The 60948-nt window shown below is 36.6% G+C and overlaps 5 protein-coding genes across 7 annotated transcripts; 2 read left to right on the forward strand and 3 right to left on the reverse strand.

Annotated features, from left to right (window-relative positions):
- Window positions 1-7094: 7094 nt before the first annotated feature.
- Window positions 7095-13045, reverse strand: LOC132165826 (myosin-6-like). Its single transcript, XM_088511606.1, has 19 exons — window positions 12926-13045; window positions 12482-12625; window positions 12245-12390; window positions 11997-12153; window positions 11846-11892; window positions 11577-11736; window positions 10911-11060; window positions 10661-10797; window positions 10404-10550; window positions 10186-10287; window positions 9651-9708; window positions 9442-9543; window positions 9160-9197; window positions 8923-9052; window positions 8059-8229; window positions 7808-7939; window positions 7583-7692; window positions 7408-7471; window positions 7095-7190 (listed from the first exon to the last, which is right to left on the reverse strand). Exons 1-19 carry the CDS (start codon window positions 13043-13045, stop codon window positions 7095-7097), a joined length of 2211 nt encoding a protein of 736 aa, XP_088367732.1.
- A 12777-nt stretch (window positions 13046-25822) lies between these two features.
- LOC132165558 (C2 calcium/lipid-binding plant phosphoribosyltransferase family protein) lies at window positions 25823-29165 on the forward strand. The gene has a single exon (XM_059576180.2). It carries the CDS (start codon window positions 25919-25921, stop codon window positions 28952-28954), a length of 3036 nt encoding a protein of 1011 aa, XP_059432163.2. The 5' UTR covers window positions 25823-25918; the 3' UTR covers window positions 28955-29165.
- Window positions 29166-29665: 500 nt separating this feature from the next.
- Window positions 29666-38316, reverse strand: LOC132166639 (pfkB-like carbohydrate kinase family protein). Of its 2 annotated transcripts, none has more exons than XM_059577486.2 (13): window positions 38044-38316; window positions 37833-37887; window positions 37646-37735; window positions 36679-36756; window positions 36530-36604; window positions 34806-34858; window positions 33813-33963; window positions 32902-33012; window positions 32315-32444; window positions 32073-32170; window positions 30945-31083; window positions 30418-30470; window positions 29666-30300 (listed from the first exon to the last, which is right to left on the reverse strand). In XM_059577486.2, exons 1-13 carry the CDS (start codon window positions 38136-38138, stop codon window positions 30178-30180), a joined length of 1251 nt encoding a protein of 416 aa, XP_059433469.2. In that variant the 5' UTR covers window positions 38139-38316; the 3' UTR covers window positions 29666-30177. The 2 variants fall into 2 exon arrangements, with proteins under 2 accessions (XP_059433469.2, XP_059433471.2); XM_059577488.2 differs by having other exon boundaries at window positions 29667-30300; window positions 38015-38098.
- A 1857-nt stretch (window positions 38317-40173) lies between these two features.
- ALE2 (Protein kinase superfamily protein) lies at window positions 40174-49005 on the reverse strand. Its single transcript, XM_059577485.2, has 9 exons — window positions 48311-49005; window positions 46966-47049; window positions 46099-46194; window positions 45922-46017; window positions 44286-44654; window positions 43899-44159; window positions 41890-42279; window positions 41443-41683; window positions 40174-41099 (listed from the first exon to the last, which is right to left on the reverse strand). The coding sequence occupies exons 1-9, from the start codon at window positions 48369-48371 to the stop codon at window positions 40388-40390; spliced, it is 2310 nt and encodes a 769-aa protein (XP_059433468.1). The 5' UTR covers window positions 48372-49005; the 3' UTR covers window positions 40174-40387.
- A 3725-nt stretch (window positions 49006-52730) lies between these two features.
- Window positions 52731-60214, forward strand: LOC132165597 (transducin family protein / WD-40 repeat family protein). Of its 2 annotated transcripts, none has more exons than XM_059576227.2 (5): window positions 52731-52855; window positions 53339-54234; window positions 55514-55615; window positions 59003-59638; window positions 59778-60214. In XM_059576227.2, the coding sequence occupies exons 2-5, from the start codon at window positions 53581-53583 to the stop codon at window positions 59973-59975; spliced, it is 1590 nt and encodes a 529-aa protein (XP_059432210.2). In that variant the 5' UTR covers window positions 52731-52855; window positions 53339-53580; the 3' UTR covers window positions 59976-60214. The 2 variants fall into 2 exon arrangements, with proteins under 2 accessions (XP_059432210.2, XP_059432211.2); XM_059576228.2 differs by lacking the exon at window positions 52731-52855 and adding an exon at window positions 52872-53005.
- The last annotated feature ends 734 nt before the right edge of the window (window positions 60215-60948 follow it).

A 60948-nucleotide genomic window follows, 5' to 3' on the forward strand; every position in this document is an offset into this window, starting at 1 on the left:
TCACGGCTTTAAAACGCGTTGATGTCAAGAAAGGTGCGAGTATACATATAAGCACATTCTCATCCCCAAGCAATGTGGGACGCCACAACATGCATTTACAATGCAAAAGATGGAGAATTATCATTCAATGACAAAATTGTAATATGTGCAGGAAAAATGCCCATGTGTAATATTCAAAGCACTCACCGTCTTCCCCGAAGTGCAGAGGACATTAATGTCTTCACCATCAACCTTCACAACTTCACCATCTATCCATGCTTCATCAGGATCCTCCACCCAAATAAGAGATCCAACCACAGGACTGATAGCAGCAGCCTGAAAAGCAAAGAGTGTCAAAGCCTAAAATATCAAGTGAATTGCATAACTACATTTTTCCTTGGACAAGATTTATGGATCGTCATGCATGCAAACAGGCAAAGGCAATCATCTGTAACCGCAATGGCCAAGATGTGAGGCTCGAGTACTTCTCTCTACTCTCAATGGTACAACAGAGAAATAAACAAAAGAGCAAACAAGTGCCAATGTATAAAGAAAGAGAAGAAAAAGATACCAAATCCATCAGCACAGCACTGAACTGTGAGTTCTAGTTCTATCAAATTTGTACCATTTTGCTTTGACGATTTTCTTACTTTCATAGTGAAATTCGTACTTCGATCAAAATTAAATTCAACTTCAAATTTATTAACACCACTGTATAAGCAAAGCTGCTATTGGTATTTATCACTAAAAATTAAATAGAGACCCCAATTCCATGCAACATTGCTCAAAATACGGATTGTACCAAGAATGGCTCACTATAATGATTCGTTTGTGTCGGCTACGAGACTGTGAGGGAAACGGCACCCACACTGCCCCCTTCGCCGCCGGCCGCTACATCTTCCCGGCCTCAACCCTTGGCTTCACCTTCAAGCTCTGCTGGAACCCCTTGTCTTAGAATTGGTTCTCTTGGGTTCGATCAACCCCTGTGCTCTTCTCTGGTTTGCGCATTGGGTGAGAGTGAGAAATGCAAGATTTCAAAAGGAATTGATGGTGGTTGAGCGAATGTTCGCCGGGCGGTGGTGGCGTAGCATAGCAGAGAATCGGAAATGTTATAAGCACCTTTACCGGACAAGCATCCCCTCAATTTCAAATCCATTTGGTTAAAATAAGAGGGCATTTTTGTCCATAATTTGTCTAATTTTTTTTTTTTTTTTTTTTTTTTGACAAAAATGCCTTCTTATTTTTGCTTTCATTCCGAAGGGTAATACTAAAGGAAACGTTCACTCCTATAAATAAAATTAAAAAAAAAAAAAAAAAAAGCACGCCAGCGTTCCCTGTATCATAACTCCATTTCGAATAGGCGGTGATGGAGCCGAAAACCAGCCGTCATTGAATTTAATTATTTTTTGAACTTACATATTTTTTCAAATTGATTTATTTATTTTCATGAAGTCGAGTTAGATAATCCACTGAGATTTAGAAGAAACTCGAGCTACTCAATTAATTTAAAATAAATGTTGTCATTGTTTAATTTTTGTTTCAAAAATTCATACTAATAATTAATTATTATTTACTATTAGAATTTTATTATTTGAATAAACGAGAAAATTAATTCGAATTTTAAACAATTTAATATCGAATCTATATGTTTGTTTTATAATATTTATGTCACGCATATATATTAACACAAACTCATTCATATATACATAAATACACAAATCTATATAAAAAATGCTTTAATTTTATTATTTCTTTTTTATTTTCCTAATCAATGCGGAAAAGTGGAAAAATGGGAGGCTTTGATTTTATTTTTGTGTAGGCATGATACAAGTTGGAGTGCTATGATACAAGTTGGAGTGCTATGCGTCTCTAATTATGGATGAAGAATCCAGCTTGCGCCTTCTGGATCTAATTCATGATTTATTTTTTTGGGAGAATTGTTAAATTGATCCATAAGATTTAAAGTTATAACAAATAGCTCAATCAGGATTAAAAAGTGACTAAGCATTCTCTGGAGTAATTAAAAAAACAAATAGATCCTTGTTATTAGAAAAGTCAATGCAATCGGTAATTTGTCACGTCAGTAACAATTATATTATAACACGTACGTGTAACAATTTTATAGACTAAATTTTTTAAAAAATATATTTCATTTATCGTGTTATCGGTACATGCAAGTGATCTTAAATTGGAAGCTCGACTCCCGTCTACCTCTTATTCTGCGAGTTTGACCACTCATAAACCTCCAAATTCATATAAATAGTAAACGAAACTCAAATCAAAATCCTTGTTTTCAATTTGATGTCTTCCTTAAAAATCTCTACCGACACAGCGAACACTTATATACTTGGCTATTTGGCCTAGTGAGCTGCTGCGCTCTTAGTAAATTAAAATGGGGGAGGAAGATTCGAACTAGTAACCTTTGTTTTATTATGCATGGTTCTAGTCAATTGAACTATTTTGGACAAAATAGGCATTTAATTGAACATGAAGAAGGAAAAAAAAATCCAAAATGTAAACAAAAAAAAGGAAGAAAACAAATTTGAGAGTATATATATAAAAACAAATACCATGTTGTTCACAGAGCTAGATTGATCGGAAACTTGGGTTGTTTATGGATCTAATTCCACTTCCTTCAGCAACGTACGTCGTCGATCACTCGATTAAGCGAAAAGAATTAATTTGATCTCTCCAACTTCTCTCTCATTTATTTGAGTGCAACTTCTAAACAATCAAAGAGAATATAAAAACATGATCAGAAGATTAAATCCTTCAGCCAGCCCAAATGAAGAAGAAGGTGATGGAGCTTCAGATCTCTTTTAAAGTGATGGATGAAGCAGTCTAGGGTTGAATTAAGGAGAAGATTAAGCCTAGTTTCAAGGAGGTCAACTACTGACTTATAGCTGTTTTTGGTTATTCTTATACACAAATTGGTCTTCTTTATTATGAATTTAATTATGCATACGCATTTGTATCCAAGTTTCTTCCTTAACCATATATACCAACCAGCAGGAAAACTGGTGAAGTCGTCCCAGCAAAGTCGATCTGAAGTCTATGTTTAAAGCAATTAATGAATTAGCTAGATATTAATTAATAACAAAAAAGAAAATGAAAGGAAGCTGCACTGCATGCTCTTCTTTGAGATGCTCATGCATGCACATGCAAGCCCTTTTACTTGGGATCCGGATCTTGTCAGCAACACGATGTTTGCATTGTTAGGATTTTGAATAATAAATATGAAAGCGTACGTTTTAACGGAGTGATAGACTTTACCTATATATCTAAACAAGAGAATGAGGTGCTTAAGACTTGCTCATACGCATGTGTGTTTTATAAAAATCCTTTCACATTTGTTAGGTAGTAAAATTATTGAGAATCTGACTGTCTATCAATAAAAGTTAATAAACACGATAAATCTTCGAAGTGGGATTTGAATCTCGTACAATATTTGGACTAAATATGAGAGTGCAAAAAGAATTGAATTGGAGGCTCAAGTGAGCTTTCGATCTGTTCGAGCAAGAGACACCTTGCAATAACCCTGTCTAATAACAATTAGGAGCAAGAATAATTTGAGAGGATAATAACTAATAAGTGCATGTATCCCAATCTCTTCAACTGAGGTAACCCACCACCTCATTGATCATGGCAGCAGATTTGACGTCACCTTGATGACGTAGCATTTCTGATGTCAACTTAGATGACAACATCAATCCTGTTCAAATTATATATATATAATTAAGGTGACTTTTGCTTTGAAGTCTTTAAAAATAAATAAAAACCTACTACATCGTACAATCTCGTGCCCGCTTTAGAATGCTGCCATTCTCAGCAACCACTCTCTCTTATCCAAATTTTCCTCCATTGTCAACGATGTTCATGTTCGACGTTCATGTTCCCACTAGGCCACATCTGGCGTAAAAGTCAATGTAAATAGGCTTGCATATGTCTCAATCAAGGGTATATATATATATATCCATGTGCCAGGTGTGAATAGGGGATAGATCAGTGTGAAACTAATTATATATAAACAAATGATTAACTTATCATATTTAAACCTAATTCACTATATATATAGTAAAAGAGAAAGCACGTTTTAAAACAAAATCATAGCATATTAGCATTTCGATCTCATAAATATTCTTTTTTGGTAATCCCATTACCCCTTCGAAAGTCTAACCTCATGATACCCCTTATTAATCATAGATGCTTATATTAGTTTCACACTTTGGGAGCCATGTTCAGTACTGCAATTGTAGCCATTGGATTCGGATGATGGTTTACTTAATTAATACGGTACAAAGTGTACGTGAAACTAATTATATGCCCATATATGAGTAAGTTAATTATCATATTTAAACCTAATTCATGTCACGTCAACCATTGTGAAGATTAGCATAATAGCAAATTTTTTAATAAAAATTGAAAATTCTAGCATGTAAGATCTACGTACCACAATGCACGTCCTGATTAACTTGTTGGGATACTAAGGTTTAAGGTTTAAGAAGTATGATAATTAAAGTGAGTATTACCTTTAGATTACAGTAGGTCAAGTTTGCTCAAGTTACTGAAATTAGATTGCCCGAGATATAATTATGCTAATTAAATATAGTTGTCACGCACAAATTATAATCGTTATAAAGTTGGTCATTTCTTCGATAAGCATGTCCGATAAACATTAATAAAGATGTTCTTCTTCCGATTATCTGTAGTTGAAAAATAAAATCTTTTAATCAATTCTTTGGCCAAAAGTGTAATGATCCATATTTTGTTTTGTTACATCTAATAATGCACATGCATGATATTGTGTCATTCAAAATTTTAAATGAAGTAGAAACGTATATATTATTAGATCCATAAAACATGATATGGACCAGCCATTAAACAGTTCCTCTATGTTTCACTTAAATTAAATGGATAAACCAACACTGCTTAAAGAAAGTTCGACAGAGGGTTCAAGGGGTTCAAGATCGAACATGATTGGGGAGAGAGAGAGAGAGAGAGGCAATATACAAGACAGCCCAATGCATCATATCCCTCTCTAAAAAGATCAATTTAAACGAATATCATCAATACAAAAACATCATAGAAAAGAGTCAAAAGACTAAAGAAGCACACTTGATCGAAGTAAGTTGCTATAAGAAACATCCTGAACAAGTTGCAGTTCTTTAAACAAAAAATTATTTGTAAAAATCTCAACTAAAAAAACTTGGCAATTACAGAAATTTTGGTCGAGAATTGGCATTGATTGGACTCAATATACTAACCCAAAAAAAAAAAAAAAATCAATTGAACTCAATCTCACAACTAGCAATAAGTAAAAGCAATATAAATTCCAAAAAATTGATTTCACTTTAATTCATGCTTTTCCTGCCATACAGCCCTGATTTGCCTGAGGTCAGCCGTACATCAGTGTCAAAGATACGTGGATTAGTCTGGCACAGTTTGCCAACTACCCATTACTATTCATAAAAAAAATAAAAAATAAAATTAATTATAATATTCTTACTTTGTATATTATATCAATCACATTTTATTACTATTCAAATAAAATAAAAAATACGACAATTATTTTTTTTCTCATTTTTCAGTACCAAACATCTTACTTTTTTTTTCCATATTAATCAATTTTTATTACAGTAACAGACTACTAACCAGTAACAACAGGTCAAACTGACCCTGAAACAGTCAGCCTACCCAACTTGATACATATATATGCAACAAAATTAAGTAGTAATGTTGTGGGTCAAAGCCCAAAAATGCATCATCATTAGACTAAACAAAGCCAATTCGTATTTAATTTGAAGACTGATTGAGAAGAAACAACAAGCAGCTTCCCCAAAGGTAATATATATGCTTCGGTTCGGTACTCCATCGATGGAGTAGCATTACATGATATTGTGTCTTTGACTACGAACAGCCATACAAAGGATAACTAAGAATGTAACAATTCCAACTAATATTCAAGTTGTACGAAACATATATGCAGATAAATTCGAAGGGACAATACACATGAACCTATTGTTTTTTGTAGCTTTGACCGTGGGTAATCATTTATGTTCGCATGTCGGGTTTAAGAAAAGTTGAGGTTTGGGTACTATATATAGGTCAATATAATCCAACCTAGCTATATTAGAGCCGTTAATTTCGTGTTAGATTCGTGCATCTTGTCAAAATTTGTCAACCATATATATCGCGTGTTGAGTTCGAGTCATGTTGAGACTTGAGATATGATCATAAGATTATATAGGTTAACTATATATTACTCAACTCATTTAATTAAATAGATTAAACTCATCAACCTTAACTGCTAATTTTTAGTTAGATTTATAGATCCTATAAAACATTGCCAGCAAAAGTAATGAGGCAGTTGGAAAGAGCTGCTCCCAGAACAAATTAAGTCTTGGGTGATGGCGGCAGTGCACGGTCGGGTGCTTTCAATTTGGTTGCATGGTTTTTGTGGCTTTGTGTTGAGCGGCGGCGGGTGTGGGTAGGGGTACGGAAGCGTTTTTGTTTGGACTTTTTTTTTGTCTGGGGGCGGTGGTGGCCGATTGGGGTGGGTTAAATTGTTTGCTGGGGTGTCGGGTCTCAGTGAATTTCTATTTGGGTTGATTACGTGATTGGAATTTGGTCCAATTGGGGATTAATATGGATCGTCGATTGTCATAGCAAACAATCAAAATCGAGGCTTTGATACCAAAGTTGATGCATGACAAATCTAAAATTGAGATGAGAGTGAGAAAACCAAGAAAGAGAGAAGAACTTGAAGAGAGACTGAGAAAGATCATGGGAGAAAAAGACAAATCCATGCACATGAAATTATTCATTAAAAGCTCTTAATACAGTAGAAAAATAGGTTTAAATAGACTAGGGGTTAAATCCACATCCTAACCTTAATAGTACCTGAGCTAGCCGCCCACTTAATTAATAACATAAAATTCAGAATCATAAAATAACATTAACCAGTCTGAAAATAATAACATAAATAAAATGCGAAAAAATAACAAAAGCATTCCATATGATAATATATGTGGCATTCAACCATTCAGCCACCCAACCACAAGATTATAGGCTAGGCCGTCATCCGACGTAACCGTCCATACTACACGCGCATGTGATCAGTTGCCTGTGTCTGATGTCCCCATCAACTCACTCCTACGAGCATCTAGTTTTTCCATCTGACCAGCCTTGAGGAAAACTTTTGTTTTACCAATCTGTAACAACAAACAGGATCATGATAAGATCACAAAAGCAATCCACAAACAAATGTATATCTATATATATAGCACATGCGCATTCTACAACAGCTAGCAGCAAAGATAAACATTAACCTATAATGATGTTAATTAATGCTTCTGCATGTTCTCCAAAAGTACTTACGACCATATTAAATGAGGAGAAAATGAAATAGAATTATGATCAAATAATTACCTGATAGCCTTTAAGTCCCACCTTCTCTAGAAGCCTCTTGCAAGCAATTATGCTCTGATCAGAACTGATATAACTATATATATATATTATAGAAATATTTCGTCAGAGCACATTTAATTTAATGGTTAGGCAAAACATCTCACTGCATGCAAACAAAAACAACCAAAATATATACCTCCCATCCAAAACTTCAGGTGCAAGGAGGCCAAATCTGTCTACAAATTCAGCAAAGGGTTTTTTGGTAGGAAATCCAGCACAACTTATCCTAATCGCCTCCATTACTCCCTGAAATGATGAGGCACATATATAAAATATGTTATAAACTCGAATAAAATTAAAAGCTGTAAATTTTAATTACCACTCACCAACAACATTAATATTCAGAAATCAAAATTCTTACCCCACAACGTAGTTGTTGGAGAACATTTTTATCCTCAAAGATGGATGGCTTAAGAAGATTATTGGGTTTTACACAACGAATGTAATGCAGCTTAAATGCACTGAGAGTTTCAAGCAACCCATGCAATTGTTTCTGCATCAAGTACAAAAGAGGACTTCATAACCCACCAGACAAAAGAAAGAAGAAGCTGTTTTATTTATAATAGTAATTTATTTTATTTTACATATAAGAGAAGAGGAAAACTATCAGACCTTAAACTGTGAACCAATTGAAGAGAACTTTGATGCTTCGAATGAATCCTCAGCTGAATGTGGAAATAAACCCGCCACAAAGGAGCAACTGGAATCCCTCAAGAGAGCATGATGTTCAGCAACAACATGGTCGTTGTTCTTGTCCAGGAACAGTTCTGTTTGGTAAGTGACCTGAAAATCATATAAGTGTTTTTAGTGCATGTATTTTTTATGGTTACTTCTTGCTTCTTAGGTCTGAATGGTAACGCCCTGCCCTAAATCCAAGGGCGAAAGTGAAATTTTTTTCAATAAACCATGAGACGCCACTACTACATCCTTAAACAATTAAGGCAGCAAAAAACCTGTAATAATTTTTATCTAGATTTATAAATAAAACACATCAGAACTACTAATACATCACGTAAAATCATTACAACTGAATCATAATTTAGGGCGGGACGTTACATGAATTCTATATATGATAACAAAGAATGATATTGCAAAGGGGAAACTTCACTTTAAACCCTTGAATTACCCGCGCGTTTTGACAAGCCCCCCAAACTTCAAAACCCTTCATTTTGAACACTTGAACATTTCAGAATTAGAAATTCTAAATCTCTCTCAATTCTTTCTTCTATTCATATTTAGGTTGTAGGCATATGTATTTTGATCTTGTAATCAAACATTATTGTTGAGTTCTTTCAAATCTATACGTGAGAGGCATTACTATACATCGTAGGATATACACTTACCAAAGATCCTTAATTACTTGTGAATTCTAGAAGAAAGTTACACATGCACATAGAACTCTATGTTTTTTATGTTTATGTTTTTTCGACACATGAATTCTATGATAACAAAGAAGATGTAAACAAGTACACTTACGTTGCCAGCGTAATGGCAAATTGTGAAGTCAGTACTATCCGATAATTTTGGCTTGATGAAGCGTTTATGACGATTGAATGTCTGATACAGACTTCGGGCAAATGATTTATGTGTTGATCCTGGAAACTTACTGCAGAACACACAACCAAACAGTGTATTCAATGACATAATATGATGCATGTGATATATATAGAGTAATTAAAGCAGTATCTATATATATATATATATACTACTTACCAAGTTTGGTCCAGAAGAGGAATAATGCCACCCGGATTCTGAAAATCCATTAATGAACATATAAAAAATCAAAAGTACGTCACATGCATGACCACAATGATTAATTTCATCGTTAAGTTTGTTTAATTAACTACAAATGAAGAATTAATAGTAGTGGCAGGAACCAGTTTGAACATGATCATTTTTAACATTTTACATTGGCCATTTAACTGAAAGACAGGACACTTTACACGACATCAACAGATATATATATATATATATATAATGAAAGGAAAAGTTAACCTTTTCCATGAGATCAATAATATCTTGATTATCAACAAAATCAATGCAACTCCAATCAATTGCTTCTTTTGTATATTCTTCTCGCTCCATTTTGAAAACGTGCTGCCAACAAGATATATATATTTGTGCATTACAAACATATGCGATACATATAGAACGAACAATCGTGAAGAACAACAAAGAAAATACAGAAATTCTTCAAAGAAAACCTGATTGAAATGTTGCTGAAGCTTCTCGTTTGCGAGATTGATGCAAAATTGCTCAAAACTGCCAAAAAAATAAACAACAACAACAATCATAAATCCAGCGTCAACAAATTAATTAACACTTCTGCAAGACATTAATTTTAGATCACTTTTGACATTCTCCTCAACAGAAAAGTAAATGACTCACAATTTGCACAATAATAAGACTAAAAATTCCATATATGCAAGTTTTCCCTTTTCTTTCATCTAAAGAAGTAAGAACCACATATTCACAAAACATTAGGACAGGACAATAAGCACCAAAAAGAAACTTCTGCTGTCACCTCTATTGCTAGCTACTCCTGGAAGTTAGAACAAATTCACAGAAGAAGATTTGAAATCATAAGATTATTAAACAAGTATAATACATGCTCTAGAATGTTCAACCAGAGAATAGGAAATTGCTCTTTTAAAGCTCCAATGACATTTAGAATTTAATGAAACTAATATATCTATATATTTCAATTTAAAAATTAAGATAAGGCATACGGTTAAGCACCTGTTTGTTTTGAAACCCTCAAAACCAAATATATCCAGCACCCCAATTAAATACTTTGGCTCAGGGTCTTGACCAATTGAACTATTAATCTTATCCACAAGCCTGTAGAATCAAAGAAGGATATTCCACAGTTCAATTTACAGCCCAAATTTGAACAAAGTAACTAGTAATGTTAAGAAAGACCCCACTGAATAATCTTCAAAGGGTATATATCTTACCTGTCAAACAACCTCGCATAGACAATTTTAGCCAAAACATCTCTTTGAACAGCTGCAGATTCTGGATCCAGACATTTTGTTATGGGTTCATCACCGGCTACAATTACATGTTTGCAAAGAGAATCATCTAGTGCCTTTGCATCACACCTGAAAAAAAAATTTAAGAATTGATAAGAAGAAAATATTATGAAGTGCAAACTTATCAACCAGTGCATCTTTTAGTGTGTGAATGCTTGCCAATGAAATAGGTTAGTTACATGAAAAGCTCAGCAGCAGTCCTTAGATGGAACCAAGATTTTTCATCTTTGGGTACGGATGATTTTGGTTCCTTCCCTTTTGCAAATTCAATGTTCCCAAGATGCAGAATTGCAGCCACAACTCGAAATATTGCATCCTGAAAAGTAGTGGTAAGGAACAAAGAAAAACATGATTTTCAAGTATCCCATGATTATACTTGAAGGTTCATATCTTCTAACAGAACCAATTTCCTATATATGAAATACATACCTGTTCACCAGCACTCATTCCAACAACTTCCATTGCCCTTCTTGTTGCGATATATTCCTTTGAATCATCAACCCCATCCAACTCACAGCAATTTGATGGATTCAGATAACGAAATGTTCTAGGGCTTTCCAATTTGTACCTCTCAACATCCTGTCAAATGCATGTATAGGAGAAGAAAATAACATTTTTGAAGCTTGTCTTCAAGGTCTATCTGTTTATAGACATTTCTTTAAATAAAACAAAACAAAACCATTCATTTTTCTGGAAACATCATATTTCCTGTCCTGTTCTGAAGTTGCTGCAGTGTGCAGATGTAGATGCATTCTTGGAGCTCTATGTCTTAAATTGCTAGATTGATATTTCGGCTTATTATATTGTACATATTGTGCATTGGGTTTCAATTGTCGGAAAAGAGGTTGTTAGGTTACTGCTTGATCTATTTGATACATCAGGGTTGAGTTTATACAGATTCTCTGTTTTCTGGTTTGATGAGAAATGGCTTTTTTAGGTGGCATATAGTTAGGATATTCCTTGCTGAGTTGCTGTATAGTTTAGTGTTTGGGAGGACATGTTGTTGATACATGAAAGAAATACAAAACAAACAATCTCCTGAATTTTCAAGGAAGCTGGCATGGTACCGTGAAGCAATTAACTAAGAACAATTACCTCAGGTGGTGCAGCACAAAGCATGTAGAAACAGTGATAATTTCTCTCAGGATCAGACACATTGCAAACACGTGATCTTTCCAGCAAATAAGTTTTGATAGTCGCACCAGAAATTCTCCCCTCCTTGTCAAATTGAATCTCGATGAACTCACCAAAACGACTGCAACATTGACAAGCACATGCACATAGAGATCGTATCACATAAAATTTGCAATATATATGCACAATAATTAAATATATATATTTTAAATAATAGACCAATATCCCACCTCGAGTTATTGTTTGCATTACCGAATGCTTCCAGGACACGAATGGACTGCGAATCAGACAAAAACCCAACAAAAGTGATATTTTCAACGTCAGAAAAATTCAATTAATGTACTAGTTTGCCAGCAACTGAGATTTCAAGAATTCTTTTACCTCCAGCAGTCTCTCCACAACAGTGCTCTCCTCAGCAGCAGCTCTCCTTCCCTTGTAATCAAGATAATGCAAGAGTGATTTTATGGTTTCTGTTTTACCAGACCCACTTTCACCACTAACCAATATTGACTGACTTTTTCCCCCATTGATCATATCTCTGCAGCATCCACATAAATAACACTATCAGACAAGCAGTAAAGAGATGACATGAAGAATTAATTACAATGAGAAAGTGACAAATTAAGTACCTGTATGCAGCATCTGCAACAGCAAATGGATGTGGACTCCTCTCAGCAAAGGTTGCCTTTTCATATTTTTCCATAATCTGGCTATCATAAAGATGAGGTAGACTTCTAAAAGGATTCACAGCAATCAATATATTCCCTGCGTATGTCTGATGCCAGCAGTAAGTGTATTATTAGCTTTCTGTTTGTGCTAGGAACTCTTTTTAATGAAAGCCTATATATATATTTTGAAATACTCACGTATATCTCATTGATATCATATCTTGATCTTAGATTCTCAAGGACTCCTGGTTCATGCAAATAAGCCAGCTTTGCCATATCATCCACTCCACATGGTGAGGCTTCAGGGTCTTTGGGATGGACATTGGAAGCTTTAACAACAACCTGCATGAAGTTTTTCGCATAAATAGTATTGGTGGGAAAAAATTAATAAGCAAAATCAGCACACACAATCAAAAAACATCAGTATAAGCACCTAATGGAAAATTAGTACCAGTACGTACCATAAAAGAAAACTTCAACCATAAAACTAGTTAAATATTAAAATATTTAGATAAGGACATGCAGGTACACATGCATTTACAATAGCAAAAGATGAAGAATTATCATTCAATGACAAAAATTGTAATATGTGTAGGAAAAACGCCCATGTGTAAATATTGTTCAAAGCACTACTATACTCACCGTCTTCCTCGAAGTGCAGAGGACTTTAATGTCTTCACCATCAACCTTCACAACTTCACCAGCTGTCCAAGCTTCATTGGGATCCTCCACCCAAACAAGAGATCCAACCACAGGACTCATAGCAGCAGCCTGAAAAGAAAAAAGTGTCAAAGATCTCTACTGACCCACCAAACGCTTTATTGGTCTTGTGCTTTTTTTTTTTTTTCTTTTTTCTTTTTTCTTTTTTCTTTTTTCTTTTTTCTTTTTTTCTATTCAAAGCAGGGAAGGGGAAAAGGGATAGCTAGTAAGATGATGCTGCATAGTAAATCAAAATGGGTATTTAACTGAACATATAAAAAAAGGATCCAACAGTGCACCTGAAGAAACAAGAGAAGAAAACAAATCTGAGAGTATTTAAAAACAAACAAATACCATGTAATTCACAGAGATTGATCAGGTCGGAAAGTTGGGAACTAAAAATGAGAAGATTAAACCCAAATTTTCTGAAGAAAAGATAAGTCAGAAGAGTTCAAGGTGATGAACCTTCATTTCTCTTGTCACTCTTTTATAGGGATCAAGCTCTCGAGGGTTTGAGGACAAGAAGCCTAGTTTCAAGGAGGTCAACTACCGACTTTTAATTTGCTCTAAACTAATAGCTGTATTTTGTTATTGTTATATACAAATTGTTCTTCTTTATTAATATCATGAGTTTATGCATCCATTTGTATCGAAGTTTCATCCCTAACCATACCAGCAGGAAAAATGGTACTGAAGTCTATGTTTAAAGCAATGAAAGATATTAATAACAAAAAAAGAAAAAAAAAAGAAAGGAAGCCGCTCTGCATGCTCTTCTTTGAGATGCACGTGGCCACTGGCAGAGCTTCATTAACACCAAGTTTCAAGCGTAATATAACGAATAAAGTATTGCCACAGTTGGTATTATCGTACGTATATGAATATATTTGGTATTCATTTGCATGGAATGGCTGATGCAAAAGCCCTTTTACTCGGATCCAGATCTTCATCATCAATTTGATGTTTTAATTAATTGTTAGTAAATGTTGGATGGTCTTAGGCCTATTTCAACCCCGAAAGCTAGCTCAAGAGGTGAGACTTTCCCTCACACTTATAAAGTGACCACCAGCCTTTTCCACAACCGATGTGGGATAACTCACACAATCTTCCCCTCACACATCGGGCCCTAGGTCGGAGCAGCGACAATCCGTTTCTCCTATGAACTGTTGGGTCGAGACTTGTTGGTAAACTTGGGCTCTGATACTAGTGTTAGGTGGTCTTGAGCCTATCTCAACCCCAAAAGCTAGCTCAAGAGGTGGGGCTTTCCCTCACACTTATAAAGTGACCACCAACCCTTTCCACAACCGATGTAGGATAACCCCAACAGTAAGTATAAGAGCGTTTTTATTTAGTTTACTTATCCCAAAAAAAGGATGTGATTCGGACTTGCTCGAATACGTGTGCCTTGCCTTTTTTACATTTGTCGAACAGTAAAATTGTTGAGAATCTTAGTCACCAATAAAAATTAATTAGTAACCGGGGTAAATCTTTAAGGCTTTGTTTGGCAACAGCCTTGACCCAGACACTATTCAGTGTCTGGGTCAAGGCACGACTTTTGGTGTAAAAATTTACCATTTTTTTCCTATTTTGCCCCTCCTTCTTCCAAATTGAAACACGACCGTGTTGTGGAATTTCCCACGCTGAAATTCCCCTCTTGCAGTCACCCAAGCGAGACGTCTCCCTTCCCTCCGATCACTACTGCCATTACCATGAAACGTTCAGTCGAAGACGTTTTCGCCGTCACCACTGCCACCACCGCCGCCGCCAAGAAGCCAGTCTTCCTTACCAAAGCCCAGCGCGAAGAATTGGCCCTCAAACGCCGTCAACAAGAAGCCGATCAACTCCACCATCGCCGTCAAGAGCTCCTCTCCTCCCTAGGCCGCCCTTCTGACGTCTCCGCCTCTACTTCCAACCATGACGCCAAGCCCTCCGATTCAGACCGCGACAGGGACCGCGACTGTGACCGTGACCGACGCGATCGAGAGCGCGACCGGGACAGTGAGTTTGAGCGGTGGAGCCATCGAGAGAGGGATCGCGAAGAGGAGGCTAGGGCTCGCGAGCGCAAGCATGCACGCTTAGAGAAATTGGCGGAGCGAGAGCGTGACAAGCAGCTGGATGCCATCAAGGAGCAGTACCTGGGGTTGAAGAAGCCCAAGAAGCGGGTCATCAAACCGAGCGAGAAATTCCACTTCTCTTTCGATTGGGAAAACACGGAGGACACCTCCCGCGACGTGAACGCTCTCTACCAAAACCCTCACGAGGCCCAGCTCTTGTTCGGACGGGGCTTCCGTGCCGGAATGGACCGCCGCGAGCAGAAGAAGCTAGCCTCCAAGAATGAGAAGGAGATGCGGGAGGAGATTCGCCGGAAGGATGGCGTGGAGGAGAGGCCCGACGAGGCGGCGGCGCGGGGCTGTTGCGGCCGACTGGGCGGGGGCGGTGGGCCATGCGGTGGGCTGGGCGGCGTTGGATTTCCGAAGCCGGTTGGGGGAGGATCGGGCTGGGCGTGGGTGGCAGGTCGCGCTAGTGGGTGGGCATCGCCGGCGTCGCAGATCTATCGCCGGTGGCGATATCTTTCAGTGGGTTCCATCCTAGGGTGGGCCACCGTGGGTGGGTGCGTCTCCGTTCTGGTATAGTGGGCGGTCATGGCTTCTCTGAGAGCTGAGATTGGGGTGCGGGGGAGAGAGAGAAGTCTGCTGTGGGAGAGAGAGAGAAGTGTGCCGTGGGGAGAGGAAAAGGGCATGCGTGGGTGAGTGAGTGATAGTGAAGGGTAATAGTGTAATTTCACATCAGGGAAAAGGCTTCAACAGTATCTAGGCTGGGCCATCCCTTTTGTCAAACACCCACTAAAGTAGGAATTCAATCTCCTGGCTAAGGAAGTGATCTCCATGTCAATAATAAAGAGCAAGAATAATTTGACAGGATAATTATAACTGCATGGATCCCTATATATGTCTTCAACTGTGTTAAGTAATTACCCGGCCACCTCAATAATGGCAGCAAATTCGACGTCACTTTGATGACATGATCAGATTCTAATGTCAACTTAGATGATGACATCAATTCTGTTCAAATTAATATGATAATTTAATTGGTATAATTTATTTATACGTATAATATTGATATAAGATGACTTTTGAAGTCTTTAAAAATAAATAAAAACCTCGTACTATCTCAAGTCTGCTTTAGATCGACGATGCTACCATTCTCGATCAGCAACCATTTCTCTTCTCTAAAATTTCTTACATAGTCAATATATAATGTTCATGCATGTTCATGTTCCCACTATGCCACATGCCATGCACATGTAGGTGGCATAAAAGTCAATCTAAATAGGTTTGCATGTCTCAATCAAAGGGCATCCTAGCTACCATTTTAATTATTAATTGGGATTTACATATAAGCTATACATATAGGGGACAAAGTGTGAAACTAATATCATTAAGCATATGATTAAGTTAAGGTGTCATATTTAAACCTAATTTATTGCACTTCCTCATACTCATTATTTTGTAAGTTAAATGCGTGCTTTTAAAGAAAATGACAAAAGGTGTTGTATTTGAAATTGGAAAAGTGCTAGGGAGCCAAACAAATGAACTCATAAAATTTTTCAAACAAACGTAAGAGACCGTGAGTGACAGACAAGGGAGAGATAATTGCATTTTTTTTAATTTAAAAACTCTTGCCACATCAGTTTGAAAATTTTTTTAGATTCATTTGTTTAACTTCCTATCACTTATTTTTTTTAAAAAAATAATAGTAGTTTTAAATCGCTATTAATAAGATTCATTTTTTAAAACTCAAAGTTTTAAAAGGTCGAAAAATAATTTCACTAAGCACTTAATTACGTTTTTTAAAATTTTTGTTTCCATTAAATGCGTTTTAAAATCACTATTTTTTTTCAAACTGTTAAACCAAATAGACATAATCGTTAGCTTTAACAAAATAAAAACAGCTAACCAACCCAATAAATATTTTTGTGTCAACTGCAACGAAGGTGGTGCCTCATTAATTCTAAGTACATGTTCTCCTATACCTATCTAGCTACTGCCGTTTTTCTCTATTCTCTTTAGCACCTGCTTAATTAATCATATGCTTATATTAGTTTCACGCGCGCTTTGAGAGCCATGTTTAGTACAATTGTACTAGCCATTGGATTCGGCTGATGGTTTAGTTAATAGGAGACAAAGTGTGAAACTAATTATATGACTAAGTTATCATACTTAAACCTAAATAACAAAAAACATCATATGCAATAGATTTTCTAATCAAAATTGACTTAAAATAAAAATCTAACAAGTAATTAGATATATCTACGTCACTACAAGAAAAAAAGCCTTTTTCACATCGTTTTATTAATTTTACGTCATTTAACTAAAACGACAGGTATATTGTGATATTATGTCGTATTTAATACACGGCGTCAATTTTCGTCTGTATGTTACAAACGCAATGGATTGACTCTTTTAAAGTGATGGATCGATGAATTGCTCTCTACTCTAAGGTTTAATCAAGGAGAACATTAAGCCTAGCTAGTTTCAAGGAGGTCAACTACTGACTTTATAGCTGTTTTTTTGTTATTGTTACACACAAATTGTTCTTCTTAATTTATAATGAATTTAATTATGCATATGCATTTGTATCCAAGTTTCATCCTTATATTAATTAACCATATACCATACCAGCAAATTAAGTGGATCTGAAGTCTATGTTTAAAGCAATTAATGAACGATAATAAAAAATAAAAATAAATAAAGAAATTAAAGGAATTAAGCTGCACTGCATGCTCTTCTTTGAGATGCACGTGGCCATAGGCCCATAGTACTTAGCCACCGGCAGATCGAGCTTCATTAACACTAAGTTTCAAGCGTAATATAACGAATGAATTATTGCCACAGTTGGTATTATCGTATTTATATGAATATATTTGGTATTCATTTGCATGGCTCATGCACATGCAAGCCCTTTTAATTGGGATCCGGACCTTGATAAACAATTTGATGTTTGGATGGTTAGCAATTTAAACCGTAAATATGAGATCGCCTTTATAAAGTTTATTGACCTAAACAAAAAGGTGGAAGGTTAAAAACTTGTTCGGATAAATGTGCCTTAGTAAAATTAGTAAAGATCTCTATTTTTTTACTTGTCCTATGTGACCACTCGTCAATGGAAGTTAGCAATTAAATACAGTAAATTTGAGAGGAAATAGAAGCTGCATGCATGGATATCTCTGGGCATGTTTAACAAAGGACTGGACTGGATTGGACTGGACTCAAAGACCCAAAAAATTCATATCCAAATTAATTATAATATTCTTACTTTTTATATCATATCAATCACTTTTTATTACTATTCAAATAAAAAAATCACTACAAAACAATTTTTTTTTTACTTTTTCATACAAAACTCTCTTACCTTTTTTTTTTTTTTTTTTTTTTTTTTTTTTTTTTTTTTTCATATCAATCAAATCTGTTACAGTTTCAATTCACTCCCTTTTTCAAGTCCTTGCCAAACACACCCCCTATGTCTTCAGATGAGCTCATAACCCACCACCTCATTGATCATGGCAGCAGATTTGACGTCACTTTGATGACATGAGTTTCTGATGTCAACTTAGATGACATCACTTCTGTTTAAATCAAAAACCTATTACATCCCACATTGCTAGCTTTAAAAAAAATTAATACTGTTACATCAAAATTTAATAATTATTTATTACAAATTTAATGACAATTTTAAAAATCTCATTAATTTAAAAAAGACACCAAAAGAAAAATGGTTTTCTTTTTAATTAACATTGCTATCTTATCGGCAATTACATACCAGCGATATATCCAATTAAGGTCTCCCAATATAATTTGCAACCTTAAAAGGATCCAGCTTATGTAGTAAAGCATCATATTTTCTGTAAAAACAATTAGTAATAATGTCATGTTTGTCATTAGCATTCTCTGTCCTATTTCGTGTTTAAAAAAAAAAAGAGGAAATTTGAAAAATATTGCATAGTCTTCGTTGTTCAACTTCAACATTTCAATTAAGTGCCTAAAAAATAAAAAGAAAATGTCTATCCCTGATTTCCTCAGCTTGGTGGCTAAATGACTCGAGGGCCTTAGCCACACAATGGGCAAATTAACTTCAGCCCGGGCCCAAAGTTGCATTCATCCAGAATGGAGGAGAGTAGTCGCCGAGTCGGTCAAGAACTGAAAAAAAAAAAAAAAAAAAAAAAAAAAAAAAAAATCCCTTTAATCCAATAAACAATAAAGATGTTCTTCCGATTTGTGGTTGAAAAAAAATCCTTTCTTTTAATCCATTCTTCGGCCAAAAGTGTCGTGGTGTAAATTTTGTTTTGTTACGTCCAACAATGTAATAGTGATATGTTATTCAAAATTTCAAATAAAGTAATAACATAAGCACTATTAGATTTGTAAATTATAATTTGGACCATTAAACAATTTCTCTTTGTTCACTTAAATGGACAATCCAGCACTTGTTAAAATAAAGTTTGACAGAGGGCTCGAGATCGAACAAATTGGAATAGGATCCTCTCGAGTTAAAATATTCAGTTAGTTATATTTTAAAAGTTTTTTTTTTCACTTTTTTATAGAACAAAAATACATTTACAATATAATTAATTAAATGAACTGGAGAAAATCTTAATTAGAACAAATTGAGGTGGAGAGAGAGAAAAAGAGAAGCAGATAGAAGATAGCCCAATGCACACCTCCCCAAAAAGATCAATTAAACGAATGTCAATACAAAAACAGCATAGAAAAGAGTCAAAAGACTAAAGAAGCTCACGAGTGAGTTGCTATAGGAAACATCCTAAACAAGTTGCAGTTCTTTGAACAAAAAAATTATTGGTAAAAATCAATTAAATAACTTGGTAACAGAAATTTTGGCCAATTCATTGATTGGACTCAATATACTTAGTTACTTACCAAAAAAAAATTATTAGTTGAACTCAATCTCACAGTTAGCTTAGAGCACTAGCAGTAGCTTCTCTTTGATTTTTCCTAAGTTTAAGGTACAAAACTACTTTTTGCTTCCCTATAAAAATAAATTTTACAATAGCTTCCCGTACATTTTCCTATACCATTAAAAATATTATTTATTTACAAAATACAAGTTTCCTACCTACCCTCGCTTTTTTCACAAAATCCCAACACAATCCCTAATTAAAGATAAAAAGATGAAAAATGAAAGAGAAATGTTTATATTAAATTAATGTACAGTTTTGGTTCCCTACACATTAGGAAACACTATAGCAACCCTTGAAGGTTAGTTAAATGTAAAAAATCTGATGCGAGTAGGTTTTTGTGGTTTTTGTGGTTTTTTTTTTTTTTTTAATTTCCTTAACATAAAGAAGGGAATGACCTATAGGGTATCTGCTGCTAGTGGTAAAAGCAATATAAATTCCAAATAAAAAATAAATAAATAAAATCACTTGCATTCATGCTTTTCCTTCATACAAGCCTGGTCTGCCTGAGGTCAGTGTCATACGTGGATAAGCCTGAAACAATCAGCTTACCCAACTTGATACATATGCAACAAAAGTATGAAACATTCTCATCACAATTCCTCTTGCTAGTAAATAAAAAATTGGACTTCAAAATTCAAACTCAGCACTTCAAGGTGAAAATGAAGAATGAAAGACTTAAATTTTTTTTTTTTTTTTTTTAAAAAAAAGTTTACTCTTTACTCTTTTGGTTGAAAGAGAAGCTCTTTGAAAACAGCATATCCAGCAGCATGGGCGTTGGCTCCATGGGTAGCACTAGCATATATACTTGGCCAGTCCAATGTGAGTTTTCAGGCCCGGGGCCCATGGCTCAGACTAGGATAATCAGGCCCAAACAATGGGCCCCATCAAGTCATGGGAGCTAACGTTTTAGTAGCTTTAAGTACAACTGGGAATTCTTACAAAAAAAAAAAAAAAAAGTACAACTGGGAATGTGGTTTAGAGGATAACTCCACATTGCTTTGTCCTAATTGTTTTATTATTCTCGACCGAAAATTAGGCGACACCCTTAGTTTGTCAATGAGCACACACAACACCTGATAGCGGTTGCAATCTAATAGCAGGCAAGGAACCCATCTGCACGATCGGTTAAAGTTGTATCTTATTAGCATGTGACACTTGGCCAATGACACATCTCACTAAAAGATAAGGATTTGATGTCATATCTAGCTAAGGTCATGCCCTATTAGTAGAAGTCACCTGGTTGAGGCAGTACATAATTCGCAAGCACTTTGCATAAGAAAAAGCATGCAACCTATGTAGGTAAACATGCATTACCATTCACATTACTCTTATTTTCTAGCTTCTACTCTCCCTCTCTCTCTCTTACTCACTCATAAATTCACCAATTATCCTTGCTAATTTAAGCATCAATTATATTTTCTGTGGAATCCTCCCGGCAAGTCTCTAACCTTTTTCTCTCTCTCTTGCATGCATTCTTTGTTTAAAATTGACCATCCAATCAACTGTATTATCAATATATATATATACCATTTGAAATACTTTTTATCTAAACAATTTATTTTAAATAGAAGGCACATACCATGACAACAAGTTAGAAAAGAAAAAAATTGCTTGGATGTGTTGTTAACAATATGAACAGTTTAAGGTAGTGTACCAAATCTGGGTGGCTGTTGAACTTGTTGGCTTCGGCTTTCCCGTTAATAAAAACCACTTTTTTCCAAGGAGCCAAACACGCTCCTACTCGTAGTATCATCAGTCACTATCCTCATTCCTCAGGATCGTAAAAGGTCACTTTTCTAGGCCCAAGCATTCTTTTCGGCCTACTTTTAAACAAGTTTTTTTTTTTTTTTTTTTGTTTGTCCATTTGTGAATCACCCAAACACTTCCCCCAATAGTTTCAAAAAACTCCTGTTGTATTGAGTGGATGGAGGGGCAACGACTCGTTTCTTTCTTTTGCAGGGGCATTTGCTGTTGTTCACAGTGACACAATATGCGAGTTTTCCTGCAAAGTGTTGTCTCTCAGTTTTGATAGGCCCGAGAAAGAAAGATCATAGAATTGTCGTGAGAGTGATATGACTTTGTTTGATACTTTTATTTTATTTTAAATGAAAACATTAATAAACTATTTAAACCTTAAACAATCAAAACTATTTGGGGAAATTTCAGAAAGCCCCCTTGAACTTCCAGCCAATTTAAAAAACCTCCCTTGAATTTTCAAAATTCTCATTTAGGTCTCCTAAACTTTGGTTTTCTCTCACTTTGAACCCTTTTAACATTAAACTACGTCGTTTTGTATCCTAAAATTAAACACCTACCCAGCCCAAAAACGACGTAGTTTAATGTTAAAAGGGTCCAAAGTGAGAGAAAACCAAAATTCAGGGGGCTTAAATGAGAGTTTTGAAAATTCAGGGGGGGTTTTTCAAATTGGCTGGAAGTTCAGGGGGGCTTTCTGAAGTTTCCCCAAACTATTTTCATTTTTTATACTTCTAAAAAAACCAAATTTTTTTTTTTTAAATCATATTAAAATTACAAGAAAGGCTAAATATTCTAAATTTTTGTTTTAAAAGATGGTTCTTAAATAACGTGTTACAATTCTACGAGTCGGTGACACATTTTTTAAAATAATAAATCTCATGAGATGATGACACATTATTTGAGAATAAAATTTGGGATGTGTAGTACTTCTCAATATACTTAACACAAAACGTTCGAAATTATTTTTACTTTACCGTCATATCACAAAAAAAAAAAAAAAAAACAAAACAAACAAACAAACAAACAAGCAAACAACACTCTAAAAGTTTTGTCAAATCAACCCTTGTCGAAACATTGTCACATATACTTCAGTCCATTTGCGGCGTTAACCGTTCGACTTAGATTAATGAAATCTTGATTTATTAGACTATTTGAATAATAATAATTAAAAAATGAGCATATTAAAAGAGGTATATTATGACCCATTTGTTGTTCCCGTTAAATATATCAAATGATAATTTGAAAGAATAAAAGAACAATTAAGGAATTTTAAGAGTGGTATGAGAGATTATGGAATGTCTACCAAACATGAAACAGAAGTATGAGAATTTATGGAATGTCCAACAAGCATGAAACAACAAAAGTGCACAGCATTCGTATCTGCATGGAAACAACATAATGTCCAACCAACCAATTAGAGGACAACAGTCTCAGAAGGTTGCTGCTGTTGTCAACTTTGCTCCAACCAAATACATGACATTGAGGACAATAATTCCTAAACCCTTCATGGACCATTCATATGTTTCTTTTTCCTTATTTTTTTGCCTTCCCCAGGTCACATGGAAAAGCCTTTTCCCTCTCTCCCCCCTCTCTCTCTCTCATAGAGAGATTCTTTTCAAAACAATTAAAGATAGGAAGAAAAATGCTTATCACACTTTTTTTTTTTTTTCTCCTAGCATAAGTTTTTTAATATGGCGTTAAAAATTATTATTATTATTATATTTTGGATTAATTACTATTATATTTTGAGAGCGAAAACAGAAGGGTGTAGAGCATTTATCAAGATAAAAAACTAAGAAAATGACTAAAAAGATCGACACTCTCTACCTATATGATAGTTATATTTGAATAATTAGTTGGTAGCATCCGGACTACTAATGGAAATCAAGCTTAAAGGACTTTGTCAGGTTCACTAATAGGAATCATCCGATACTTAAATAAGTGATTAAGTTATCATAAATAGTGAATTTATGAGAGAAACATGAAATTATCAAGTATAATTCCCTCACCCCCTCTCTTTTTTGGGTCAAGTGAGGGCTATAGGGAATACCAAAATTGATTCCCACTCTCATTCTATTAGAATAGTTTTTTTTTTTTAACCCCTTGAGCCAAGAATATTGGGGCATTGGAGTCTCCAAAAAAAAAAAAAAAAAATCTCATTTGCTATTGTTTTAATATGATGTAAGGATATTATTGTTATTTTGAGTCAAGTGTAATAAACATTCTCCATTTGTTGTTGGATTTAATAAAAAAAATTGAATGGAAGGAGTTAAGTGAAATGGATAGATCTTTAAGGGATTAATTATACGTTTTAAATGTAATTTAAGAAGAATAATAAATGTAATTTAAGAACTTATTCAACTACGTACACATTCCCTCATTTAAACTATTAAAAAAAGAAAAAAGAAAAAGAAAGTATTATCCACGCGTGTGAAATAATGTGAAAGTATTATCCACGCGTGTGAAATAATGTGAAAGGGCCCAAAAACAAGAAATCTGGTGGGGCCCACCCTCAAAATTTGACAGGTTATTTAACGTTACAGTGTGGTTGGGGGGGGGAAGAGGATGTGGGTCCCTCGTGACAGCCATGCTGCTAACAGTTACACGGTTACGGGTACCGTGAAACACGCGCCTCGAAGCTGCGACGACAAAAAAAAATCTAAAAAACAAAAAAGGAATTCCCTCCAAAACCTCGGATTTCGAGGTTATGCCCCTCTCTACGAACTATCGGATTCTCTGAAGATTCTGGCACGCTCTTATTCTGACCTATTTACCTAATATATCTATCTGGATTCAACAGCGCTTGTAACCCACGCGCTCTACGACAGTACCAGATATTATTTTGTCGTGTTGGAGTTCATTGAGAATCGAGATGCAGAGTGGGGACCACTTTTCGGAGGAGGATCCCCTGAAATTGGATCTAGAGAGACGATTGTGGGTCCGCTTGTTCTGAGCAGCTTGTTCTAAATTCTAATTGGTGGGCTTCGTAGGTTTACTATATATCAATAAAAAAAAATTGGAACAACCTTAAACCACAAAGAACATGGGAATTTTAATTATCCTAAACCCTTACGTAATCTTCATGGTTTATAGATTTTTATTAGAGGATGAGACTATATTTGAAGTTTGAGCCATTTTTTTTTTTTTAAGAAATATTAAGAGTATTAACTATTTTACTAGATAAGTGTTAGGGAGCTAAACAATTAAACTCAGAAAAAATTTTAAAATAACGTGGCAAAGGTTTTTAAATTAAAAAAAATGTAATTATCTCTCCCTTGTCTGCTACTCATGATCTGTCACGTTGGTTTGAAAATTTTTTTGGGTTTATTTGTTTGGCTCCCTACCACTTTCCATTTTATTAACAGAGTCTTACTAAATTGATGTGTAGCTCATGTATTGAAAAAAAAATTAATTAATTAAGAAAAATATAATAAATACCAAGGAATGGAATACACATCAGTTTAGTAAACCTCTGTTAGCAAAAGAGATAATATCCCTAATATTTTTTTAAATTTTTTTAAGTGACTACATGTTAGCCAATCAAAACGCACTCATTGTAAAATTAGAGGCCTTACTTGTTATGTGTTAAAAAAAAAATTTAAGAAAAATATTAAACATTACTCTAAATACTTGTTCAAGTGCAGACATTGCCACGTTAGCCTGATTATATAAAAGCAGGAGGAAGACGAATATTTAAAATTTCTTTAGACCATTTTATAATTGATGAAATACTATGGTAATGATTAAATGGATGGTGAGAAATGAATAGTGGTACAACAATCCTAACCCCTGTATCTAAAAGTACCATAATTGTACTTGGTACGATGGTAATTGGATACGTGTTTTCTACCCGACCCGAAATTAAGCCCGTTGACCCTTCTTCTTCTTCTTCTGGCTTTTAAACATTGTAGGTTAACGTTAAGAATGTTGTGTGGGGTCCCACCATATCCACTCTGTCCAGAGATTTCTTTCGCCCCCATGTTTACTGGCGCGTGAGGAACATAGATTTTTTACTGTTCCCCTCTACCAACGCGCTTTCTCTCTCACGTAACTTTCTCTATGGAATAACTCTGCAGCACGCTCTTTCTGCTTCACTGCCTTTTGAGCTTTCCCTCCTTGAGCCTCACACTCTGTCCTCTCTGTCTCTCTCTCTCTCTCTTCCATCTTCTACCTCTCTGTCTCTGTGCGATAGTTGTCACCAATCAGCCATGAATGGCAGCAAAGAAAAGCTCGTGGTAGGGGTGGTAGCAGCGCACAACCTCATGCCCAAAGATGGCGAAGGTTCATCTTCACCGTTTGTAGAAGTTGAGTTCGAGAACCAGAGGCTCCGGACTCAAGTCAGATACAAAGACCTCAACCCCATTTGGAATGAAAAGCTTGTCTTCCACGTCAAAGACGTCGCCGATCTTCCGTACAGAACGGTGGAGATCAACGTCTTCAACGAGAGGAGGTCGAGCAACAGCAGGAACTTTCTCGGGAAAGTCAGAGTCTCCGGTTCCAGCATTGCCAAAGAAGGAGAGGAGGTTGTCCAACTCTACACCCTCGATAAGAGAAGCCTTTTTTCGCATATCAGAGGTGAAATAAGCTTGAAGCTTTATCTTTCTGTGAAAGAAGAGGTTAAAGATTTGCAAGACGAGGTTAAAGTTTCTTCTTCTTCTTCTGGGTTTTCCAAGAAGACGAAGAAGTTGCAAGGGCCAAGCTCAACCATGGCTGCGATGGCGCAGCACCAACTGGTTCAAGCAAACAAGCAAACACAGCAAGCGCAGAACCATTCAAAGCCTTTCGAGCCAAACACAGGTGAGATCAATCCCGTTGTGGTCACTACAGGGCCTAGCCCCGCTCTTCCGGCCGTCTCCGGAGTCGGCGTCCGCGTCGCCGGCGGCGGAAGCGGCGAGGTGACTATGTACTCAAACAGGTCGAGCGAGTTCTCGCTCAAAGAGACTCGGCCGCAACTCGGGGGCGAGTCTTTGCAGAAAGACAAGACCAGCTCTACCTATGACCTTGTCGAGCAAGTGCAGTACTTGTACGTTAAAGTTGTGAAAGCCCGAGAGGTTTCATCGCTATTTGGTAATGCTGAGCTGGTGGCTGAAGTGAAGCTCGGAAACTACAGAGGAATAACGAAGAGGGTGAGCTTGAGTAACCTGGAATGGGACCAAGTCTTTGCTTTCTCAAAGGATTCTATTCAGTCGTCAATGGTGGAGATTATAGTGAAGGAGAGCAACAGAGACGATTTCTTAGGCCGTGTTTGGTTCGATTTAAACGAGGTTCCGCGGCGGCTTCCGCCGGATAGTCAGTTGGCTCCGCAGTGGTATAGAATGGACGACAAGAAAGGCGAGAAGGCAAAGGCGGAAGTAATGGTTTCGATATGGTTCGGGACTCAGGCGGACGAGGCGTTCGCGGAAGCCTGGCATTCCAAGGCGGCTAACGTGCATTTCGACGGCCTATGCACGATCAAATCGAAGGTTTATCTCTCCCCAAAGCTCTGGTACTTGAGGGTATCCGCCATTGAAGCGCAAGACATTGTTCTTGGGGAAAAAGGGTCGGCGATGATGAGGTTTCCGGAGCTTTCAGCCAAAGCCCAGGTGGGAAACCAGATTCTGAAGACTAGGATTGCTGCTGCCAGCGCGACCCGGAGCTTGTCGAATCCTTTCTGGAACGAGGAAATGGTGTTTGTGGTGGCAGAGCCGTTTGAGGATTACCTGTTGCTTTCTATTGAGGACCGCGTCGCGCCTGGGAGGGAGGAGGTTGTTGGGAGAATTATTCTTCCAGTGACGGCGATCGAAAAGCGAAACGACGAGAAGCCGGTGACTTCCCGGTGGTTTAACCTCGACAATCATTTCGGGAATGCAGGGGAGTCGAAGATGGTTCGAGGATTTGGTTCGAGGATTCATCTCCGTGTTTCTCTTGATGGGGGTTACCACGTGCTTGATGAGGCAACAATGTATAGCAGCGATGTTAGGCCTACGGCCAAGCAGCTTTGGAAGCCCCACATTGGTGTGCTTGAAATGGGAATTTTGGGTGCAACGGGGCTTATGCCTATGAAAATCAAGGAAGGCAAAGGAGGGTCCACGGATGCCTATTGTGTTGCCAAGTATGGGCAGAAATGGGTGCGGACACGGACGGTGGTTGATAACTTGTCGCCCAAATGGAACGAGCAGTACACTTGGGAAGTGTTTGATCCTTGCACGGTGATAGCAATTGGGGTGTTTGATAATTCCCGGGTCGACAAGAACACAAGCAACAACGGCGGAGGAGGAGCTCGCGACACCCGGATCGGGAAAGTCCGGATTCGATTGTCGACGCTTGAATCGGATCGAGTTTATACTCATTCGTACCCGCTTCTGATGCTGCACTCTTCTGGTGTCAAGAAGATGGGGGAGCTTCATTTGGCGGTCCGGTTTTCGTGCTCGAACATGGCGAATATGCTGCACATGTACACAATGCCATTGCTGCCGAAGATGCATTATGTGCAGCCGTTGGGTGTGAGTCAATTGGAGAGCTTGAGGTACCGGGCTATGAATGTGGCGGCATCCCGGCTTAGCCGCGCAGAGCCGCCGTTGGGCCGAGAGGTGGTGGAATATATGCTTGATCATGACTCTCATATGTGGAGCATGAGGAGGAGCAAGGCCAACTTTTTCCGCCTTATGAATGTTGTGTCTGGCCTTGTTGCCATGGTCCGTTGGGTGGAGTTAATGCGCAATTGGCACAAGCCTGTTTACTCCACCTTGTTTGTGGTGTTCTTTCTAGTGCTTGTCATGTTTCCGGAGCTCATCATTCCTACAATATTGCTTTACATGGCCTTTTTGGGACTTTGGCGATACAGGTCCCGACCCCGTCATCCGCCCCACATGGATACCAGGCTTTCTCATGCTGAGAGTGTTTATCCTGATGAATTGGACGAGGAATTTGATTCTTTCCCGACAACTCGAAGCGCAGAGGTTATTCGAATGAGGTACGATCGGCTGAGAAGTGTGGCGGGGAGGATTCAAACTGTGGTTGGCGATTTGGCAACACAAGGTGAACGTTTCCAGCAATTGCTAAGTTGGCGAGATCCAAGGGCCACATTCTTATTTGTGTTCTTTTGCTTGATTGCTGCTGTTGGATTCTACGTGGTGCCGATTCGGGTTGTTGTGGCTTTGTGGGGGCTCTATGTGCTGAGGCCGCCAAGGTTTAGGAGCAAGATGCCTTCTCCAGCATTGAATTTCTTCAGGAGGCTGCCAACAAATGCTGATAGCTTGTTGTAGCCTGTTGGAGTGGGATGAGTTTATTGTTTAGGATTATTAGGGATAGATAGACGTGTGATGATAGTGGAAGGCCTTTTGTTTTGTGGTCTGGTGCCTTCCTCTTGTGTGTTAGGTCAGCTTGCTGTTATTATGTAAGGAAACTTTGTGCCTGCTCAAGAAGCAAATTATGCTTAATAGATGGGATTTTATATACTCCAGTACTTAAAATACCATAAATGGGATTGGATGGGAATGGGGTGCATTATTCTTTATAAAATGAGGGCAAATTGTAATTTTACTTTTTGTTTGGACAAATTTGCCCTCATATAATAAGGAATCAGCTCATAAGAATCAGGGTGTTAAAAAAAAGGGGTATGGTTGGGTACCAACCAGTTACCGGGAAATTGATTTTAAAACCAATTGGATAAAACCGATAACAGGGTACTCCGGTCCGGTTACTAGTTTTGAAATTTCTATATATAACAACCGGGTATATATATATATAATAATTTATATATATATATATATATATAGAGCATTTTTAAACATTGAATTTTTGGGGCATTTTTAAACATTAGATTTTAATTTTTCAAGCCCAAAAAGGCAAAAGCAGTGATTTCTTAGGTTTTTTTTTTTAGAACAATCACAACAAAGCCAACTTATTGGGACAAAAAGTCTAACTGTTTTTTAAAAAATGGGCCAAAAATAGTTAAATTAAGCCCAAACATTAGGCCCAAGACCTAAAATAAGCTAAAAATGCCAAAAAATTTTAAAACTAGTTACCCAGTCCGGATAACCGAGTACTAACCCGAACCAGCTGGTTATTTCATAACCGGGTACCCGGTACCGGTTTTTCAAAATTAATAATAAGGTACCCCGGTTCCGGTTGCCGGTTTTGGCCAACAACCGGAACCTGGACTGGATTTTAACCCCTAGATAAGATCCTAGTTCATAGTGGTCAGCCTCATGTGGTAGAGCATTCAGGTCCCAATTTAGGCTCTTACCTGCTCGAGCTGCCTAGCTACTTGAACAGGTGGAGTTTGGATGCCTTCTATGCCCATCACCACAGGCATAGGCATAGAAGGCAACCACATCTGCTGCTGTTTAATTAAAATTGGCTCGTTGTCACTGCTTTATAAAAGTGATTCTGTACAAGTGACTATGGCGATGTCATAATGAGAAGAAAAAAAAAAAAACCTAACTGGGATGCAAGAGCCCATCCTGCATGCTGAGTCCCATGCTTCTCATTTACTTGCCGAAGATGTGGTTATCATTTGAGAACTCTGACGTAAAAAAGATGCCAGGCGCGGATCGGTGCGGTGTGGAAGACCAGTTCGAGCTCCCAAAGCTCTACAGTTAGCTGCTGCCTGCACTCAGCCACCACATAATTCAAAAACGATTTTTCTTGCACTTACCTATCCTAATCCCATCGCAACAAGATTTACATTTCAGTTAATTTGACTCTTGGAAATAAGTGTACTTACCACTTGAGCTGCAAATGGCAACATTGTTTCTGGTGGCATCTCAGCACATATAGCTACAAGGAAATCAAAGAATTACGAATGTCATCAATGTTTCCATCAATCAATAGTATACAAAAAGACTGCAGCCAAAGTTATAATCTATGGAGGATAAACAGATCTATAGAGGAATGAACCCATTCATAGGTAAATTGATTCTGCAGTTATAAACATAATTATCCACTGGGGTCCTGCTCTTAGCCTCGCATGACTGAACCAGATCAAAGTGTCGTCACCTTCTATCTGAAGCAATTGCTAGTATGGTTTATTGCAAATACAAGGTCATAAATTGTTTAATATTAAAAAAAATAGAAAAATTAACAAGGCAAAGGTGAACTGCTGGTCACTTGATATTGAATGTAAAATGATATTACCTTCAGGGAGAAATGATCTGTGGCAAATGATTATTTTAAAGCAACAGAATTGGCAGGCAACATATGCATACAGAGACAGCTACAGACTAAAAATAAATAGGTTGAATGGTTGCATACCATAAACAACACCTCCAATAAATGCATCCCCAGCACCAGTTGTATCGATTAGTTCTGAAGGTGGTATCTTCTCAGCTGTTCCCCAAAATAACCTCCCACATACTGTCCCAATCCCGTTTGCTCTCAATCTTGTCACCGACTGTGCAATAGAATGCAAAATGATGCAACAGCAAATCTTTATCTAATGTAGTCACTTATCTCTTAATTCTACTCTGCTGGATTTCTATCTGACTAACGATCAAGTATTTTTCTACAGTGTCAGATTTTTTTGGGGGTGATTAAATAAGAATATCACATATAATTATACATTCAGTTCCTTAAAACACCAACCTTAAATCTTCAGCATACGAGAAATTATTTGGTATATTATATAGGTCTAACAAAGGGTCACAAGACATAGTTTCACTTTTCTCCCCTCCCAGGGCCTTGCTCTAGCAGGACAAACATTAGGTAATAGCCAATTTCAGATTTTAATGACTTTGAATAATAAGAGTTAATATCTCTGTCTCTATTTATGAAAGGTGCATCATCTTTAATAAGCATGTCATAGAAACAGGCATCCTATGACATGGGCAGTTTCATCAACTATGTTTTGGTGCAGAAAATATGGCTTGTTTTACATAATTCTTGCACCAACTGTCACCTTCAATGTCCTCCATGTAAAAATCAGATTAATCAAGTACAGGGCTTATATGTGCAGAACATCCTCAGTGCCAAGGCGGGTTTCCCTTTAATTTCTCTCTAACATTACCTAATCTATTCTTTACATTACAACCATAAATGCAGGTAGTTCCTTCAAGTCAATTCATAGCACAGCATGGTGCTTTGGCTTCAACATGCTAAAATTAACAGCTATGATGCTTTGATAGAGTTTACTTTTGGCATGGTGGACAACAAGCAAGGCCTTGCTCAACAACAACACACACAAGCATTTCTGAGTCAAGGGAAGGCTTCCGTGTCCTAGGTCAGGTTTTCAACAATTTGACAGAAGTTAATTGTTGAAGTTTATGCCACACAACTGCACCTGTCTCTTACAACAGACTAAAGCTAAACCATAAAAGTAGAAAATAATCATCCCCATTAAACTAGAGAGACACAGTTTTGAGGTTATATTATAAATTATATTACCGATGAAATACATGTTGGGCTGGGTACACTTTCATCCTTTTGCTGCTTTAATGATTCCAATAAGACGTCTACATCAATTTCTTCTGTCTGGTAATCCTCTGCCAAAAAAAAGTGTTACAATGAAAAGCTTATATATTAGAGCAAATCAAACCAAAGAGAACTTTGGGATTTCAAGACAGTATCTGACTCTATGCTTGCATATCATTTTCATCCTTGACAATGAAAAATGGGTGTTTACTCACCACCATTTACACTTCTCTCAAGCATTATGCAGCCTTCTTCACCCAAGGTCACAATCACAAATTTGATATTTGGCAATCTCAAAAAAATGGAAACAAGAGCATTTGGAATAGATGGTGCCCCTGTCCATGCCTATCACACAAGAAGTCAATGTTTTCCCATAGAAATTAGCAAGGATACAATAGCAGTAATGTGTAGATATATTGTGTCCATTAAAATAAACAGTTTAACCTTATGGGCCAACGTATCTTACAAAGTCAAACTGAAATGAGGACTGAAAATATTTTTTGAGAGTGATCAAATATAATCAAATCATAATAATCACATTAACAATAAACTTCAACACAAAATATTTGCTCGGAGATGGATAGATGATATAAAAAGATACACATGGTATCAGAAATTCCAGAAAATATTGGTGGCCTCAAAATCGAGTAGATATCTTAATTTGAGAAAACAGCTAATCATCTGAAGATGCAATGCTAGCATAAGTCAGCATCTGTGCATACCAAAGAATTGGCTGCTGAGAAGACTCATCAGCCATAAGTGCCTCTCATTTATAGTTATTCATGAAGAATAGTCAACTTGCCTTTGGAAATTTTGCAGAGCATATGGCATAATCAGCTAATTTCAGGAGATCGTCCAACCCTTCCCTTATCCTTTCTGCATCAATTAAAATAGGTATACTCTTGCGAACTGCCTGTTCTGAAAGAATCCAAATACTGATTACTTCCCCATTAGTTAATATTAACTTTTCTTATTATTTCTTCAAGATGGAAAGCAAGAAGAGAATGCGCAATTACCAAAAAGTGCACTTCTAATACTTATATGATGCTAAGCGTTTTGAAAGAGAGAGAGAGAAAGAGAAAGAACAACAACAACAGAGTAAGAAATGTCTTTGGGTTGCACTTATAATATATATCATCTCTATAGAGCCATGTGAAATTACATTCCCCACCAATGGCCCTAAACAAGCTTTATATTCTTCTAATAATATATAACACAACACCTTTTTGCAGATATCTTGATTTAACCTATTCTTATGATGAGCTGGCACTCTTCCTCCGAAGGAAAAATGATCATTAACAGAAAGTTCAGGTTACATTCCACAAATAAAGGTGTGAATAATCCAACTTCTGACCTTAGCCTTTTAGAAATAAGAAACTACGTATGCACAAGGTAAAATATCTTACACAGTAAGAAAGTATCAGGTACAATATTGTCAGAACCTTGCCTTGCATTTTCTAGAAGAAGAAGAAGACATGGAAATCTGTGGATCCATATGGCCAAATTGGGAAAAAAACAAAAGGACACACTATCAACATTTAGTTCACAACTGTGCCACGATCAAAGAAAAAAAATTCTTAGTTTGTTGTTTCACTTTGTAACACAAGGACAAGGTTTCTTAATTCCATCTACCTCAAACAGCAGAATCAATATTAACCTGAATATTAGGAGTGAAGTATCAAAGAAACTAGAAGGAAAACAAATGAAAATGACCTCTTGTGCAATAATTAAAGCAGTTTCGGGCAATCTTCCATCCAGATAGACAATTCTTGCACCATCTATTGCAGATAATAAACTTGCTCGGGAAAGGTCATCCAGTATCATGGGAGGATACCCTGGGGTGTGAATACAAGTGCGAGTTTTCCTGAAAATATCGCTCAAGATTAATCAACTGGCTAAAATTCCAGAAGAGCCTCAGTAAATGCAAACCAGTTAGATTTTGCAAGCATAACAAATGCACGTTGTTGTCAAAAGTTGCCAATGGAAAGTGCTTGTCCAGTAAAAACAATCTCGGGACATTCTAGGCGTTACCAAAACTCAATGCGTTGGGTACCTCTAAAGTTGTGCAAAGATCAAAAAGAGTCATGTCGTGTTGTAATATAAAGACTTAAGAGACTATACCTGATAAAATCAGCTTATATGAGGTAACTGGGAGCTATAAAGAAACCTACTAATAAAAAGTAAAAACATACCAACACAATAAGGTCTCTGGCAGGTCAATTCTTCCCTAATGGAGAATCCACTGAATGGGACAAAAGGCAGGAGACAGAGAAGAGGTAAAGTGGACATACCTCAAAACTAGTAGAAGCATAACCCTTTTTTTTTTTTTTTTAACTAATCTCTCCAAAGAAATTGGTCCAGATGGCATTGCCAAATCCTTTATTTTCTAAACTATAGGTAAACTTTGTCTCAAATATTAGCAAAATCGATATAATCCATTTACGTTATATCAGATTAAAGCACTTATGGATAACAATAAACCCCCAAGGATCATGTCGTAGACAAGAAATTTGCATCAGGGAAATCCTTGAACCTTAGACAAAAGGTTATTAAAATATTTTCCCCCAAAATATATAGTCTCCAACAACATATAATTTTTGCACTTGAAACAAGCCCGCCTTTTTATATTGTCAACAAAGTGAGCTCACTCAGGGCTGAGAGAGAGAGAGAGAGAGAGAAAATAAAGGCAAAGGCAAAGGCCCTCACGTTTGGTTGTCAACAATGACATAGGTAAACGGTGAATTACCCCCCTCAGAAACCTGGAAATAAGACAGATCGAGTCAAAAAAAGATCAAGTAATTATGCAAGATCACAGAGCAGTTTGGTGTTACTAGTCATAGCTAAATTCAGTTAATAGACAAATCTATAAAACAGTGATATAGATACAGAATCAACACTATTGGAAAATAATGGAGTAAAATGGGCATAAATTGTCTGCCTTATTTTTTTCCCTTATTGAATTTACTTGTACAATATATTGCACTGTATACCAATAAGATACAACCTCGAATACTTGCAATGACAAAACAGGGATAAATTTGTAAAATATTCAACCAGAGTGACTACATCTAGAAGAAATTTTAGGAGTGGAAGCCAAGTGCGTAGGATCAGATAAGCATGTGGGTGGCAACTAATGTAGCTCTAGTGATGTAAGTTTTCACTTAACTCCTTTAATGCTTATTCTTGACCATTTCAGCATCGAAATTTGCATTGAAGCGTATTTGATAATTTGTTTGTTCAAACTTAAGACAATTACAGGTAGTTTGACTTCAAATATGCAAAAACTTTCCCCACATGTCCACGCTACATGAAATTTTTCATTTGGTCTGGGAAGGGTTCATTTAAGGTCTTTTGTGTTATGTGGACTCAAGTATGCAGGTTTCAGCTATATTTTTATGGGTTGGACTTACCTATTTTAGTATCTCATGACAGAGTATGACTGAGTTTCAGTTTAACTAACCTTTCTTCGACTAAATTTTAGAGAAAAATGTGTGCTGTCCCGGTCACTGCTACATTGAACTTCTTTTTTTGATGAATATTGATTTATTATTAGAAGAAGCAAAGCTCTCGTACACAAAGAATATACAATAGAAGCAACCACCCTATTGGAGTCGAAAAATTTAAAAAGTTAACATCTACAAGATTAGTGGAAGAAAAATTAGGAACATAAGTTACAGCCCAATCTAAGAGAGATCTCAAAAGGAGGATTTTAATCGTGGCACATTAGACTCGCGATCCTCACAAAGGTGCGGATTTCTATCTCTCCAAATACTCTACATTAGTAGAGCAGGGATAACTTTCTAGATGGCCTCTTTGGAATGTCCCCACCCTTAAGTCTTCTAACAGTAAAGCAGCTCTTGGATATTGCTAAGCATCGAACTTCTCATGAACTCATTCATGTCTTGTTACTTTCCTTGATTACTATCGCTTTCGTATCCATCTTATAAACAATAGTTTTGCAATTCTATGGACAACATACATTTCAATGCTGGCAGCTAGTTTTCACTGTTTATTGATTTCTAAACCTTGTGCAATTAACTGCGTTCTCTATATTTCTGTTTTAGCCTACATAAACTCTTTACATCATGTAGACATGCCAACAACACTAGAGAACTTACTTTAAGTCTTGATATAACAAAATGATGTTAATCCATAAATTTACTACTAGCACATTATCCAAAAGCTAATTACATCAGTGCAATGAAAACAGATGCACATAAACCATTATTGTGATACCAAGAGACAAGAAAAATGGTATTCACATCACAGCTTTAAGAAATATACGCAGCAAGCTTCTAATAAAGAGCAATCAATACTAAAATCATTAAAAAGCAAAAATTATATAGCATAGTTCTTCAATCACCAGTTGAACATATGTTATCATAATTACATAAGCTCATATGCGAATAGGTTTATCATCTGAAGCTTACCACTAAAAAAGAAGTATCCACACCGTCAGCTTCTAGCTCGTTCAATATGCCCCTGCCTTGAGCGTCATCTGCAACCTAGTGATTTCATAATGACAAACATGTTAAAAAAAATAAATGATAAAAAGAATTAAGTTGGATAAAGTTGAAACCTTGGAAATTAGCCTTGGATTTAAGCCCAAACGAGCTACACAGGTTAATGCATTCCCGGCATTTCCACCACCTTGAACCTAACAAAGCAATGCACCAAAACACAATTATAACATCTTCAATGCTACCGTACCAGCTATATTTGGTAGGTCTGATACTCAATAAAAACAACGGATATAAAAAATAGATGGGCATTCCTAAATTGGATAACCAATGCTGTGACTAATCGAAATTGCTTAGTGTTCAAGATTCTGAGGACTGAAATTTATCATAGTACCTAACATTGAGAATGCTGGGTACCTAAAAATTGAGCTATGAGCTACATAACTCGTATAATTAAATTCGATTCAAACCAATGTTTTTAATATTGGTGAGATACATACGTATCTCATGGCATCTTAATATGTTTTAGAGGAATGATTGATGTCAATATTTTTTCAATATTTTTTCCATCTCATCCTACAAATTCAATATATTAACAATTAGATTTATGAACTCATGTTGACCTCACACAAATTCAATGATAAATTCACACATTTAATATAGAAATGATTAAAAATAAAATGAATTCTTAAAATATTGTTCAACAATTATCGACCCATAAATACGATGCATGGCAAGTGATTGAGATTCCGTCCATTTTAATGATTTGACTAATGGAGAGGCTTATTGCTTATCGGTAGTTGAAGGAAATTGAATGTGACAGAGACGGGCGATAGTTGTTAGGCTTATTGTCTTTATTTTTAGGAGTCACCCGAAGTCATGTCTTTATTGAAGGGCCGTACTGGTCTGCCCAGCTGGGTACAAGCAAGCCACTAAAGTCAAGCTTCAAAGATATCAAAATGAAAAATCTCAAAGAGAATCGCAGTTTAAGATATCAAACCAAACGCGGCGTAAGATAGGCAATTGACCACGTCATCCTCTATTTCAGATTCTCTCTAATTTGGAGAAATAAGAAAGAAAGAGAACCTTCAAGCTGGTGGTTCTGATCTTGTCGTCGGGATTCGGATACGCCGCCACTGCCGCCAAGTAATCCAGCGCCGCCCCTCCACACCCCACCTGCCCACATCATACGTACCTCCATTTGTAAGCTACACACACACACACATACATACATATATGAGAGAGCGAGAGAGAGGAATGCAGAGGAACGCACAACGATGCGGTTTTGAGGAAGCGAATCGGACGACATATTATTGACTCTGAAATTTCTGCAATAAGACATTTATGTGGACTCGGATTCAAACTCGGAATAACAAAACCATGAATTGTAAGAGCATGGAATTTGATAATCGAAAAGAAAAAGAGAAGGAAGATGAAATGAGAGCAGAAGCGTACATGATTAGAGCAAAAAAGAGGAGGGAGACCTGGTGGAGTTCGTTGCCGATGCTGATGCTGGGAGTGAACTCAGCGAGTTGCCAAGCGTGGTGGTGGCCTTGGGAATTGTGGAGAGCGAGAGCATCTTTGCTTGCACAAGGAAGAGAGAGAGAGAGGGAGAGACAGAGAGCGTGTGAGCTTGGCTCTGTGGAGTGGCGAAGGCGAATTCTGTTGGGGTGTGTTTGGGACGATGAGTCTGATATTCTCGTTCTGGTTAGTGTTGTCTAGATGTGTTTGGCTGTGTGGGTGAATGGTACCCATTTTCCAAACATATCCGGATACCACCAATTTGATGTGGTTATATATATATATATATATATATATATATATATATAGAGAGAGAGAGAGAGAGAGAGAGAGAATGAATGATGAATTTAAACAGAGACTGCAGATAAGATTCTAGGTTGAATATGAACAGAATATCTGGATTGATACACAAAGATATAAACATAAATATGAATATGAAATGTTGAAGATACTTCAATTGAAACTATAAATTCAATAATATACATAATGAAAATAAGATATATGAAAATAAGTACTTACAAAAATATGATGCTATAAAATTAGTTTGAAGAAGCTTTTATTGAAAGAAACATTCTGTAATACATAGATGAAACTGTGACATACATATTGTGAGATTTCACTGATGATCAGAGAGGGAGAAGAGAAAATAGTATATTAAGTTCGGAGGAACTGAGCTGCTGTTACATGAGCTGAGGGAGCTTTAAATAAAAATTAAAAGTTGAATATTGTAGATGAACAGTGGTTTGTCGGGGTGAATAGTGATGAATAGTACTGTGAACAGTAGCTGCCGACATGAACAGTGATATGAACAGTGTTGAACAATAATGACCGCCAAAACAGTGTTGTATTTGGGAACAGTGCTGAACAGTGTTTGCTGTATTTTGGAACAGTTGATTGCTGTATTTGGGCTTCTCAAAGCCTCAATCTTCACCAAGATCATAAGGGTCTTGGGCTTCCTGGTAAAGAGGTTGTACTTGGTTTGTTGAAGAGAAGGACGAAGTTGGGCTTTGCTCTCCTTGATCCTCAATTCCTTCAGCTTTAAGAAGAAGGCTTCTGCAAAGATCCTTGAGGTCTTCTTTACATTAGACTTTGGTCATGGCTGCTGCAATTTCTATCTGTAGATGTGATCTATTTGCCAGGAATTGGCTTTGAGTTGTGAAGGATGGGAATTCTGTATCGAGGAAAGTATTTTCTGAATGTTGAATTTGTCCCACCAGTGGACATATCTGTTTCTTTTGCAAATTCCTTGATCAATGGCATAATCCCATTTGAAGAGCCATGGGATTTTATATTTTTTTGCCATATGGAGCAAGGAAGGAAATTGACTTTCTGCTTCATTAACTCTGTAGGTTGTAGATAACTGCTTTAACGCATCTGCAAGCTCTGGGGGTAAAATCTCAAGAATAATCTCATGACTTTGCCACCATCTGTTGAACCATATAGGGAGCTGACTGCTGAAGTTGTTATCAAAATAAAGATACCAAGATGATTGTTATTATTGTTTTAATAAAGAATGACTTTTGATCATGCTTCAATTTAATCATAGTAGATGTATTGAACTTGGTGGCCCTGTAGAACTTTGAGATTAGATGGGTGATCCCAGTCTTTTGCTGAAATGATCTTTGTGATATACATTTTATCAAAAATTATTCTTTTTTGTTCTTGATCAAATTTGTCTGAGACAAAGTCTTTGATAATTAATGCTATTTGGAGTAAGATGTCTCTATAAAAATTGTGTCCTACTGTGTGTTCTCCTGACTTACAAGCCTACCCGGCCTAACCGTGCTGACGGCACATTGACAGCACAAAACGTACATCCCATAGAACTTAAAGATTTTGCTAAAGATAACGTTTTGAAAATATACTTGTTTTACAATTCTATTTTCTAGAGTTAACAAATATATGAATTGATATCAAGATGAACAGATCAACAAATGGCTCTGATACCAAGAGGTATATATATATATATATATATATTTTCTAAGTCAAATCTCCTGCATATACAAATACTAAAACATTGAACAAGAAGACTATATGTTTTTTTTTTTTTTTGTCTAATTTTGGACAAGAAGAATATATTATAACACATATGATACAGAAAGTGTTCCAACTTATATCTCCGACTTGTATTGTTAATGAATGAAATATTTCCAAAATTAGAAGACAATTTTTCTCTCTTTTTTTGTTCTCTCTCTCCAAACATGGAAACCGCAGAAATCCCACACATCTAAACTACACCAATCAACCTCTTAACTGAAAAGCTCTGATCCTCTGGAACTGTACAATTCAAAACGCTAAAATGAAATCTCAAACCCAATTCCCATCATTCCAAGCACGCTTTGGAAGGAGTCCCCCATGCTCACTCCTACTTCCTGCAAACCTATAAAAGGCAGCCTTGCTTCTGACTGTTCTCAAGGGACCTGATCTGTTTCCATGCCTAATTGGTAAAGACATCTCACCCCCAACCAATGTAGAAGCTGAAAATGGTCTGTTTTCCATATCTTCAAGTGGACCAGAACTGTAATCCATTGTGATGAAGGAAGAGGCATGCCCATAAGTTAATCGGGGGGTGAGCCCACCAGCATTCCACCAACTGCTATCAGACGGGGCAAAATCGCCTTTAAAGTCGGAATCTCGAGCAGAAGATTCCTTTTGACTACAGTAATCCCCACAAGTCTCATCTGTGTCATTGTATATTAGCTTTAGAGCTTGCACAACTTCACCCATAAAAGGTCTGTGGGTCACCTCTGGGTGAACACACATGGAAGCAATGGCTGCCACCTTAGCCATGTCGTCAAAGTCATAACTTCCGGCCAAAGAAGGATCGACCAACTGCTCCAAACCTTCTCTACTTGTCAGTAGCGGACGTGCCCAAGTTACCAAATTCTCCTGTCCCTGAGGTTGGGACATATCCACAGGTTTTCTTCCGGTGAGAAGCTCAAGGAGCACAACCCCATAACTGTAGACATCACTCTTGACAAGTAGATGCCCAGTCATCGCATATTCTGGGGCAACATACCTGCAAATCATTATTTCAAATTTCATCAAGAGTTAGAATTTCTGGCAGGAAAATAAGGTAATGTGTTTTTGTGTGTGCGTACATTTTGCTGGCAGGAAAACTTCTTATAGATCCAAAGTATCTTTCAGAGAATGTGGAAAAGATAAGAATCTGAAAGTGACTCGAGGATATTTTAACTAATAGGAACTGCATACTTCTATATTGGGTTGATTGTATATTCGGGTGAGGGGGCAGATAAACAAAAAAGGAAAAGAGAGAGAGAGAGAGAGCATATGTTGTCATCAAGAATCTACTTCAATTTATAGAATCATGAAACTATAACTTTAAAAACTAGTAAGCTTACCCAAAAGTTCCCATGACCCGAGTAGAAATATGATGACTTCCTTCAGTTGCTTCCCTTGCTAGCCCAAAATCTGAGACCTTTGGTGTGAAGTCTTCTTCTAGTAAAACATTACTAGCCTTGAAATCTCGGTGTATTACACGAGGATTAGAATCTTCATGAAGATAGGCCAATCCTCTCGCTGCTCCAAGGGCAATCTTCAACCGTGCATCCCAGTCAAGAGGTCCCTTTTCCTTGTCAACACCTAAAACACCAATACAGAGGTAATGTGAAAGTAATCAATTCGCAGCTGATTCATTTCAACAAACAGTATCCCCACAAAGAGGACAGGATCAATATCAACACTCTTTCGCTCCAAACTTTTAGGTAGCTGTGGTGGTTGTTAGCCAACTTAAATTCTAGAGAACAATTTCAAACCAAAATAAAGTCAAAGGTGATGCAGAGATATACCATGCAAATGGGACTCAACACTGCCATTGTGAATTAGCTCATACACCAAGCAGCGTGTCCGCCCCTCAATGCATATACCAATCAGTTTCACAAGATTACGGTGATGCAATCGACTTAGCATCTCAACTTCTGCAATAAATTCACGATCACCATTTTGATTATCCCTTGTAAGCAATTTAACAGCAACTTCAGTTCTATCTTCCATAATCCCACAGTAAACACGTCCAAATCCTCCTTCACCCAAAATCCTCTTTGAACTGAACTTATCTGTTGCCTTCTCAAGCTCAGCAAGTGCAAATGTTTTAGCAGAGAGAACACGAGTAGCCATGGTGGACATGAGGGATACCGACGTTGAACTCGCAATACTACTTGATAATATGGACCCTATACCTGCGTAGGATAGATAATGTTGACTAAGATTATGATATGTTTCATACAACTCATTACCTAATCCTCAAATTGACCATCTTATTATTCAGTTGTGCATACAGGAGAACTGTGATGAAGTACAAGTGTACAACAAAGCCTTGCATATCTGGTCCCACAATCAAGATGACTATGCAACGGAAGGGGGGGGGGGGGGGGGTGTGTGAGGATGCATAAATCATAAAAGAGCAGCAGATGCAGATCCTGTAAATGACTACATTGTTTGAGTTACGATATGCACCGATATCAAATAGTAAAACAAGGCAGCATTACTTGCAAAGATGCAGCAAGGCTAGTGATTAACAGCAGTGCAAGCCTTAATGACAGTTAATAAAGTTTTTTTTTTTTTTATAATTAATCAACACATATCATTAAAAAAGCAAGGCGCCTCTAAGTACATAAGAAGTATACAAAAAGAAACCCCTAGCTAGAAAGAGCAAAAATAACAAGAAAATCATTATAACTAATCGTTAAAGGAAAAACATAAGCAACGGTCCAAAGATGCAAAATTTTGAAGAATAAGGACTTAATCTCCTCCAAAATCCTCTCCCAATCCTCAAAACTTATGCCATTCATTTCTCTCCATAAACACCATAAAAGACAAGTAAGCATCATCTTCCACACAGCAGCACTTGTGTACTGCTCGTAGTCCACTAGCAAGGATATAGGTCAACTACACGTTTAGGCATAACCCAAGATAGCTCAAAACGACTTACAGCAATTTAAATGGCATAAGCCACATCACAATGAAGAAAAAGATGGTCCACGGAATCCATATTCCTCTTTATACATGCAGAATTTGATTACCACAATAATGTGCCACTTCCTGAGGTTATCCACGATCTACTACTACTAATAGAACGCTTGCTTTAGTTTTCTAAAATGCAAATTCACAAGTTTTCCATACTTCTTGCTAAACAGAGATGGATTTGTACAAGACACTTCTCAAAAGAACTATCTTCCCCAATTCACAAAAATGACCTCTTTGATAGGACTTCCAATGTTTTTTGGCCAAAAGAAAAGAGTCTTGTAATTTTTATGAATTTATGTTTTTATTGCTAAAGCAGAAACTTCAGTGGGAAAAGAGATTATAAAGAAGTTGTCACCATTGAAGCATGGCATCTGTGCTTCTGATTGGATCCATCAGTGGTAAAATCCATCAGTATTTACTGATGTAATAAATTACTATGGTTGAACTAGTCATTTTTCTTTTAACACACTACAAAAAATATCAACCAAATTTCAAATGGAAGGTTCACTAGAAACACATGGAATATCAAGGAAATATAACATAAATATTGAAGTAGATCATTCCATAAACCACAAAGCGAACATCCATTTTGAGGCATTGTTAGTGTTAAAATATAATTAATCTAAAATGACTAACTACGAAGAACTTTATGATATTTTCTTTATATAGAAGAATTAGGAATGCATATTAAATAAATGAAGCAACTGAAAAGGAGCCATCCTCAAGCTAACGAGGACTAACACATAAGCACTATGATAGAGCATCATTTTCCATGAAGAGTTTAAGAACATGACATGGTATTTGCTTCTTACAAAGAAATTCACAAATTTACCAGATCTTTTGTTTGTAGGGGATGCAAGTGCAGGACCAACGGCACTTGATGGTCTTCCAACCTTCCTCCACTTCAAAAAGATGGAGACTGCTCCTATGAAAACCAATAAGAGTACAAATGCAGACAAAGCAATGATGGCAATGGTTTTAAGATTCATCCGCTGGTTCTTCTTGTCAAAATTTGCAGAGATTGGGAGATCTCCAGCACTTCCACTTGGTCCACTGCCTATGTCACCCCTTTGTGGTGGTGAAGAAGGAATGCCTGATGATAACTACTTTAGCCTTAACCAAAATATGATAATAAAATGGTAAAGAAACATACTTAAAGGTGTTCATTTTTATTTTTTCCCCCTTTTGGCTGGAAATTTAAAGGAGTCAGGGTAAATACCTGGATAATTAATGTATACCAATTCGTAATTACCGAAAAGAGTCTGATTTAGAGGCACTTTCTTATGCCAAAATCTCTCATACGTCAGTACTGCAGTGGTATTATCAAATTTCTCTCCCAGTGGAACCAAGTTAATATCCACGACTGTTCTCTCCTGATTTTGACTATCAGCACTAGCACCCATTATTTTAACTTGACTTTGTTCCAAATAGGTGCCTGCTGCAACTTCAATCTCTAGCTCACTCATTACTGGGAAAACAGCATAAGGAGCTACATCAAGAAGAAGTCTGACTTTCATGGGAAAGACGCAACCACAAGGTGAACCAAAAGGTGTTGCAGTAAGTGGCTCCACACAAATTTGACCGCAAGCTGCCAAAGCATTCATTATCAAAGACATGAGTAAGAAGAACCTCACAACAAGAGAAAGAAAGGGAAGGCGGGTTACAGTCAGCAACACATTGCAGAAAACCTTTTAACTCAATTGTAGTTTTTGAGATGAATAATAAGTTACGGAGGGTGAAGGAGAAGCTTGCCAAGCAGTTGCAGAAGAACAAAGAGCTGTTTGCCGACGTAGTAGCGGAACCCTCCGAGAAGGGGGTGGGGAACTATTCGGAGGTGGTTATAGATGCGGTGAATTTCGCCTCCAGTGTGGGACTGTCTAATGGTGAAGGAGGTGATGAGAAGAGTCTTTTGAATCTCTTTTCGAATATTGAAGAGGAGCGGGAGCCTTTACCTCTAAGGCAAAAGGGAAACGGGAAATCAAGAATTCAGAATGCTCCATCAACTATAAGGTTAGAGAGAGACTTTCTCCGAAGCAGTACTATCGCCGTCGGGGTTGTGTTGGAACCAAAAATGCATTCTCCTTTCCTCCAGAGGTGCATTAGGGTTCTGGTATTTTTTTAGGGCTGGTGGTGGGTTTGTGGGCTTCAGTGTTTGGGTTTTTTGGGTTCTTGCTTTGGTTTTTTCGTTTGGTGGTGGTTATAGTTGGGTCGGGTTTCTTTGGGGTCTGTTTTTTGGGTTTTATTGGGCTACCTATGTATACTCTCTTGTGTACTTAGGGCGCTTTGCGCTTTTTTTGATACATACAATTTACTTATCAAAAAAAATTGGTATATTTACCAATTTTGTGAAGTAATAGTTCATATTTTACCATGAACCCTTTGACTTCAACCAAATACCAACACTAAAATAAAGTGAATCAAATATTGATTCGCAAAGTTACAGTAAGAAAGTACAAGGCAACCCAATTGATATTTGCCTCACCAACAACCAAAAAATTTGACAGCAGATACACTAACAGACTAACAAGAAGGTTATTCATCGGTTACTCATCCACCACGTGTTATTCATATTTTAAGTGATATTTTGATAAGACACTTAAAATATGATTAACTCATGTGGCGGATGACTTATCAAAAATTGCACTTTCTTCTTGGTATCTTGATATGCTTAGATTAGGGTTCTTTACAAACATATGGACATGCAATAGAACCCTGCATACCACGAATCAATGCTAGATCAGGACAGAAAAACATTTGAAGAGAGCGTAATAGCTCACTGGCCTAGCTCCATGGCACCGATATACACACATGCACGTACAGACTCAGACAAATTCAGTGTCACATATAAATATTACCTTGGTTTTTTGAAGGCGATGGGGCAGCTGCATCAGTTCTCCCATGCTGACGACGACGATGATGATGGTGTCCTGTTGAGGGATGACTGCTAGGACCTGGAACAGAAGATTAAACATTATCAAACTGTTAGCAACAATGTAAAGCCAAGCTGTTGAATTTATAAGCACAGTAAATACCTTGGTAAACTGGAGACGGTGCAGGGGCAGTGGATGGTCCCAATGTTTTGGGTGGATATGATGAAGCAAAAGGCACACTCACTGAAATTGACCTTGCTGCAAGCAGTAAAGGAACATATGATATTAATAGACAGTTATCAAGAGAAGCTGGAACGGACCTATAAGTGAAAGTGGTCAAGACTCAAGTTGGCATTACTCCTTTACTAGATGATGAGTTGGTTAAAGTGGACACCTAATTATTAAACTGAAGCCTGAACACAACCAACCGCACACAACGGTGGGTTGGGGAGGGGGGGTTACAAAGCATTGGATCCACTTGATTTAGAAAAAAGTTGAAACCAAGCCCAAATGTGAAGCTTTCACTTACACTTTCTTAAGAGTTGTATGCAAAAAAGGACACATGTAAAGCATTTAGCTGATAAGCAAATGAACAAGAATGCCTATTTAAGTGTTTGATTAAATCAGGATAAGCAAATCAACGAGAAAATCTGGTTCATTTCTCTATAGCTAAAATTCTCCTTTTAACAGACTGCATACCAAGGTTAACAAGCAAATGTTAAATGATGAAAGGACAAGATAACTTGGCCAATTTCCGATGTCAAAATATATCTGACAATTAGCATATCAAACACATTGTGAGGCCATCACAACATGCTAATGCAGGTTTTTTCAGGATAGATATCAAGAGCCTCAAATACATGTCATTGTGCTTGTCAAGGGCTTGTAATGATATCCAGAATTCGTTTTGCATTAATTAAAATGGATTTAGTCAGGAAAAAACTCCATATACAGGGTTCTAGACTTGGATTAAGAAAACAACTTCATTCATCTGCATCTTCATTGCATTCTAACAATTTGCACCCTCACCATGTTCCACTAAGATTTCTCTCATAGATACTGGCTTGTTCGGTAGAAGAGAGGGAGACAAGTAGATGTGCAACAATGGATGCCCTGAAATATAAAGAGAACTATGTTATGTTCAATTCAAGAACCATAGTTGTCAATACCATAATGTATAGGTCAAAATCAATAACAGCAATTGTACATCACATCCTAAATGTATCTTATCATGCACATATTTAGAATAAAACTTTTACTGACATTGTTTTTAGAAAATAAATTATTTTATATTTATCTTCATAAAATGAAATTACCTATTACATCATACATGTTTAGTGCCATAATTTGCGGATTATTTCAGTATTTGGCCAAAATATGTTGCTCAACGACTCATTGCTGAGCAAAGGTTTAGTAAATAGATAATTACTAAGTATTAAATACTAAATATAAGAGATGTCAGTTGATATGGTACCACTCTACAAGTATTGCTCTAGGCAGAGATCCAATTTAAAATTTAAACTTCTGTTACATGAAATAGATGCTTAAAAAAATTTCAGACAAGTATCACACATTGAGCGAAAAAAATCATTTGACACACATCGGACGGCAATGACCATGGAAATTCTCACCATTGTCACAACGGAAATCATTGTTTAACAGGTTTCTCCTATGAAATGTCACTCATCAGTGCAGTTAATGTAGATACAGATTATACCTGAATATGTTCTGTTTTCACTTCAGTGACAAAGCCAGATTCCTTTCTATAAACAAAACGTTGCATTCCCATAAAATCAAGAAACTCATCAGTATTGCCACTGTCAGAGCCAATAACCCAATAACTCATCAGTATTACCATGCTAGCTCCTAATTAATTTCGTCCACATCCACAACCCCAAAGACCAACCTCTCAAAAAACCACCCCAGAAAGAACTACACTACCCAGTAGTTCTCAGTCATTGGTCACATGGTATTCTTAAAGTATTTATCTTTATTATACGAGCTTCAAATGGCGCAGTTTTTGCCATAAAAATAAAGAAAACAGGTTCCAAATATGCGAACTAAACTATGCATGATTCTCCTAACTAAGTTACTGCTCTGTGAACATAAAAGAAACTTTTTTACCGTACACTATCAATAATGGAGCAAACTGGATAAACCCCAATACAACAAAGAAGCCCACTAATGTAGACCCTAATAAGACAAATTTGACTAACACGAGCTGACAACTTTAATTTTGTAACCAAAAAAAAAAAAACCCAAGCAACGAACAAAAATGTATCAATCACAACTTTCTGTTCGTTTCCCAGCAACCAAACAGAGACAACGAACAGTCAAACCCAAGAAAATCAAACCAAAAAAATATTCAAAATACCTGAGCAAAAGAAAACCAAGTTGAGCATAGGAAGGAGGAGGAGCAGAACCAGAGCCGGCATTTTTTCTCACGGAACAAAGACCCCACAAATACCATCGTCAGTAACGAAGACCCTCTAGCTCGGTGGCCTCCCCGGACACTCCCCACGACTTCCTAGGTTTCCGGTGAAGCACTTGCCGCCGGAGAATTCCTCCGTCACGTCCCGAAGTCGAACAAAGAGACCGCATTGCTACGACAAGCTTGCTGAGAGAGTGTACACTGACGCATGCGGTGCGTGAAAACAAAACCCTAGGAGAGATAAATACCCCAAGAAGAAGAAGAAGAAGACAATGCGTGCGGCTCGGCTTCTAGATCCATGAAATGCGGTCGAAGATCTAGCCAAAGATTCACCTACACATACACGTACACCGTATGTATGTACGTACGTGTACACATACGTATACACAGAGAGAGAGAGAGAGAGAGAGAAATCTTGAGGAGGATTGAAGAGGGAGAGGGAGAGAGAGACACAGACAGGGAGACAGTGGGGGAGGGGGGAGCGGGTGGAGTGTAAGGTGGGGGATTTATTGCTGGGAGTGTGTTTGCTTCAGTGTATACACTGCTTTGGGCAATTCATCATGATGGCTGTCTACATCACGCGCGGCCGCGGCGCGTGGTATAAACGGACTTGCAAAACGGCAATCTGAGGGGACGTTTTTTTTATGGCCCTATTGGCAACGTAAAGTAGAAACCCTTTTCAAAAACGCATCAAAAGTGACGGTGATCGATGCGGAAGATACGCGGTTTCTTTCTTTGTTTGTTTTTGTTTTTATTTTTATTTTTACTTCTTCAATTTTGATTTTTTTTTTTTTTTTAAAGATTCAATTTTGATATTTGATTTAACGTGAAAACAACAAAAAAAAAAAAATAATGCATTTCTTTTCTGTCCTCAAAATAAATTAAGTGCAACATAAAGAAATAGAAATGGGATGTCGAGTCATCTTTCCCGCTACAAATAGCAATGCAACCCGAACATTTTATGGTTACAACCCGATATGTCACCTACAGGATAAAAATAAAAGTTTGCACTTTCATTTATTTTCCTAATCTTCTTCTATTAACAAAATGGAGGAATGGTATGAGCAATTCGCCAATCTCAAGTGATATTAGGATTTTGGAGATATAGAGGATGTCGATAAGAGCATCTCCTTCCAAAATGAAGTCCTTAAGTTAGAAGTTAGAGCGAGGAAGCCAGATTTGCTGCAAGCAATAGTGAAAACTACAACAATTTTGGAAACAGATCCTCTCGATCCATTTAGTGTAATTATGAGAACATACTTATTCAAAATATTTTGTCCAAAAAACAAATTGACAGTATTGTCCTCCTAAATGTACTAAATGGATCATCTCTGTTTCCAACAATTATAGGGTTGGTGGTAGATTTGTTGGTGCTTCCATGATGTGGGTGCCCCATTTCTTGGCATCCTCGTCCAATTGTGGATATGAAGATGATGTTGCTGTTGTTGAATTAGGTTGTTAGTGGATGAAGAAAATGATGTTTAAGATGATTGGTTTGGTTGGGTTATGCTTCTTCAATTGTGCCTGTCATGGTTGATTGAATACAAAGTATATGTTAGCTCCTTAGGTAGTCCTCTTCTTAATCCATTTTTGTGCTTGGAGTGCAATAGATTGTTACTTAAGGCTGGTTTATACTTTATAGTTGAAGAATCCCATTTGCTGCTTTATTTACTTAGCAGCAAAGCATTAGGGGGTGTGAAATATTAAAAGTTTTCGAGGCCCGTATACAAAGTCGTGTTTTAATAGTGTTGTTATTGTGCACTATAATGATGAATAACATGAAATCAGAAAAAGAGAGTCGAGACATAAATTTACGTGATTTGACAATGTGCTTACATTCACATGAGAGTGCAACTATATTTTACTATTAATGGTTTAGGGTTACAACATAACGTATATTTAAGGAAACCTTAATTGTACGGACATATTTTGAAAAAACTTCAAAATACCCTACTTGGTCGGCCACTAATAGTTCAATATTACTCTCAATGCTCGAGACCTCAATAATATGAACTTAACCCAAAAAAAAAAAAAAAAAAAGGAAGGAGTTGCCAAAGACTCCAACAAATCACGTAAGTCTACTCCTGACTATGATGACTCATCTCCGGTTCAAATAAAATGCAAATGATCTTATTTCGCCAAAAACCTCAATAAACCATGTTGAGAAGGGTAAAGAATTTCCCCTATGTTCTTATTTACTACTCGATAAATCAAACTTTTATCAATCACCTTCAATGCTTTCATCAATTACCTCATTTACTATATGAAAAATTGATGAAATATGGGATGGACAATGATTATTATCATTTCTCATATGGGGCGCACTTGTAAGTGATAGAGTAATGCTACAAACTAAACTTTGATTGTATCACTATACTATTATGTTGATGTGAAAGTGTCAATTTACTATTGCATTTTTTTAAAAAACAAAAGCTAATATAAGGTTGATTGACACTGTCATATCAACACATTGAGATAATAGTAAGGTAGTATGGTTTCAAACATTGTTTAATAATAATAACAACGTTATATACTACACCCTTATCTCACCCTCATTTTATTATGTTGGTGTGAAAGTGCTTATCCGTCCTTATTCAAAATAAATAAAAATAAATACTTGATGAACACTGCTACATCAACTTTGGGTTAAGAGTAAACAAAAGTCTAGTATGCAATATTACTCATATATATATATATATATGATAGCTAAGAGTGAGATGAGAGTGTAGTATTTTGCATATATATATATATATATATATATATATATATATATATATATTAGCCATTGTTAAAAATAAAAAATAAAAAATCCGAATTAGCTAAGTGAGAAGAAGGTGGAATGAAAACTAACATCTCTTCATCTCTCTCTCTCTCTCTCTCCCTCTCTCTCTCTCTCTATATATATATATAGAGAGAGAGAGAGAGAGGGAGAGAGATATATATGAGAAATGATAATAATCATTGTCCATCCCATATTTCATCAAATTTTCATATGGTAAATGAGTTAATTTACGGTTGAATTTGTATAATTCAAATGAGGATCCTAGAAAATATAATAGTAGATTTGCAAAAAGGATAATTGGGAGATTTTATATATATATATATATATATATAGAGAGAGAGAGAGAGAGAGAGAGAGAGAGAGAGAATTATAATTCAATAATGTCTCTTGCCTAAAAAATATAAAATTCATCCTATTTGTATATTAGTTTGGGATAAATGCAAAATTAGTCAATGAAGTTGGCATAAATTACAAATCACTCCATGTAGTATAAAAAATAATTTATGAGTGCAAAAATAACAGTTTACTCCCTGAAATCAATTTCCATTAAGTAACTTAACAGAATCCATAACTTTGTTATGTCATATCCAATAAAAACGCGATATATGTTATTAATTTATGACTTTTAAAAATGACAATTATGATTTTTTGCATCATTTTATGCACAAGCTAAGATTACATATCCACCGTCACTCTAAAGGAGTAATTTTAGAAATCCCTTTTGAGTTCCTCAAAGAATGATGTGATTTTTAAAATCACTATTGAACTTGTGATTGATCAATCACAAGCTCAATAGTGATTTTAAGAGCCACATCATTATTGGCGGGACAAAAGAGTGACACGAGAGAGACTTGTAGCATTACTTTACTCTAAGGATCATATTGCTATAGTAAATTAATATATTATCTTATATCTCCAAAATTTTACTCTGTAAGTAACCCTCTCTCATTTTCATCTTCCTCGTCACGATCTGAGAGTATTTTGCGAGAATTTAACAGTCACATCTTCTAACCATTGAAAAATAAATAAAACAACATTCAAATTAATAATTTGTGACAAAGTTTTCATTCAAATTAAGTTGAAGAAAATTGGGTTACTCATTTAATTAAATTGACATGTGTCTTTAAAGCATGAAAATTGATTTCAATGAGTAAATTGTTATTTTAACCTACTATGAGGATCTATAAATTATTTGTTATACTACAGGGGAGCGATTTGTGATTTATGCCAACTATATAGACCTATAAATTATTTTTATATCTCAGAAAGTGATTTGTAATTTAGCCTACTCATTTTATTGAATTGACATGTGTTTTAAGAGCATGAAAATTGATTTCAAGGAGTAAACTGTTATTTTAGCATACTCTGAGGATCTATAAATTATTTGTTATACCAGAGGAGAGGGAGTGATTTGTGATTTACGATAATTATATGGACCTATAAATTATTTTTATATCTCAGTGAGTGATTTGTAATTTAGATCGACCACAAATTCACAATGACTAATTTTGCATTTATCCTCGTTAGTTTTTAAAAAAGAAAAAATTTTCTTAACAAACGAAACTTAAATTGATACTTTGCTAAGGTCGCTAAACAGAAGGAAACGCAGCGATTTGCCGAGCAGTTCCTCATCCACTGTCTAATATTTTTGTCCATCGATTTAATTTCGTCGATGCAAATCCACTGCGAAGGTTCTCTATTGGCAAGTATATCTCTCTCTCTCCACCTTTTGCTTTTCTCATATGGCAACTCTTAGCTCTGTGTTCTCCTCTGTAGAAGTATTTTTCTCCATTTCTACGGTCGAAGCTCTTCTGGGTTACTTCCCTTTTCGCTCATAGTAGCTTTCACGTATATGGGTTAGTGTTGTATATTTTCTGTTTCTGTTTTTTCAAAGGCTCTGGGATAATAAAGGATTTGGGATTCTGGATCTTTGTTGCTATGTTTTCCCATTGGTTTTTGGGTATATGGGTGGGTGTGTTATAGGTTTATTTGGTTCTTTTTTTACAACGGACTTGTATTGTTAAGAGTTTAGAGCTTCTGAATTGTCAATAGGAAAATTGGGTTATTTTTGTTTGGGGTTTATTAGCCTTTACAAACTTTGTTGCTTGATTCTATCATAATTTTGAGGTTTTGGGTTGTACCAAATTCTGGGCATGTCTTCGGTACTAAGCTAAATTCAAAATTTTCAGGTATTTGGCTCACTTACTCGTTCTTCCTCTTTCAATATAAATGTTGAGCTTTTGGGCATTTGGGACTCTTGGGGAATTGGAAGCCATTGTGCTTAAGCTTTTCCTGGAAAACTAGGTATCGACCTTCAGTGGAAAATTTACTTATTTTGAGGTTTCTTTGAAATCACCAATTCATGGCCGGTGGAAGAAATGGGAGTTTTTATTAAAGTTCAACTAAACGTCGTAAAACCTGCCACAATCCCATGTTAATGGAGACTTCGTCGACAGTGCTAGGCGCGAAAGGCCTAATAAAGAAGCATGAGTTTGTGAGAGTCATAATTCAATGCTTATATTCATTAGGCTACAGAAAGTCTGCGTCATGTTTGGAATCAGAGTCTGGTATTTCATACAAATCTGTGGATTTTGAATTGCTCGAATCACAGATACTTAGTGGGAATTGGGATGGTTGCATTGGTACCCTTCTTGCAATGAAGGATTTGGTGGATGAGAGAAGAACATCTGCGTTGTTTCTTGTTTTCAAACAGTGTTTGCTGGAGTATTTGAATCGTGGAGATGATGCTATGGCTTTGGCCATTTTACGAAAAGAGGTTTCTGCATTGAGGTTGGGCAAAGATAAGGCTCACAAGCTTGCTCAGAGTATCCTTTCCTTGAAGGATATGGAATTTGGTAAAGTAGACGATAATGCTGTTCGTGAATTGCGTAAGTTGTTGTTGGCTGAGTTGGAAAAATTTCTTCCTCCTGCAATTACGCTGCCTGAAAGAAGGTTGGAACATCTGGTTGAAACTGCCGTTACTGCCCAAATTGATTCATGTATGTATCACAATATGTTGGATGAAGTTTCACTTTATGAGGACCATTGCTGTGGTAGGGACCAGATCCCCACAGAGACTGTTCAGGTGTGCTTTGCTGCCATAAAAGTTGTTACTGCCAAAGAAATTGAGCACTTAAATTAACAATGTTCTTGGTTTTTTCCTAGTATACTTCGGACTTATTTAAGTTAATGAGAACATTGATCTTCTTGGCAATAGCTATACAGAAATTGAATCTAGGGATATGAGAATTGCATACATCATTTCAAACCACGGACTATAGTCGTTTGTATTATATGATCTTAATCTGTTGAATTATGAAGTTCTTCAATCTGTCGAATTTGTCAAAGTTCGCATAGTTAAAACCTATCTGAGTATTTGTTAGAATATAAAATGTTTTGAGACTTTTGAGATGGCAGATTATATTTGACATCTTTTGAACCCTTTTGTGAATAAGATTATTTAAAAGGTAGCTGTAGGATGTGGTTTATCACAAAATCCTGTTACCTAATACATTTTATGAGATGAAGAAGAATAAAATTGAACCCATTTTCTTTCATAAGTACCATAGATTACAGAATCCAAATATTCTTGAAAATGCTTTCTTCCAATAGTTGCAGTAACTAATGTAGTAGATACTTGTTAATATAGTTCCAGAAGTATGTTGAATATAGTTCCAAATCAGGTCATTAAATATTATATTTGATAGTTTTTTTTTTTTTGATAAGTTAAATATTATATTTGATAGTTCCTGAAATGATAGTTTGCCTTGTAGATATTATTCAGTTTATGAAAAAGAAAATTATGAAAGATGGGCTTTGCCATCAAATGGCATGAAAAGCGAAAATGTATTGATTTCCGTTATTGTGATTAGCAAATGCAAATGATACCAGAGTGAGTAATAATGATGCTTGAATACTATGATATGTGGAATGAAGACAGAACCCAAAAGTGGAGAACAGATTCACTCACTCCAACTATTTTTTTCTGTGGGTGCAGTAGAAACAGGATCCTGGGTAACACAAATATTCAGACCACAGGGTTCTCTTAATCTTGAGGTCATCTTGGTGTGTTGTATTCTATAAGCATGTTGGCATCCTCTTGTAAGCCTAACTGGCTTTGATAATTCAAAGTCTTGGTAAAAAGTTGGGGTTGATAATGCACTGTCAATGAAATATTTCTACATCCACTTCGATTAGGGACAATTTGCCTTGGTATTAATAATTCAAACTGCTTCCATTTATATTAAAGAATAATGCTATTCACTTGTAGAATCATGCAAAGCAAATTTGACATCTTCCTTTCATTGTTCACATGTTTTGTTAATCTGAGATCTACATGCAACATTTATTTGCCTCTAATGCAGATTTTGACTGAACATAAGAATGAAGTTTGGTTTGTACAATTTTCTAATAATGGGGAGTACTTAGCCTCTTCGTCAAGCGATTGCACAGCCATCATATGGCAGGTACCATCCATATCATATCCTAACGTTGTGTATTAGAAGTATTAGTTCAAGTTTTCGAATGTTTCCTTCACAGTAAAACTTAACCTTTTGGTAATGGATAGAATATGTTGACGGAGATCTGAGTGAGAACTGTTGTCTGCTGTTGTATAAAAAATTTGAGGAACTGAGAATAAGACTCGATGAACCAATATTCTAGGCGTTGCTCTTGTATATATATATAATTTTGCGGATGGTCTTTGGTCCAAATGGTATCTCTTCTCCTATAAAAATTGGGCGAGGGTAAGGTAACAGGTTTAATCACGTTCCACTTTGAATCGTATTTACCGATGTAAGTAGTAATTTACAGAACCTTAAAATGGGTTAATTTATAAAAGAAATGGTGGAAGCCATACACTACAGGTCTAAAATAAGGGTAAATCATATGGAAATTTTTTCAGTGGTAGAATTTGTGGTTAAACCCCTAATATCTTTGTGGAAATGATTATTTTCTTCCATCGATATACCTTATATGTACCAGTGCAAAAATACATGATTCACATTGTTGGTTACCCATAACTTGTTATGAATATGAAAATGTATACTAGTTATTTTCAGAAGTCTTTATGTTAATAATGATGTTTTATTATGATCTATAATTATTCCTGTCAGCATATAATGTTTTTTCTTCTCGGGATCCTCATGTATTATTTCTTAATTTTAAAATCTGAAATGGTGGAAAATGAAAATATGATCTTTAGTCAAACCTGCTAACTTGTCAATGCAAAATCAACCTTCAACAACTAGTCCCCCCCTTCCAAAAAAATATAAAATTAAAGGGAATCCATGCAGTGAATGTTGAAATTAAAATTTAGAAAGGTGATAATTTTAAACTTTAGAATTGAGATCACCGAAGTCGAATATACTACCAAAGGATTTAATGAGATGTGATGCATCTTATACACGGTTATCTAGCTTTTTTTTCCAGCTAAAGCTACTAAATCAGTATATTTGGTATAATCAATTGTTCCTACTACAATATTTCAATTTTCCAATTACAAGTATGTAGAGTGGGTGATAGTCAGTTGAGATGACATTTCAATTACGTGTAAAAAAAAAAATATGAACACATTCATTATCCAAGTAGTGAAGTCCTGTAGCTAGCATCTCTTCCCACTGTGTCCTTTTTTAACCCTCCTTTTCATTTGCCAAGTTTGGGTAAACCATGAATGCGTTTCAAACAATGTGGGTGGGGCAAGGCTTGATGTAGGGAAGTTTTTTCTTATTAATGATGAGGTTTATTAAAATTTCTATCTACGGCTTCAAAATCATATAAATGGCGATGAAATACAGATCAATGGAATGCTATTGACAGAAGTGGTGTGAAAAACTATTGAATGAGGAACCTATCAGATTTGAGAAGAGCCTTATATTATAAATGATCTTTTATGTTTTGGCTGCTGGATAAATTATGGATGTTGCTTTATGGACCCATTTTAAACTGGTTCACTTTGCTCCGTTGTTTATAATTGGCATCAGATGTGTCTTGAACTGGTTTGAAAGCAATTTCTAGCTTTGTACTTTCATGGGGAGCAAAAATGAGAAGTTCATGGCCATGACTGTGACCATTGGTGCAGCTGATAGACTGGCTTGTAGATTCTTGCTAGACACCCTCTTGCCTCCTTTTGTAAATATAAGTATATGCCTCTCTTCAAATTTGAGAAGAGCAGAATAGGAGTCCTTACCTGACTAGAGTCTGATAGAGACCTGTGCTCTCTCATTTTTCGATAAGGGGCACAAGACGGGGCTCGGATGATTATGATGTGAGACCTGGTTTTCCTTTCCGTATTGCTGTATTCATGGAGACCGGCATATATGCCTCTGTTCAAATTTAAGAGGGGCAGAATAGGAGAGTCCTTTCCTGACTAGAGGATGATAGAGGCCTGTGCTCTCTCATTTTTCGATAAGGGGCACAAAATGGGGCTTGGATGATTATGATGCGAGACCTGGTTTTCCTTTCTGTATTGCTATATTCATGGAGACTGGCATAAGTTCTGCATCCATATTGTACTAAGGATGAGTGTTGGATCTCCAATGGCTGTTCACTCTGGAAATTATTGATGAAGGGGGCAGTCTGCAGATTTAGTTAGCAGAAGTTCATTCCCAAGTTTATTATCTTCAGTACTTCTCTCATTGGTGAGTTGCATCCAATTATGGTCATAGTATCACTCCTGGAGAAGTTAATAATCTAGAATGAGTCTTTCGCTAGTTGGAGATCTCTGTAGGTACTAATAGACATGCATACCAAGAATATAAACAACAATGCATGAGACCGAAACATCTGGTGCAGTTTGGTTTCACTGTTAAGAGAGGTGGAGTTCTTTCCATTTTGTCCGCCCTGTAAACAATGATCAACCATCCAAACCAAGGCTCTGTATTTTCACAAAAAATAAACTGCAGGAAATGTCTTCCGCATTTTCTTGTGTTTGGTTAACATCAAATATTGGAAACTGTTTCTTGATGAACAGGAAAAACTAAGCTTAAAAATATGGGAAACAAATTGTGCTTTTCAAACGCTAAGTCATTTTCTGGAATGATTTTAGATTGTAGACGTCTATAGGGTGAGTATCTCGCTGGTATACTTTTTGTCTACGAGAGATTTGCCCTTTTCTTTCAATAAAATTATTATTCATAAAAGAGTCATTTTCTGAAATGAGCTAAAGCCTTCCATCATCACTGCCATCCCCCTCCTATTGCCAACCAACCTCCCTGGTCAGTGGCTGATTCCCATCAGTTGCTTGCTAACCCTCGGTGGTCATAGCCATTCCCCTGCAGTGATGGGAAAACTCTTGTCCAGTCTATTACCAACATCATCACCAGTCATAATCAAATCACTACCAATGCCATGTTGGGTTCATCACCATTGACTGATTACAGTAAATTGTAATGACTTAGATTTTTTACTGCATGCCACACCTTGAAACTACTTGAGAAGTGAGTACACACAAGTTAAGTAAAGTGATATTTGCTTGGTAACCATAACAGACGGAGCGTAAACCTTTTTTTCTTTTTTCTTTCTGCCAAACTAGGTCATGAATTTCAGGTTAATTTAAAGAAGAAAATAAAATAACAGAAAGAAACAGAAGAAAAAACGTGGTAGAAATGCAAATCATTCAAGTTTCTGGTCTAAGTCGTTTATTTTGATCATGGCAGTTTTTGAGTTTGCTCAAGCTTCTCAATGCTTGTTTTCTTAAGCATGTATTTATGATATATAGAATTAATATTTTAATTCATGCTGAGAAGCCTGAACTTGAATTATGAGTTTCTATTCTAATTTCAATGCAAATGAAGAAAGAGAACAGCATTAAAGTGATTCAGTCTCTAATTGTACTACAAAAATTCTTGTGCTAGGTGCTGGAAGATGGCAAGTTGATATTGCAGCATACGCTGCGAAGCCATGAAAATCCTGTATCGTTTGTAGCCTGGAGCCCTGATGATGCAATGTTGCTCACATGCGGAAATGGGGAAGTCCTTAAGCTATGGGATGTAGAAACAGGTACATGCAAGCATACATTTGGGGATCATGGCTTCATCGTCAGCTCATGTGCTTGGTTTCCGGACTCAAAGCGACTTGTCTGTGGCAGTTCTGACCCTGAAAAAGGCATCTGCATGTGGGATTGTCATGGGAATGAGATAAAAGCATGGAGGGGGATGAGAATGCCTAAGATTTTAGATCTGGCAGTGACACCGGATGGGAAACATCTGATCACCATATTCTCGGATAAAGAACTTCGGATATTAAATTTAGTAACAAATGCCGAGCGGGTCATATCGGAGGAGCACGCAATCACCTCCCTGTCAATCTCAGGAGATAGTAAATTCTTTATAGTGAATCTTAATAGCCAAGAGATTCATATGTGGGATGTTGCTGGGAAATGGGATACGCCATTGAAGTATACGGGCCACGAGCAACACAAGTATGTGATACGGTCCTGCTTTGGTGGGTTGAATAGCACATTTATTGCCAGTGGTAGTGAGAATTCCCAGGTATGCTTCTTGTTTTAGAAGTCAGTGTTGCGTAACTCTAAAAGCAAAACGCTTAATATAATAACTACATGTGAATGTACAGAAATTATTGTTATCCAGTGAAGTGGGACATCATGTTTTTTTGTTCTTCAATTAGCAGGTCTACATCTGGAATCGGCAGAAATCTCGGCCAATTGAGGTTTTGTCTGGGCATAAAATGACTGTGAACTGTGTGAGCTGGAACCCTAGGAGGCCCCAAATGTTGGCTTCTGCAAGTGATGACCATACAATCCGAATATGGGGGGGACCTAGCCTTTCAAAGAAGATGCAGCCTGAGAAGCTCAATGGTTCAGACTAAATTATTCAATTCTTTAACACGGTGTATATATATGTCTTGTGCTCTTTTCAATTGCTTATTCGTTCACTGAGTTGGTAATAAATTTTTATTTTTATTTACCTTGAAAAATTTTGGTATACATCTCCATTTGTAAATGCTGTTTCTTGTAGTTGTCTTCTTCGTTTGCTAGTGGATTTTAGATGTTGAGACACAGAACGTATATGTGCAGTAGTGATAATTGAGATTCAACCATTTTCTTTTGCTTGGACTCACCCACTGGTCAAGCGTAACAAAAACTTCCTAAAATATTTTCTTTCGGTTGAGGATACATTTCATGCAGGATTTTTGAATTGAGATCGGTAGCAATTATTTGTGAGAGGGCTCTTGTGGAGTCCACTGGTCTGGACAAGTGCTTGGGTAGCTGAATAGGTGGGCCTTATGAAATCAGACAGGTAATCTGAACAGGCAATTGATAAAGATCCTCGTACGGCATTTACACGGTTCCTTTGTCAAGGGTTTTATGATATTTTGATATATTAGAAAAATGCCTGGCATGCAATTTAAGCAGGGTATAATTATACTGAGTTTCTACAATTGGTGCCGGGGGTGGAATCACCTTAAGGCTGGGGGGAGGTCCCCTCAATTATTATTATTATTTTATTATTTTTTTAATTATATATTTTTAATAAAATAGACCCTTTAAATTAATTTTTGCCCACCCTTTTTAAAAAAAAATAAATTTTGCCCTCCCAAATTAAAAGTTTTAGTTCCGCTGCTGCGCGATGCCATCCAAATATGGGTTATTCATCTTTTTCATTCCTAAAAGTTTATCAAAATATATGTTGGAATGTAAGTCATTATAATTTTTACTGTTTCAAATTGTATTTACTTGGATTGGTATTCCTTGTTATTAGAATGTCCGAATAGTATAAAAATTTGGACAGCCTAAGCGAGGGAAATTGGGGGCTCTGCAATCCCTTTCTCGTAGGGTGCC

The sequence above is a fragment of the Corylus avellana genome, chromosome 11 (genome assembly GCF_965113065.1).
Source record: "Corylus avellana chromosome 11, dhCorAvel1.hap1.2, whole genome shotgun sequence".
NCBI lineage: Eukaryota > Viridiplantae > Streptophyta > Magnoliopsida > Fagales > Betulaceae > Corylus > Corylus avellana.

What these genes read in the sequence shown, in the direction of transcription:
- LOC132165826 (XM_088511606.1), bottom strand. Translation starts at nt 13,045, where the DNA reads ATGAGTCCTGTGGTTGGATCTCTTGTTTGGGTGGAGGATCCCAATGAA. An exon ending in TTATTGATCTCATGGAAAAG is followed by an intron (nt 9,198 to 9,441) that starts GTTAACTTTTCC and finishes ATGGATTTTCAG; the next exon opens with AATCCGGGTGGCATTATTCC. An exon ending in CCTGAAGTTTTGGATGGGAG is followed by an intron (nt 7,472 to 7,582) that starts GTATATATTTTG and finishes TAGTTATATCAG; the next exon opens with TTCTGATCAGAGCATAATTG.
- LOC132165558 (XM_059576180.2), top strand. Translation starts at nt 25,919, where the DNA reads ATGAATGGCAGCAAAGAAAAGCTCGTGGTAGGGGTGGTAGCAGCGCAC.
- LOC132166639 (XM_059577486.2), bottom strand. Translation starts at nt 38,138, where the DNA reads ATGCTCTCGCTCTCCACAATTCCCAAGGCCACCACCACGCTTGGCAAC. An exon ending in TCGGCAACGAACTCCACCAG is followed by an intron (nt 37,888 to 38,043) that starts GTCTCCCTCCTC and finishes GTCTTATTGCAG; the next exon opens with AAATTTCAGAGTCAATAATA. An exon ending in TCAGAACCACCAGCTTGAAG is followed by an intron (nt 36,757 to 37,645) that starts GTTCTCTTTCTT and finishes TTGCTTTGTTAG; the next exon opens with GTTCAAGGTGGTGGAAATGC.
- ALE2 (XM_059577485.2), bottom strand. Translation starts at nt 48,371, where the DNA reads ATGCCGGCTCTGGTTCTGCTCCTCCTCCTTCCTATGCTCAACTTGGTT. An exon ending in ACCGTCTCCAGTTTACCAAG is followed by an intron (nt 46,018 to 46,098) that starts GTATTTACTGTG and finishes CTTCTGTTCCAG; the next exon opens with GTCCTAGCAGTCATCCCTCA. An exon ending in CCCTACAAACAAAAGATCTG is followed by an intron (nt 42,280 to 43,898) that starts GTAAATTTGTGA and finishes TATCCTACGCAG; the next exon opens with GTATAGGGTCCATATTATCA.
- LOC132165597 (XM_059576227.2), top strand. Translation starts at nt 53,581, where the DNA reads ATGTTAATGGAGACTTCGTCGACAGTGCTAGGCGCGAAAGGCCTAATA. An exon ending in GCACAGCCATCATATGGCAG is followed by an intron (nt 55,616 to 59,002) that starts GTACCATCCATA and finishes TTCTTGTGCTAG; the next exon opens with GTGCTGGAAGATGGCAAGTT. An exon ending in GTGGTAGTGAGAATTCCCAG is followed by an intron (nt 59,639 to 59,777) that starts GTATGCTTCTTG and finishes TTCAATTAGCAG; the next exon opens with GTCTACATCTGGAATCGGCA.